Genomic DNA, 71,388 nt, shown 5'->3' on the forward strand with positions numbered 1-71,388 from the left:
TCCTGGATAAGAAGGAATTGACAGCCTGTTCGATTCCACTTAGCAAACCACCTTCTCACCCCCACACTGTGTCTGTCTGCAGGTGTCATCATAGCGGACACGCTAGTTAGATCCTCATGGGTACACTGTTCCAGCTACTCATGTACATGAAGGTGCTCGTCAAAGTGTGATCCTCTTCCTCCAACAATAGGCCAAGACATTTGGGGATGACAAGTATGCCAGCTTCCTGGTATTTTCCTGAATGTTCAGCAGATTGTGAAGCATCGATTGCATGGGTGGCTTACAGGCTTTACTCCAGGACTGCTCAGGATTCCTGCGAACTGTGGTCATGATAAAGTTTGACAGTATTACTAGGATTATGACATGGTTAAGAAGTTAGGACCTGGAACTATACAGAGAGAAGTCTCATTTTTTTCTTGGCCAAGTTGTCAAGGAGTATACTTGAGAGATGATAGCTTTTTTTGTCATCTGTTACCCAGATCACACACCCCTTCATGGGATCACTCTGAGATCTCTGGGATAATTCACTGGTAGAGAATCCAAGTATAGTGTACTTTGTGACTCCATAGCAATCATCTGTTGGAAGAGGGCATGTTGGATATTTTGCTGGTCTTATTCCTTGCCTCCTAGGTGACATCTTGTCTTTGCTGCTCTGTAACTCGCTGTCTTGACATGCCAGTACCTATGCACAGAATAGTGGGTTTTCCACCATGATTGAAATGAGTTATTCCCAAGCTCTTACAGGACCTTTTGCCAGTATGGTGAGCTCTCCCTTTGTGCTTGTCTCTATTCTTATGGCTGGTGGAGGCCGTCCTGACTCCTCAAATATATACTTCTTAGACTGCAGGTGTGTACTACATAAAGAGGGAGTATGGGCAGAGGAAATAGATTGTTTTTCCAGAAGATTCCTCTTGGGAAGACTTTTTGTTGTGACTTGAGAATGTTAATTTGAAGATGTGGGGTAGGGACAGTGAGTGACACTTCTATAGTCACAGATAATGCAGAATTATGGGACATAATGTTGATTTATATACAGTGTGGCACATTTTTAAAATAATCATATAAGCTTGGAAAAATGGGAGGTATTTGGTGCCTGCCTTTTTGGTTCTTTTTCCCTACATAACATAATTTGCCACTGTTTCCCCTTTGGTTACTCTGAAGTGGAATATTTTTCTCCCCCAGGGATATAACCTGAAGCTCATGAACAGCCTAACTTGAAATATTTTGATATCTCTTTGTCTCAAAAAGTTAGGTGAAATTTATGTTCTACTTAATGTTATCTACATTTTAATATAAAAATATTTTGCGTTACTGACTTTTTCCCAAAAAAAAAAAAATTTCCAGGTAAAGATGATCTGGGAATTTGTACCATGTTTGTTAATCTGTGGCATCTGTGCTCATACCTGCCTGCCTATTCCTAGTTGAGAAGCTTATGTATCTGAGGACCAGTCTGCCATCAGAGGGCGCCAAGGTTTCAGTTTTGTCTATGCAAACTGGGCTGCTGAAAACTTCACCCAGACCTGGTATTATTCAATATACTAGTCCAATCAGTCAGTCTTACTGCATCCAAATTATAGGTCCATTAAGAGTCCTATACTAATTGTCCTCCTAAAATTTATAAACTATTAAAAAAATCGAAAGTCAGAACTTTATTGAGGGGCTACAAATGCAGATAGGTGCTCTTAAAGATACATGTGCAAGAGACAAACTGACTCATTGTATGTGTAAATAATACAGACTTAGATAAAGACTTTTTAGTAAACTGCAGCTGGTCAAATTATTTATCTTGGTGGTGCTGAATTAAGTTGCCAAGAAATAGTCCCTCCAGGGAGTGTGAAAGTTATTTAAAGCCCTGATTAAGGAAAAGAATCTGGGGCTCCTAGAACTTCGGGGATGGTCATAAAAATATCAGGGCATAAAGGCAGTCTTAGGATAAAAAGAAATTTTAAGCAAAAGCTCTGTACCCCAAGCTTACTGTTTCCTAAGCACACCTTGACTTTGCTATAATTTCCTATTCTAGAAATGCCCTCCTTTCCTTCTCTCCGTTTAAACTTTTCATTCATGGTAAGACTTAGGTCTAGTGCCGTATCCATATGAAGTCCCTCATTGTCCTCCCAGCTGGAGAAAGTCTTTGCCTTCAAACTCCCCCTAACCCAAGGCTCATTGTTGTAGTATAGACTAAATTGATAAAACGGAAACTATATCCAACACTAAGTTTAAGCTTTACACAGTTGTGACATTCCTTCTCCTGATTTGAAAATTTATTTTAAAAAATTTTATTTAGCTCTGTAAAACAGCCCACTAATTGGCAATGAAGTTGTTCAGTTTAGGATGCCATGGCTGGGACTTTCCTGATGGCACAACGGGTTGTAACATAACCTATGAAGCTATCCAAAGCCACTGCAGCACGAGTTCGATCCCTGGCCAGGGAGATACCCACATGGTGCAGCAGACCTCTCCTGACTCACCCGCTGCTCCTCTCAGCAGTGTATTTCTGGCAGTGTGCCAGTTCTGTTCCCCATTCTGTCTCTGGTGAATCTTCTCACCTGCCCTCCCGCCCCACACCTCTGGCCTCTACCCTAGTTCTTGTATGCACAGATAAATGAATCTTAGAATAAAAAAAAAAAAAAGATTCCATTGCAGGTAAGGGAACAGGAAGAGAGACCAAACATGGGGGGAGGGGGTCTAGGAGGGGCAGTGACTGCCAAGCTTATTGTGTAAGATTTTATCTCATAATCTTTGGTAGAGTGGTATCCTTACTTTGGAAATAACACGAGACTCAAAATAAGTAAATTAAAATGATATGGTAATAAATTTCAGTGATGTATACAAACCTGTTTCTTTCTTTCTTTTTTTTTTAAAGATTTATTTATTTTTATTCAAGAATCAGGGTACAGGCCAGATGCGTGGGAGGGTGAGAGGATTCACCGGAGACAGAGCAGGGAACAGAACAGGCAGACTGAAGAAATACACTGCTGAGGGGAGCAGTGGGCGTATATAAGCCTGTTTCTTTTGAATTCCAAGGCAGTTTTACTGCTTCATGGAGGCTATGAAATGCTGAGGAAAAAAAATAGCCAGTGAACCACATGATGTGTCATTCATCCATTTGAGGAAAAAAGTCTTGTAGTTTCTTTTAATCAAAACACTGCACCAAAGAACAGGCCTTTCACAGAATAGAGAGTAGAATGGTCTTAGATTAGGAAAGGCAAAATTCTTGCCTCTGCAGATTAATAAGTAGGTGAAGCTACTGAAAATACAAATACTTGTTATTACTTTTCTAGACCATTATGGTGGTTTATGCAGATGGGAGCTTGAGGGTAAGGATTTATTCCTAGGAGTGCCAGAAATCCATTGTACTTGGAATCCTACCACAGATGGAAGACATTTCCTGAAATTGATCTAGGTGTCAGCTCTTATGTATTCTTCTGTAACATCTTTGCATGTTGCATGATTTTGTTTGTTGGAGGAAAAGACTTGTGAGTTAGTGACTCATGTCACACTCCCTCCCCTAATGTCTTGAGCAAGAGGCTACTGGGAAATAGGAGTGAAGTGTACTGACCATGATGATTTTAAAAGGGAAGAGACAGCTGCTCATTTTCTTCCTTTGTCCTCCATGTGTGCCGTTCTGGCTCCTGTTTGCTTTCAGGACTTGATGGCAGCTGTGTTCCATGCTGCCAGCTCCTACTTGGTTTGTTTTTATGCTTGCTCAGCAGAGTGGGCCAGCCACTATCTTGACATATGTGGCTTCAGCTTGCATCTTGGTTCCTGATCAATGTATGCTATCAGGGGTAGGACAGATACTATCTGTTCTTGTGCTGGCTAATAAATTTTCTTTCTCTTTCTATTCTCCCTTTCCTTACTCCTTTTGCAAATAAATTCTTTCGTTGTTTCTCTCTCTGCAAAGTGCAGGGTGTGGACCCCCTAACTAGTTCATCACCTTTTCCCTGGATTTGCCCTGTTTCAGCTTGGCACCCAACAAGGAGCCAGACACCCATGGTTGTCCAGCCCTAAGGTCTCTTCCTTGCATTTTCCAGCATAAGAGTGGCTGATCTCAGCACTAACCTTAGGGCTGCTAGACCACAGGAAGTCTTTCTGACTCTGTGTTTGAGAGACAAGGAATCAGCCTGGAATTGCTAATCCAATTATTAGCGCCAGAAAGGTAGCCCATCCAAGCAACTGGACTGCACCACTAAGAAATGGCCTTTGTGTTTGTGGGTTGTAGATGCCACTTGTGACTTTCTATATGAAGCAGAAAAATTTTACCTTAGATCATCCCTTCACTGTGCATGTGCCATACTAGGTTTTGACACTATTAGAACAGAAGTGTGGACTTTGAGCTTTGGGTGCAGGGGGAAATATCAAACAGTTCTATTAGATAATCTTAATATGTAGTTGGTTGTATGTCACTAGTTCTTTAAATCTAGCTGCCTTGCTCCCAATCAATGCATAGTACCTTGATGATAGAATCTGAACCCATAACCATGTAGAAACTATTGAATCAGTGAATTCTAGCCAACCAGATTTGGCTTTCCAGCCTCTGCCAGATATAGACTGAAAGCTGTTTACAGAAGGGAGCAGTTTTATGAAGAGGGCCACCAACTTACAGGATATGCAGTGACTACACTTCAGGACACAATAAGGTCATCCAGCAGGGACATCAGCACAGAAAGCTGAACTGATAGCCCTGACCCAAGGGCTGAAACTTCCTCAAAATAAGAGGATAAATTTATAACAAGTTTAAAGTATTTCTTCATGGTTTCACACATACATAATGCTATGTGGAAAGAAAGGGGGCTTTTAATAGCCAACAACAAAGGCATTAAGCACCCACTGGAGATCTTGGCCTTACTGAAGGCAGTAGCTTTGCTATCAGTCATGCATTTCTGGCCACCAAAGGAATGTTTGTGAAATTGCAAAAGGCAACAGAACAGTTGATGGTGCAGCTCAGGGCACTGCTCATTCTGCTTCCCGAAAGACACTTATCTCTCTAATGGGATTATCTAAGCTTGTCTTCAGACACATTGACCAAGATAAGTAAAGGGTCTGTGAATGGGGATTTACTGACTTTGACCCCCCACTTGGAGAATGACCTCACATGAAATGATACTCATCCCAGAGGCTCTAGCCTACCTACTATTGAAACATGATGGGAGAGAGACCTTGCTAGAGTCTGTATGCCATATTTAAGGGCTCCTGTTTGCACAGAGTGGTTCAGCAGATCACCGAAGATTAGCATTTGTGCACAAACAGCGTCAAAATGACTGACACCCTAAAGATACTGGAGCTCAGTATTGGTGAATATGCCTTTTTGAAGACTGGAAAGTGGATTTTAGCCAAATGCCCAGAACCACTGGCAATTATGAATATCATTTGGCCTTTGTGGGATGGATAAAAGCATTACCCACCAGGACATAAAAGGCTTTGGAAGTTACCAAACAATTGCTGAAGGAAATAATTCCTCCTTTGGATTGCCAAACTCTACTCAGAATGAAAATGAGTCTGCTTTTGCTTCAGAAGTCACATAGGAAGTAAGTAATGTCATACGGATTGCTTGGAAGCTGTATACTCCCTGAAGATGGCAATCTACAGGGCAAGCTGAGAAAATGAATCACACCAAAAAGAAGACCTTGATGAAACCATGCAGATAAATCCATATGTGTTGGGATCAGGTATTTTCCATCATTCTCCTACAAATAAGAGTGGTTCCCAGAAGTGGACTATATTTAAAACCCTTTTAAAATTATCTTTGGAAGACCAATACAGGCTTCAATTTTGAACACCAGACATAGAATTAGAAAGTAGGATCAAATAGTTTGTACAGCATATCAAGGAAATTTTCACTGTAACTTAAAATTTTGCTCTCCCTAGGATTTTTATGCCTCTAGATGAACCATTACCTTCTTTCAGACCTGATGATTGTGTCTTATTCAAAACCTGGCATAGTAGAGATCCCTAACTAAACTGTCAGAAAAATACTCTAGTCCTTATGATATTTTACTAAACACTTCTTTAAAACTTGCAGGCATAAAACGGTCAGTGGGTGATGCTGCAGGCTCCATTCCCTGATGTCTTGAGTGGGGTCTGCTGGAAAACAGAGGTGGAACACAGCAGCCCTAAGGACTTTAAAAGGGTAGAGCAACAGGCGACTGCCATCTTACATATGCAATGGAAGATGTCCTCTGTATCAAGACTCTGACTCCTGATAACCCTCAGGCCTCAGTGGATAGTCACGTTTCACGCAGCTGGCTCCTGCTTGCAGCAGTACTTCCTCTGCTGAGCAGGCCAGATGCCAACTCACTACGAGCAGATCCTGCTCACTCTACACAATGGATAGCCATTGTCTTGCCATGTGTAGCTGCTACTTCAATGTCATTTCTGCTCAACAGAAGCTATCTGAGGGAGTGCAGATGGCATGTGGCCTTGTGCCAGCCAAGAAACTTTATTTTCTTTTTCTCTGTTTTCCCTTTTCTCACTATCTGCATAAATAATTTTATTGTTGTTTCTCTCTGTGTGCCCTGCATGCTTAAGTGTATGGTAGAGGACCCACCAACCAGGTTATCCCTTTTTCTCTGAGTTTGCCCCATTTTGAGTTCATTCAGGCTGCTTCCCTAAATGTTACAGTATTTGAGGTAATCTTTGGGGTCTTTTGTATTTTAAACAGAGACAAAGATACATGTTTTCTCTCCTTTGCAGAGATTATTAAGCTTATCTGAGGATATCTGACCGATATCACATTTTTCCTCTTCTATTGATCCCTCATCTTATTGTCTCTTAAAACTTGAGTGTCAGAATGTTGCACTCCAATTTTTGTCCTGCAGAGAAAGTATAAATATTCTTTTGCCACCAACCCCCAAATACTCTGAATATTTGCGATAGTAGCAAGGATTAATTTTCTAATATCAAATTGTTGTACTTCCCTCCAACCATGTCCACGTAAATGAACTTCCTGAACTTTTTGCAGCCTAAAGAGATGTCTTGGGGTCTCCCCTTAAAGTGCATGAGTTGTCTCCCTCACACACTCTTCTATAGTCTGCTGTCATTCATGACTGTAAGATGAATTCTCAAAAAAACCACTTACCGTGGTCTCATAAATAGATTCTTATGCAATCTAGATCCCAAATATGTCTGGGATCATTACTCAAATTTTTTATTGAAAGCACTATTGTTCTGGAACCAACTTATTCCAACTCTGAAAAATGTTTTCAAAGATGTTCACAGCAATACCACAAACTAGCGGTCCCTCAGCAGTGTCCAGTTGACAAAGTTGTGACACACCCAAAACATGGGATGCTACTATGTGACACAAGACATGAATTTTTACCGTAGACTACAATCTGGGTGAATCGCCAGTTATGTTGAGTGTGGACAAAAGCAACACCAGAAAGGTTACATAGATATGAGCTCATGTCTATAATATTCTGGAAATGGTACAGTTGTGGAAATGGTTGGCAGATTGCTAATTGCCGGGGAATCAAGAGTTGGTAGAGGTGGGTGGCAGTTGTGTGTGCTTGTAGAGGGTAATGTGAAGATATCTGTGGTGACTGAGAGATTCTGGTCTTATCAAGGTTCATATGCTAGTAATATGTTGTACCCCAGCTTGGAGGGATATTACCATTGAGGGAAACTGAGTGAAAAGGCTTACATTATTTCTTCCAACTGTCTGAGAATCTACAGTTACTGCAAACAGATTATTTTTTAAAAATCAAAAGATGCTACCAGGCATCAAGTATGGCACTGTGTCAGTTTGGCAGTTAATGTCATGAGCCAAGGAACCTTGACATCATAATGGCCCGAGCCTTAACTACTACAGAATCCTCAGGTTCAAGGACTCATTTACAGCGCTGTGCCAAGTGCTGTAGACACACTCCATTTTCCTTGGCGACACTCGAAGCTCAAGGATGTTTACATCCATCCAGAAGCGCCTCAAGCTCTTCAGGGGTCCTTCAAGGCATCCCCAATCAAGGTAGACTCTCAATATGCTGCTTTTGAGCATCAGAACCGGTTGGCAGTCACACCAACCCTTGCCCACCCACCCTGGCAGGAAGGGTTCTGTCTCCTTTCCTCTGAAATATGTTAACTGATTCTTACCTTTTGCTCTAGATTCATGAAAAACATTGGTTGATTAGACTCAGTATTACCCAATAAAAGACATTGGAGTTGTGTTCTCCAGGGAGGCAGCTTCCTGAATCCACGAGAGGAACCTTTCTATGGGTCTATGAAAATATCTGCCTCTTCCTGAGAGTTCATGTTCTCTTTCACTTAATTTGTTTTACGTCTGCAACAGAGTTCTATGAGAACTTATCATAGCTAAACCCAATCACAGCTAAGTGCTTCTTGTGTTTAGAAAGTTCTGGATATATTTAGTATTCACTGCTGATGATATTCTTACCTCAAATTGGTCGTTGATTTAGATATGATTGGGCTCTATTTTTCAGCATCCCCAGAATGTTTACGTTCATCTGATAACAAATTGTAATGACTTCTCACAACTCTCTATTTTTATTTAAAGTATATGATGCAACATACTGTCCTATTCTGTCATTTTAACCCTCTTGTCATAATCTGTACCGTTGGTCTCCAGTTCTCCCTTCTTAACAGCAATTGGGCATCTCAGTTGAATGATCTTTTCCACGTGTGAGGGTTGGTGTGCTCCAGGCTCTGGCCTTGAAACTAGTGTCCATAGCCTAAACTCCCTCACGACCCATCTCTCTCAATGGCTCCATAACTCAGGGACTCTGAATTTGGGCTAGCCCTGCAGCCCTGCTAAGGCATTGTGAACTAATTGTTTGTGTAATGTTAAAAGGAAGTAAGATCATGGTCTCAGTAACCAGTGATATGTGTTCTTCATGATGTTTGCCAGGGGACAGCCCCCATGTTAATATCACCCACGGCATGCCAGCGGCACACCCCTTCTGTATGCACCCTGCGTTTCCTGTGGCTGCATTCCATCCACCTCACCTCATAGTTAACCAGACCCTCTGCCTTTCCAAAACACTCATGTGCTGTTGCTCCCTGCCCCTCTACCTTGCATGTGTAAATAAATGTTTGTTTTTGTTTGTTTTCTAAATTGTTCCTTGGATACTATTCTGTTTATATTTGTACCCAAATACTCACACCCAGAACCATGGCGCAGGATTGGACCCGGTGTTGGTTTTTTAGACATTTGAACTTTAACCACAAATGCTGTGTGTTGACCCATTAGAGTAAATGAAAGACTGACTAGTTCAGATCATCCCCTTTTTTTTTTTTTTTAAGATTTACTTATACAAGCACTGGGTACAGTCAGAAGCGGGGTAGGGTGAGAGAATTCACCAGAGCCAGAGCAGGGAGCAGAACAGGCAGAAGGACCAAAGTACACTGCTGGGGGAGCAGCGAGTGCTGCAGGAGAGGTCTGTCACGCCATGTGGGACCTTTGCCTGATGGGCGGGGATCGAACCGGTGCTGCAGAGGCTGCAGACAGCTTTGCAACCTAGTGCTCAACCACTGCGCCACCAGGGATGCTCAGATCATCCCCTCTTTTTGGTCCATCCATGTCAGGATGTCATTTACTCAATATATGTTCTGAATGTTTCCATCGTTCAATAGCAGTTAGAATTCAATTACGAGGGATATATTGCAGGGTTCTTGGTATGAGGTTGGCGTGGGGTGTGACCATACACTGAGGACAGAACATGTCCCTTAAAGTGTGTGCTGCGCTGCTAACTGGCTAACAATACTTTGAAACAAGAATCACTGATCTATCTGGTATAGACACTTGCCTCCATGAACTTAATAATCTAGTAGGGAACATCAGATGGACATTCAGATAACAATTATGGGTGCTCACAAGGGAAACTACAAACATCTTTAGTAGGGTCAAATTTTCAATGCACAGTCCTTTAAGAAGGAGACTTGCCCCTGTGAGGGGCGATGAGAGGTCAACACTGGCAGGAGGCTGGGTCCTGCTGAGGCAGCTGGATTTGAGCCCTTCATGTTCCTTCCCAGCTCCTTGGCCTCCTGGGATGTAGCCAGTTTGTGCAGCAGCCTCCTCACCTGTCATGTGGCCCATTTTCCAGTGGAAGGGAAAACTGTCTTTACAGAAGATGTCTTCAGGGGACTATTGTAGTTTATTTTATTTTTTTTTTTAAAAAGTAATTTTTTTATTGGTAAATTCTGCCATACATGTAAAACCAAATATAATGAACCAAATCTTTTTTCCACTATAGAAGAAATATGAGCATACCTAACACATTGTAGAGGAAGAACACTGCTTGTTTGGTTAAAAAAAAAATTCATTTGCTGCCCAAAAATAGATGACTGGATCAAGAAGATGTGGTACATATACACCATGGAATATTACTCAGCATTCAAAAAAGATAAACACATGCAATTTGTAGCAACATGGATGGAGCTGGAAGGGATCATGCTCAGCGAAATAAGCCAGAAAGAAAAAGAAAAATACCGGATAGTCTCACTCATAACAGAAATCTAGAAAACCTAAATAAGGGACCAGGAAAAAGAATATAAGAAAGAAAAAAATCAAAATCAACAGACAACTATGAACCAGAGACACACTTTGGCAGGGGGTCAAAATCAGGGGGTTGCAATTGTATGGGGAATATAAAAATTAAAAAAATGAAATGCAAAAAGATAAGATTAAAATTGGATTGGCCATACGACCCAGTAAATGCACACCTTGACATCAGTGCAAAAAATTTAAAAATACTAATTTGAAAGGAAACTTGCACTTGTGTGTTTATTGCAGCAGTATTTACAATAGCCAAATTATGGAGACAACCTAAGTATCCAAAAACAGATAAATGGATCAAGAAAATGTCATATATGTACAAACTAGAATATTACTCAGCAATAAAAAAAGATAAATGCATGCCCATTATAGAAATGTGGGTGGAGATGGAAGGAATAATGCTAAGTGAAATAAGTCAGAAGGAGAAAAATAAATACTGAATGGTGCCATTTATATGTAGATTAAAGAGAAACCAAACCAATAAAGACAAGTTCACAAACTGAAAAAAAAAAAAATTCATTTTCAAGGTAAAAGCAAGATACTTTGAAAACACTTCTGCCTGGCACATTGGCCAATAAAAACAATGAGCCTCTACTTTGTACTGTACAAAATACAGTGTGTATCATCTACTTCCCTTTCACACATATTTCCTTTCTAGTAAGTTACTCACCCAAGTCACACACACTTCCTGTGGGAAGCTATTTTCTCTAACTGTAAGCATACTTTGAAATTAGCACTTCTTGAAAAGTTTATCTTACTACTGAAAAAAAAGTTTTCTTTAAAAGGATTTGATGTGATGCTTTTTTTTCTAACATACCTGTTTGAGGCTCAGCTGAAAGACTGATGTTTTCTTTTCTAATTGCTTTTAAATTTAGTCAGTTTACTCAAATTTAGCAAGTATGTGCCAAGCATGGGCTCAATGCCTTGCTTTTCAAAGCAATATAAGATATCCTTGAATCCTCATCAAATACTGTTCTCAGCAATAAATACATAGTTTACTTGTGCTGCTCTAATTCCTTTGTTTTTTAAACTACTTTACTTGATTTTGTCCATTTAAAATATTTAGAAAAAGAGAAATAAGATTTTGTAGATTTAGCTAATGAATGATTCAAAATTCAAAAAAAAAAAGCAACAGAATTTAATTTGAGGACTATTGTAGTATAAATACGTGGCACTGAGAAGCTGTGAAAATACCTTGTGAGCAGATGAAAATAATGTTACCAGCACCACATGCAAAGAAATCAAGGAAAATGCCCTATAGCTCAGAATGGCTGGGGGTGTGGTGGGAGGAAAGCTAATGCTGGGGTGGTTGTGGGAATACTGAATTGCTCCTACAGGGCTTGAGAACATGAGATTCTGCAGACATTCTGAAAAGCAGATGGTCAGTCTTTTAAGAACCAGAGGACAAGCAGACCTACAACTGCCATACAGCCATGCAATTATATTCCATGTTGCCAAGAACTGGAAGATTTACACTGACACATAAACCTGGATATAGATACTTGCAGAAGTTATTTCCAGTTCAAACTGAAAACAAACCAGTGGTCCTTCAGCAGTGTCTGGTGACTAAGCTGTGACTACCCATGTCATGGGCCACTACTAAGTGACCAAAGACAGGAACTCTCATTGGGGGGGATATGTTAAATTGACTCTGTAGTGATGCTGAGTGTGGACAAAAGCAGCACCAGAAAGGTTATACATGTGTGAGCTCAAGTCTATAATATTCTGAAAATGGTACAGTTGTGGAAATGGTTGGCAGATTGCTAGTTGCCAGGGAATCAAGAATTGGTAGAGGTGGGTGGCAGTTGTGTGTGCTTGTAGAGGGTAATGTGAAGATATCTGTGGTGACTGAGAGATTCTGGTCTTATCAGGGTTCATATGCTAGTAATATGTTGTACCACAGCTTGGAGGGATATTACCATTGAGGGAAACTGAGTGAAAAGGCTTACAGCCTCTCTCATTATTTCTTCCAACTGTCTGAGAATCTACAGTTACTGCAAACAGATTATTTTTTAAAAATCAAAAGATGCTACCAGGCATCAAGTATGGCACTGTGTCAGTTTGGCAGTTAATGTCATGAGCCAAGGAACCTTGACATCATAATGGCCCGAGCCTTAACTACTACAGAATCCTCAGGTTCAAGGACTCATTTACAGCGCTGTGCCAAGTGCTGTAGACACACTCCATTTTCCTTGGCGACACTCGAAGCTCAAGGATGTTTACATCCATCCAGAAGCGCCTCAAGCTCTTCAGGGGTCCTTCAAGGCATCCTCAATCAAGGTAGACTCTCAATATGCTGCTTTTGAGCATCAGAACCGGTTGGCAGTCACACCAACCCTTGCCCACCCACCCTGGCAGGAAGGGTTCTGTCTCCTTTCCTCTGAAATATGGAATTCTTACCTTTTGCTCTAGATTCATGAAAAACATTGGTTGATTAGACTCAGTATTACCCAATAAAAGACATTGGAGTTGTGTTCTCCAGGGAGACAGCTTCCTGAATCCACGAGAGGAACCTTTCTATGGGTCTATGAAAATATCTGCCTCTTCCTGAGAGTTCATGTTCTCTTTCACTTAATTTGTTTTACGTCTGCAACAGAGTTCTATGAGAACTTATCATAGCTAAACCCAATCACAGCTAAGTGCTTCTTGTGTTTAGAAAGTTCTGGATATATTTAGTATTCACTGCTGATGATATTCTTACCTCAAATTGGTCCTTGATTTAGATATGATTGGGCTCTATTTTTCAGCATCCCCAGATAACAGAATGTTTACGTTCATCTGATAACAAATTGTAATGACTTCTCACAAATCTCCATTTTTATCTAAAGTATATGATGCAACATATTGTCCTATTCTGTCATTTTAACCCTCTTGTCATAATCTGTACCGTTGGTCTCCAGTTCTCCCTTCTTAACAGCAATTGGGCATCTCAGTTGAATGATCTTTTCCACGTGTGAGGGTTGGTGTGCTCCGGGCTCTGGCCTTGAAACTAGTGTCCATAGCCTAAACTCCCTCACAACCCAATGGCTCCATAACTCAGGGACTCTGAATTTGGGCTAGCCCTGCAGCCCTGCTAAGACATTGCGACTAATTCTTTGTGTAATGTCAAAAGGAAGTAAGATCATTGTCTCTGTAACCAGTGATATGTGTTCTTTGTGATGTTTGCAGGGGACATCCTGGTATGCTGATGCAGATCCAGGATGAAGGGGACAGGTCTGTGAATGCCAAGCGTACCCTGCTGTTCCACAGTCCTGTGGAAATTCAGAGTCAGAGTGGCAAGAGGAAGCATAGGTGGCACCTCTTCTTGTTCAATGATGTTTTACTTTTCTCTAATACCAAGTATGTACACCCCGCTCGCTCCCCAAATAATCGTATTGGTGTACATGTTAGTAAATTGCATTTGCTGTAAGAAATGCTATTTCTGTAAGAAAATACTAAGACACGGTGTTTGTGAACTGAAAAGCAAGTGTAGCTATCAGTAAATCATCTGAGATAGAGATAATATAATGTAGCTGAGATAAGTTGCCTCCTGGTGTAGGGTGGAGGTGGTGGGTGTTATCTTCTAGAGGACAGGGAGAAACACTGTCCAGGCCTTGGCATGGGGGCAAGGAGATGCACTCAGCAGAGGCCATGGAGAGGGAAACACCACTATTGTTGAAAACCTTGAGTAGTTCCTGTTCTCTCCACTTAACCAGGTTGAGCAAAGGAACCTGACATTCATTGGGTGCTTCTCCAAATCCCCTAGGAAAGATGGCAGTTGTCTCATGGGATTTTCCTAGAGCCCTCCAGACAGGTCTGGTGAACATCTCCAGGCCTCAGATATGAAGGTGGAAAGCGAGACAGACTCAGTTACTTGCCCAAGACCATGCACAGGGAGTTGTGCATGGGCACAGCCTCCAAACCAGACCTCGCTGACACACTGCGCTGACCACTGCCCTGCCCAGCCTGAGAGCTAAACATTCAGTCAACTATGATGCTATTTCCAGCTCAGTAGGCGCTTGCGTAGACCTCTTACATCCGGTGTTAAGGACATGTTCTTCCACATTGTTGTGGAAGCACAATATCACTTTCTCCAAGTTAATAATCCAACTTAGTGCCTTGTGTTGCACAGATTCTAATATGCTGCAGCTCATCTTCTGGTTTCATCTGAGAATTCTGCTTTCCAAAACACTTCAAAAGATTCATAGACAGTGGCTCCTCCCAAGTTAATTCCTTTAGATATGTTGAAACGAAAGACAGAGAGAAACCACTGTATCACAAGGCTCGACTCCCTCATCCTCACCTTGCCCAAGGCTTTGGATGGAGATTATCCTTTGGGCGAGCTTTGCACTAATTTTCTTCATTTCATCAAATCCCATTGAGCGATTTAAACTCAAACTGTGCATGAATGAGTGAAGTGAATTCCTAGAGAAATGTGCATGTGAGGGGCTCACCTCTTTGCAGCTTCTACTTTTCCACAGTAGAAGTTGTGAGCAGCTAGGAGTCCCAGAAGGATGTGTCAATTTTCCCTGAAAACCCTTATAAGGCTCGTGATTATGTAAATATATCCTAAGCGTTAAATGTGTGAATTCAATAGGAAACACTGTGGTTTCTAAGTCATAGGTCAGAAATCAAGTGACAGAGCTCTTGTTGGGTTCTCTCTCCAGGTATGAGAAAATCTTTAAGATAAAAAAGAAAGTCCCCCTGAGCACCATGTGGACTTGCACCTGCGGGGACAGTGCGGGGCACACCCGCTCCCTAGTGTTGGGCTGGCACCATGACTGCCTGGTGGCCACCTTCAGGTAAGACCTGCAGCTTGGTCCTGTGTTGACACGGGTGGAAAATGGGCAGGGTTTAATAGTGATTGTAGAGTACTCCAGCAGCTGACGTTTGACCAACATGTTATATGACATTGTGTGTTTGTGCTTTTACCCAAATTTGGTTTGTATGTGCAAATACATACACGATGATGAGTAGTGGGAACACAGGGAGAAATTTACTGTGTTTCTGAAGGGCTTTGGTTTTTCAAGTGGGCCCTAAGCTACTTGGGGAATAGGCTATTTGGGATAAATGGCAGGAGAATGGGACAGCAGGTAACTGGGGCCCTAGACATCTGTCCCCAATGCCCAGAAAGTATTGAAGTCACAGGATTGGCTTTCTTGAATCAGTACTATCGCAAAGTACAATGAAAACTGAAAAATTGCATTTATGCTCCCAAGTTAATTCCCTTAGAGATGGTTTTCATGCAAGTAACATTCATGTTATCATCCAGTCCTATTTCCTGACTTGCTGTCTACGGTCGTTGGTGTCCATAGTGAGGACACAACCTGCAACAAAGGCATCATCATAGGGGCCTTGTTAGTTTCCAGGACTCAGTCATTCCTGGGCTGTAGGAGGATGGAGGGTGTGGCCCCTGCCTGTAAGTTCCCAGGAGGCTACAGCAACAGATCTGCTGCTCAGAACAACCTCCCCCAGAGCCTTGGTTTGCACAACAAGTATTTTCATTTCCTGGCTATGGCCTGTGAAAGAGCAGGGTGCCTCAGATGCCCAGTGAAAGGAGTGTCCACCTTGTACCTGGACCCACAGACGTAGCAACTGGCTGCTAATACTCCATCTAAAAGCTAATCTAATATTTTAGTGTTTGTGTGGCTTAAATTTTTTTCCTGTTCTTTTAAAATTGCAGTTCTCCACAACTAAAGGGAAGATGGCATGCTTTCCTTCAAAGGTATTTTATTAATATACACAATTTAAAATTTAATCTGATAGATGAATGTAAGTTCCCCTAAAGCAGTGCCCCCAAACAGTGCTCCGTTTCTTTAATGAGTCTTGTTCCTCCATTCTTAAGTAACTGCCCGTTTCGAGTCACCCCAGCTGTGTGTACAATGATGGTCTCTCGTTTTCATGCATGTTTGGCTTATCATTTAGGGAGTTCTGGTGATCACTCTCATTTCCCCCTGCTTTCCAGCCAGTCTTTGGCGCTAATGTCAGCCTCAAAACTTACATTGAATTTCCTCATGTGCTTTTAGCCACCTGGGTGATTGCAGATCAACAGCCGCTTCTTGCCCATGACTCCGGGAAGGTGCTGAACCGTACAGTCTAGGCAACAAAGCGTTGAGGCCTGGATCTGCTCTGCCAAGTCTCAACGTGGGGCAAATTCCTATTTCCTGGGCCACATTTACTTTTCTGAAATATGTCCGTATATTTTCTCCAACCCATCATTTGATTTTGCGGAGGCTATTTATAAGCCTTAATGCATAAAGCGTGCACATATTAGTCACATAGATTGATTTGACCGGAAGCCGACAGGTGCTTGAGCCTAGTCTCACTTTGGATTGTTACTGAATTTGATCAGGTACATCAATTTAGCTAAGAAGAAGGACAAAGTCAAAACTGCACCTCTTACGATCTACACAGAGAACATCAAGAACTGCGCCTTTGTAAGTGTTTTTAAGACTGAAACTAGATCCCAAGTTCTTGGTTTAGGCAGAATAAAAGTGATGGAGGTCGAGGTAGAGATGGAGATGAAAGAGGGCAGTTGAGTATTAAGAAAAATTCCAAGAGCCGTATCCTTTTTTGGTGGTGTATGTGTAAATGTGAATCTGCGGCCCAGTGAAGCCAGAGGGTCCATGATAGCCACAGAGTTTTAGCTGGAAACATGAATATCCATCATGTGTCTCTGACCCTTCTCAGAGCAAGTCCATAGTTTGTTATAATAAAGTGATTTTCATAAGCAGGTCTCTCTCAGTGCAGGTAAATATCGCTTCTTAACAGTGGTTACTCACACATGCAGAGTGGTTTTCATTATTTTCATAGTTTTCTTTTTTTATTTTGTTGGCAATGCTTAAAAATTTACATCAAATTTGTAAAGTAAAAATAGTATAAGACTACCCCATGTACTCTGTTCCCAAGATTCTAATGTTTCCAATTTTCTTAGAAAATAGTGACATTTTACTCTAAGGTCTTCTTCTCCCTCTGTCTCCTGTGTCTCCCTATCGTATATGTAACTCAATTTTTGAGGGTCCTGCATGCACCCTGGTCATTCATCCTTGAATATTTAGACATTTGCCAACAACAAGGATATTCCTTATACAAGCACTGCACACAGTGAGACCCTTAGTTCTGTGTAACTTTGGTGCAACACTTTAAACTATATTCAAGGCCCATGTAGTCAGGCGACTTCCCGAATGTCTGCTCTCCAGGTCTTGTGCACACAAAATGGAATAACTTCATGTGCCATAAAAGAAATAAATTAGATAAGTTAGAATTAAGGGCTCATGGCCTACATGTGCTTTACTGTGACCTGAAAGCTAGATTTGTCCAAAGAATATGGATGATGTTTACACAGTAATACCTACTCTCCTGTTTGAAATGTTTCACTTAGATCCATATCTCTTTTACTTTTTACAGTTCTTACCTATGATCGTTTCTTATAAAGATACAGTGAATGATGTTATCAGCATGTCGCTCCCAATGCTGGGTGTAACTGTGAGTTGCTTTCAAGCTTCTTTTAGTAACAAACCAACTTTGATTTTCAAGATAGTGTTTGTGTGTGTTTGTGTGTTTGATGATTTTCTCTTTCCTTATGATGGCAAATCTTTTTAGATATCAGCAGAGTCATAGTTTACCTCCTATATTTAGAAATGTCAGACACTTGTTTTTCAGGGACCCATGAGGGTCATAGCCAACAGAGTCCAAGGAGTCTGTAGACAGCAGAATATAGAATCTTGACACTTAATTTCTACCTCTTCGCGAAAGGGCAGAACTGGGTCTCCCATTAAGCAAGGGGCTCAGCCCATTGCAGGGCCATAGATCCCTGGTCTATCAAAGGGACCAGGCAAGCCTCAGAGATGGTTCATGGATGCTGGGAGGGAACAGACTGGGACCTCCAAAACCGTAGCCCCCTCCTGGCCTGGCCAAAGAGCATGTGTACTGGCCCATTGCTTTCTGATTTGGAAAGAATTAATTCTCAGGAAGTGTTTTCCTCAAACTATTCCTGTGAATAACTTGTGGTGACCCCAAGTTTTCTCGTCTCCTAGGGCTCTGAGAAAGACTACCAGTTGTGGGTGCATGCTGGCAAGGAGGAGGCCCCATATCCGCTGGCTGGTGAGTATCAGGGCATCTGCGATGTGGCGAATATGTTATTCGAATATGTTATTCGAAAGGCTCACAGGAAAGGTTCTTCAGTTTCAGCTGAAGTACAGTAAAAGTGGCCAATTGTGACATATTCATCCACACATTTAGTCAGCACTTACCAAGCCCTGACTCTAGCCCAGGCATGAACAGCAGCACCGGGACCTACTTATGCCACAGTGGCTAGCAATAGCTTGATAGCAGTGATACTTTAACCCCTGCTTCACCAGGGAGGCCATTCTATTCTTAATACATAAAATCCATGTCATGGCCCAGGTCAATGAGTATTATATGGAGAAGCAACAATTTAAACCCAATGAGCCAAACAAATCTCCTGGTGTGCAGCTTCTAGTATCTCAGTGTGTGTTCAGTAAACACTGTTTTCACACTTAGTTTTGGTTTCCAAGACCCTGCAGCCCCCACTGTGGGGACAGCATAGTTCCTCCTTCAAATGAGGTGAGCGGTGAGAGGGAGGCAGAGACAAAAGTGCCCCTGTGCTCTGCAGTAGCCCTGACTACAGAACCCTGAATGGAGAAGGGAGATGTTTCTGTAAAATCAGCACTGGTAATCCTCAGAATCTTATCTGGGACCTATCTAGGACAACTACTTTAAAAAAAAAAGTGCCAATGTTTATTGATGTAGTTGTGCATCCTTACACATCTCTATGCCAGGGGCTGCCCTGGAACAATAACTGTGTGTGTCTCCGTGCCAAACTCTTTGGTCTAAAATGTGCAGATCTAGCTGGGACAAGGTAGAAACTAGACCTTCAAGATTCTCATGTGGAAACTCTGAAAGTCAGCATTGTGTAGAAGGCCACTCAGCTGTGCATTCTGAGCTAAGCAACTTGTTGAAAATAGAATTTGTTGCTCCCATTTGAGTTCTTGCCTGTGCCACTGCCTGAGGCTGGTCCTGGAGAGGGTGTGGTGACCCAGAGTCAGGACCACAGCCTCCTCTCCAGCAGCCCCGGGGGAGCACCCACATAGCGGTTGTGTCCACACTCATGGACACTGAGTCTGCTCACCCATCCCCATCACCCGAATCTGTACTGACACTTCTTTCCCTCCAGGGAGTGAATACCTGCTTGGGAACAGGCAAGTCCCTGTGACCACACTCCAGCCTCAACGACTAGAGGACATCCTCTCCCCCTCTACCCTGGAGGACCAGACATCTATGGGTGAAACCCAGTTGGTCCTGAAGCCCAGGCTGCTCACACCTGGGAAGAAGGAGGGGAACGGTACAGGTACATTCACCGTTTAATTGGCTTTGGGGAGAAGGGACACAGGTGGGCCAATGTCATGGGAGAGGCTGAGGCATCACTGTGCTGGAGCCAGAGCTCCACCCAGGCAGTACCTGCCTTCTGCTGCTGCTCTGAAGGCTGGCTCAAGGGCGACGCTATCCTGACCATCACCCAAAGCACTGCACCCTCAGGTGTGGACACCGTCACCGCCTCTCAGTTAAGCCACATGGTTGGGGTATAAGGATATTTGGTGAAAACTGCTCCTCTGTTTATCCTTCTACAGTATGGCTCCTGTTTTGGTTTATGTCTTTTTTATCCTGACATGTCTCAATGACCAGGAGTGAGCTGAAATGACAACGAGGGGCTCAGAGCCAGCAAGCACATTGTATAAAATGTACAGGTGCCGTTAAGGTCAAGGCACATTAATTTCACAAAAGTTCAGCTTCCTGATTAGGAAAATAGTCAAAGCCATGCAGGAGGGACTGTGAACTCAGCTTTACATAGCCGGTGAGCTTTTCTCAAACAGCTCCTCAGCAGCGTGAACCTGCCACATGGTCATCATCACAGGACAGTTCCAGGGTCCAACTGTAGGAGCTCCTGAGGCCTGTCCTGCAGAGCACTGGGCTCTAGAAGGAAGAATCCTGTCATGGGAGAAAGGAGACCTTTGTTGGTCTCCAGAGACACAAACAGGAATGGTGGAGTGGAGGAGGCTCCCATGACATAGACCCATGAGGCTGGGATGAGTGACAGCCAAAATGATTTAGCTTTCACTATGGAACCTGCCACCTTAATTCACTGGCAGTGCCTACCAGCAGGACACGGGCAACTGCATCTGAAGTGCCCACACTGCATGTAATGTGGGGTGTATCGCACAGTGGTGGGGGCTCCACTGACAGTTGTCTGAGTGTGACCATGCCTGTAGGTTGACCACCTGGATTGCAGGTAGGGGGAAGCAGAGACTCACATCCCAGGATGCAGTCAGCCCGTGTCAGCAGCTGGGGAATTGCACAGGAATGGTGCACAGCCAAAGATTCCCTTTCTCTCTCTCCTAGCCCTCACAGGTACTGCTGCCAAAGGTAAATGGTGTCGAGAGGTTCAGAGAATTAAATATCACCTAATCTCACTTCTTCCTAGATCTTGTACAGAAGACACGAATAAAGAAGCTCAGCTGGGCCTGGTGGAGGCGCTCTCGCTCGGGCCCGGAAAGCCAGGGCCCCCCTCCCTCCTCTACAAAGTCAGGCCAGCTATTTGGGGTGCCTCTGGAAGACCTTTGTGAGAAGAATGAACTACCCCCACAAATCTGGGTAGGTGTCACTGTCGTCTCGGGTAGTGTTCTTGAGCAGGGAGATCTCCAGATACCAAGTGTCCTTTTCTTGGTCTCCCTCGAATGGAGAAGACCTTAGCCAGTCCTGGCTTTGGTGGAAGTATCCCTAATAGTGTCTCAAAGGGGTTAGATTTGTAATTCGGTGCTGGAGCATCAAGGCCTCCTTTGGCCTAAATGAATCCTTGGTCCCAGTAGGACCCAAGGAATTCTTCAGTGTGGTCCCCGCTCACTCACTGAGTGGCTGAGTGATCCGAGTCTACACAGAGTGTGCAGGTCTCTGCCACTCTCTACTCTGTGAAGGGTCTTTCTGGGAGATGAGGCAAAATTGATATCAATCATCGGGTGGAGCTTGCTGGCTACCACCTCAGTCCAAAGTGTATCAGGGAGGTGGCTATGATGATCACCCCACTTCTGAAATAAATAGACTCTAGGTGAGGTAGGTACCGAGTCCAGGGTGTCACAGGGGATAAGCCACACACAATGTCCAGCCCCTCCCCCCTGGCCCTACACTCATGTCTTTCCACATTGCAAGCTGAGACTTGCAGGCACAACTCAGGAAGAGAAGACCGCTGAGCAGGGCGTGTCCAGAATCAAGGAGGAGAGAGACCTGAGCCTGACGTATAACAGGGTCCAGAGTACTCCAAGTGTGAATGGGGCACAGTCACTTTGAAGGAGTTTATAAATGGGCAATGAGCCTGGAAAAATGTGTCCCACACCCGGGGAAGAGCATCTGTGCTAGAAACAATACAAATGTGGGATTGGGATGGGGAGTCCACAGAGACCTTGAAACAGAGACATTGGATTTCAAAGTGTCGGTTTCCTGACAAGGGAAATCTGATGGAAAGAATCCTTTAAGATTTTCAGTGTATGAATGTAGACTGGATCTTTGGGTACAAACATACTCAAAGTAGACAAGAAGCTTTCCATGTTCACATCCCCCTCAGCCCCTCCCACACCACGGCTCTGTAGAAAGCAGCTGTCTGTGCCCAGGTCTTGGACTGAATCCGCTTTCCTTTTCTTCCCTACAGGACCTGCTGGTCCATATAAATGACAGAGGGACACAGGCAGAAGGCATCTTTAAGAAAACTGCCAGCATGAAATTCTGCCAAGTCCTCAAAGAAAAGCTCAATCGAGGGGAGGACGTGAACCTCAACAATGAATCTGTTCACGTGGTGGCATCAGTGCTCAAGGTTAGGGCAGTGGGAGCTCCACTCCCAGCACCCTCTGAAGCTGCGGGACTGTGGCATGTTCACAACTTGCCTGGGCTATTGGATTTGGAGGGTAACCTTCTGAAAAACACCTCACAGAGACACAAGTCTAGGAAACTACTTTGGGTATTAAATGTCCTGTATGTGAAATACACCTTCTTTTTTCTCACATACCACCTTTCCCAGCTTCACTACTGTGCACTCCTGGCAAAATAATAATGAAATACACAACTTTGTCCTTGTCTTCCTGATCTTTCCTGGCACACTTAATGGTGCCTACCCAGAATAGCCCCTCTGTATCGTAGAAGAATATGCAAGACTGCATACTTACCATGACGCTTACCTGAGGCCCTTTTGGAAAGAGAGGCTCTTAATGAGGAGCCGTGGGCTACACAGAGCAGATAAGCAGGTGGTCTTTGAATAAAAGGTGCTGAATTCCCATCCATCTTGCACAAAAAAATTAATGCTTCAGTTATTTCCCTTGGCCCAATTGGATGTTAAGATGGTATAGCAGTTCTCTTAGGAGACGCATTCCCAGACCTCCACTTAGGAAGTGGGCATTTGCCTGTCTCTAGTGCTGCTTCTCAGACCCTGAAGCTGTGATCTCCCTGTTGGGGTTTATTTTCCCCAGTAAGGAGGATTTGTATGTTTCAAGTCATGGGGTTGAACCGGGTGAGCTAACATGGTTTATGACTGGACATTTGCATATATTTGCCTCACCTGTTCTCACGATTGTGTGCAGGAGCATGTGGGGCACGTGAGCCGTGGTGTCGATATTCTCTTAGAATTTAGCCAGTCGAGGGCCTCCCCGGTGGCGCAGCGGTTGAGCGCTGGGTTGCGAAGCTGCCTGCAGCCTCTGCAGCTGGTTCGATCCCCGGCTGCTCCCCGGCCACCGGAGGAGGCTCCCACATGGCGCGCAGACCTCTCCTGCCGCCCGCTGCTCCCCTCAGCAGCGTACTTCGGTCCTTCTGCCTGCTCTGCTCCCCGCTCTGGCTCTGGTGAATTCTATCACCCTCCCGCGCTTCTGACTGAACCCAGTGCATGTATAAACCAAACAAACAAACAAATAATAAATAAATAAATAAATAAATAAGACATGCCTCTAGAAAATTAAAAAAAAAAAAAAAAGAATTTAGCCAGTCGAGATCACTGTGTCCTAAATGACAAGCAAAGGAATGTGTATTTCTTTTTGAAAAACTTCAGAGGATTGGGTGTCACTTCTCACCTGACCTTTCACTTGGAGTGGGTTTGGTAACGTGTCCACCAAGACAGCACTCCCCTGGAAAGAAGTGGGGTTACCTTCATCCCCACCACAGCCACGTGGTGCCCTTTGACTGCAATGTTCTGGTTGCAGAGATGCTGTGGGCTGCAGCAGCTGTGTCTGCTCAGACTTTGGGCAGCTGTGTGTTTGTGGGCTGAGATCAGTTGTTCAAATGAATGTTTTCACTGTCATTTCCTCAATCAATACTGGCCTTGAGAATAATTTCATCCTTATATTTTTATGTAAGGATTTCCTTCGAAACGTTCCCGGGGGTGTGTTCCCTTCAGGCCTGTACGAAGAATGGCTTGGTGTCACCGACCAAGGGAAGCAGGAGGAGAAAATAACTGCCACTCAGAGGTGATGATGGGTTCTTACTCTACTTGGCTCCTGTCTCAGAAATGCAGCGCCCCATACCCCCCCCCCATACTGTACGAAAATATTCTTTTCTCCTCCCAGCTTTATCCTCTGTAATAGTGATCAGAGCCGCAAGGTTGCCCTGTATCACACCTGGGGAGCCAGTTTAGAGATTTGTCCTGCCTTCCTGCCCTATTGAACCTGTTCTTTCCCCTGATTTTTTTCCTTTGGAACCCATGCACACCCTTTCGACCTATGAAACTAATTGGGCATGAAATCTAGTATGTAAATGGCATGGTATATGCCAATCTGCTTGGGGTTTTTCCTTTATTCATCCCAACAGTTAACTAACCAGAGAGCTTATCTGGCTCAGAATGATCCGTGAAATATGTTTATATGTGTTCATGCCACTTCCTCTGCTAGTCTCTTAGCTGCATTAGGTCTCCTGTGGACTCTGTCAATTTTCATACCTTATTCCTACCTTAATTAAGGGACAATTTGAAAAGCTGTTGCTGTTCAATTTCAACAATAAACTTGTGTGAGCCTTAGTTGAGCCCATTCTGAAATGTACAGGGTTTTAACATAGACTAGAGGTTATAAAGATTTATGTAAATCTCTCCATTAGAGTGGATGCAGGAGATACTGCATGTGTGTTTTCCTGAGACCTTTGTGCAGTTTTGTCTATTCTTGGGTTGGGCCCTTGACAGAGCAGCCCACTGTTCCCTGTCTCTGCATTTCCGACTGCTTCCATGCAGTGTTTGCTTAATATAAAATGTGTGTCTGTCTTCAGACTTGTGGACCAACTGCCAGGTGCACACATTATTCTCCTGCGCCACCTCTTTGGAGTGCTGTACAACATGAAGCTGCACTCCTCAGTCACACAGATGACTGCCTACAACCTGGCAGTATGTGTGGCCCCCAGCCTGTTCTGTCCTCCAACTTCCGGCTGTCCAGAACTAGTGGATGCATTTAGAAAGAAGGTAATTGATTTCTAATTTTGGTCTGGAGGATGGGGGTCAGCACCCCTACTTTAAGCCCCAAATCTTCAGCATAAATTAAGATGAACCATTTTTTCAAATTGGGCACATTTGTGTCTCCATGTTGGTGGGTACGGGATGGGGGTTTGCAAAGTGGAAATTGGATGGGTGGTCACTTCTTTCCCATCCAGGACAATGAACACAAGATACATTAAGGCACAGGGAACAGGAGAGGACAGGGAGGGATAGAATAGAGGCATCTTTAGGGTCTGCCAAGCCCAGGGTCACCTGTCATCTGATCACCAAGCGGTGGGTGACCTTAGGCAAAGTGCCCAGTCATGTCCCATCATTCAACACTCATGGCAATGGCAACACCCTGCTCTTGGGCTCTCCTGTACCTCGTGGGCGTAGGTGGGCAGGATGAGCACCTGGGACTTCACACACACTGGCTTCCGTGCCAAGTTGCTTATGTAGAAATCCTAACAAATATGTCACCTCTGTATGGAGTACAGGAACTAGAATAAGATTCCCGAACATTCTAAGGGAGCTTTAACATGCCAAATGAGATCCAAGCTCACACAGAGAGCAAGTGTGAGACAAGGATCTCTACTGATGTAGCATACACGCTTCCTCTTCAGCCCTTCACTCATTGACAAAACACCAAAAGAAAACTTTGCTCTGTCTTCTTCACCAAAAGGTGACCTGCACAAGTATTTCTCTATTGGACGCTTTTAAAATATTATTAAGTCAATTATATTTTAGTACATCTAGGTCATTACACATATAAAAATTAGAAACATAAAATTGGAGAATATACTTCTCTAATCTAACCATACTATGTGGGTCACTTTAAATTTATCCTATTGTTAAATCATATTACTGATAAGACAAAATTACCAAGTCAAGGAAACTACCAACTGAAATATTATTTTAGAGTAGAACTCTTAAAATCTATGCACAATATACTCGTGAAAGTATGACAGTTTATATAGAACAAAACAAACAATAGAGGTGCATTTTTAACATCAGTTTTTGTCAATGGTTCACCATTTCAATTAGAGTCAAGATTCAAGTATGAAATGTGAATATATAGCCTTGTCATGTGTCCCCTTTTGTGTAATAGGTGTGTTTCATACAACATATTTTGGAGAACTGCCAGATCATCTTTGGCCAGGACATCATGTGTCTTTTTGGAGAAACCTCAAAGGGGGATGACAGCAGCAAGTCGGCTGAAGGTACAGGCATCAGTGAATGGCTTTGGTGGGAGAGACAGCACGTGGCCAGCGGGCATGGGAGCCGCTGTCCTGGAGCCAGAGCTCAGCCCAAGGACAGTGACTTCCATGTGCTTCTCCTCTTGGAGGCGGCTCACAGGTCAGGGGTGGGTTCACACTGTCCTGAGACCAGAGGAAGGTCGAGACCAGGTCTCTGACTTCAAGACTTGCTCGTACAGCTCGTAATAGCCCTCTTTGGTATGAGCCAATGTTTGGGAACTTTTGAACAAACTCACTGGAAGCCACATTAGATATCAGGTGTGATGTGGCTGGAAAGAGAGAGAGGGGTGTGGGGTGTGGGCCCTTTTTTCCCCCCACCTTCTTTTTTCTGCTCAGCATTCCCCAAGGCAGCACTGGATCCACAGCTCTTGGAAACAGGTTGAAAGAAACCAGCATCGTTGAGAACAGAAGACTTGACTTGTGTCAAACAGGTTTACCAGCTGGGTTATGCTTGCCCAGTTATTCCAGCTCAGTCTCTGTGTCTTCATTTGTAAGATGTGTATAAAATGATAGCACATATATTGGAATAAAGTTTAAAGATCATAATGGATGTGACGTAAATGGGGCTGGAGAAGTTTGCCTGAGATGAGAGCTAGTATGGTCTAGGCCTCACTAGTCAGAGACGAGTAGCAGCACTCTTCTTATGGGGCAGAGTTGAGATTCAGAACCAGAGCACATGCATCAAGTTGGAGTACTGACATTTCTCTAGGAAATCGTTGGCAAATGCTTTACCCCAGAATGGAGAAGAGTGAGGTGTCTGAGAATGTGCTTAGACTAAGACCACTGTCTGTTTGGCTTTTCAGAAGTGACAACGTCCCCCCCTGTGACTTCAGAGCCAGTGTCTACATTTCCTCAGCAATGCCACACCTGCAGCATGGTAAGGGCCCTCTCCCCCGGGCCCACCCCACCCTGTCCACAGTTGTGTCGTTGAAGAGTACAATCTCCAAGTCACACTGGACCCCTTGCTTTCCTTTCTAATCTATCCCACTGAGAAGTTATTTTTGCTAATCATTTGCAAGGCATCATTGAATTAGATGGAATCATCAAGTCTTGTCCTGCCTCATGTCCATGAGGCACCTTTAACTAATGTAAACACTTTAGGTCATTCTTCTAAGTAGATCTCAGTGAAATAGGCGCTCTTCCATGATTCCAGCCTCTTGCATTTGAATTGTGATTTTTCTTAATCCCTTATTATTCATATTTAAGGAAATCTTCCCACAAAACTTCTTTGTATTCTATCTTTCCTATCATATCACATATGTATCTACTATTGACTTACATATTGATGAAATAAGCATGGTCCCATAGGTATGTGCCTTACAGGACAACTGTTTTACAGCTGAGTAGTGTTCCCTGGTGTGTAAATAGCACATCCTCTTGATCCACTCATGTGTGATGGTGCTTCGGTGCTCTGTAGCTCATGACTATAGTGAATAATGCTGTGCTGAACATGGAGATGCTTGTGTGTCTGCTGTGGTTCTTTTATCAGGCAGAGGATGTGGCTGTGCCACACATGGGCCTCTAAACTACTGTGCTCCATGAGGAATTGGACTGTCCAAGGGACTCTAACTCATGTTGTTACGTTATGATTTTTTGTTTAACTACCACTCAAAAAATGTATGGATGAATATGTTCTTCTTTATCAGAGTTGAGAGTTTACTAAACCTGAGAGGCACAAACAGCACAAACGCACTACAGGTGGCAGCCTTAGGACTGCAAGGTGACTACATGTTTTCGGGGTAGAATATGGTCACCAGAACACCACTCCTCTGCCCATGATACCTAACATTGTACAATGTCATTTGCACAATCCTGGATGAATACATATATCTCTCCGAAAACATTTTATATTTTAGGTTTTCCCAAAATGTTGAGTGAGAACCACTGGGGGAGGAGTGCCAGTAGTGCTCCCCAAGTGATTAGGACGCATCTCAGGAAATGTGTGGGAACTCAGAGGAGAGAAGGTCCCTGACTTAAAATCTATATGAGGAAGAGGCAGACGGCGGGAGGTGGGAGATAAGTCTACTATTCTTCCTTTAATGAAACGTGATGCATGGTAGGTAGGGTGGGATGTAGGAAGTGTGGCCCAGGTCACCTCCTCCTTCCAAATGCAGTAGACAGGTGAGACTGGCCTCCTCCCTGCAATGTGCTAGAAATCTCTGGAGGCCTCTCTCTAGATGTCCCTCCTACACCTGTTTGACTTTAAGATTAGAACTTTACCTGCTCTAAAAGGACCTGAACCTCTGGTGTCTGTTTACCTCTTCAGGATTGTTCCCTTACTGTGCCATCTGTCGTCTCCAATCTAGCAGATTCTCTCCTGTCTCTTACACTTTTATCTATCTGAACTATCCCTTTATCTATCTGAACTAAACACTTGGAATGAAGTGTTTCCTGCCAGCACAATCTGCCCACTGCGAGTCTGGTGTTAGAGCCATCTCTTAATTTCTCTTCTCCTCTTTAATGTCCTTGAAGTATTTCCTGGAATCTGCCCAGCACAGTTACTGCTGGAACCATGTGTTTCATTTTTGTCTCCCCCATGTAAATCAAGGTTCTGTGAGAGTTGGTTCTGGATTCCCTTGTGTCCTTGCTGTGTCACCTAACCCAGGGCCTCTCTTCTTCCAGCAGAGGTCATGGAGTGACCCCCTGGGATGGAGCCTGGCACCCCTGGCTTCTCTTGGTTCCAGCAGAGCCCTTGCAAGCAGGGAGAAGACGATGACATTTCCTCCAGGACGTCGCGTGGACATCTGCCCCCTGCGATCAAGACACCAGCCCAGCCTGAGGGATTATTGCCAGCAGAGCACAGAGGCTGAACCCATCTACAACATCTTGACAGAGGGGTCTGCTGAAAAGGAGGTGTAGCCAGCCAGTCCCTTATGCAAAACTTAAAGGGAGCTGTACTTCATTCTCTCTGTCTCAGGACGGCTGTTGGAGGGTGCCACCTATCAGCAGGGTTTTGCAGGGGCCTTTATCCCTGAAATATGAGGAAAACCCCCATGTTAATCTCACCCACAGCATGCCAGTGGCACACCCCTTCTGCATGCACCCTGCATTTCCTGTGGCTGCATTCCATCCACCTCACAGCTAACTGGATCCTCTGCCTTTCCCTTCATGTGCTGGCTCTCCCTCCCCCTTTACCTTGCATGTGTAAATAAATTTTTGTTTTTGTTTGTTTTCCAAATCATGCCTTTAAAACTATTCTGTTTATATTTGTGTGCAAATGCTCAGACCTACAACCGTCAGACAGAATGGGTCTGCTATCAGATATTAACATTTGACCACTTAACTGCAAATGCTATTTGTTGAACATTTACAGTAAATGAAAGACTGACTGGTTCAGATCATCCCCTCTTTTTGGTCCATCCAAGTCAGGACGTCATTTACTCATATGTTCTGAATGCCTCCAGCGTTCAATAGCTGTTAAATTCAATTATGTGGGATGTGCTGCATGGTTCTTGGTATGAGGTTGACCATACACTGAGGACAGAACATGTCCCTTAAACTATGTGCTGTGCTGCTTACTTGGTAAAAATACTTTGAAACAAGAATCACTGATCTATCTGGTATAGAGTCTTCCCTGCATGAACTTAATAATCCAGTAAGGAACATCATATTTGTATTCGAATAACTTGTGGTACGCATATGGAAACTATAAACATCTTTAGTAGGGTCAAATTTCAATCCACAGTCCTCTAAGAAAGGGTGATTTGGGTTGTGCTGCAGGGTTATTGGTAGGAGGTATGCATGGGTTGTGATTATACACTAAGGAAAAAGCATGTCCCTTAAAGTACTTGCCTCTCGCAGGAGACTATCCCTGTGAGGAGTGATAAGGGGTCCACACTGGCAGGAGGCTTGGTATCTGCTGAGGCAGCTGGCTTTGAGCCGTCATGTTCCTTCAGACCTGCTTGGCCTCCTGGGATCTATCCTGTCTGCATCAGTCTCATCTGTCGTGTGGCCCATTTTCCAGTGGAAGGGAACTGTCTTTACGTAAGATGTTTTCAGTGGTCTACTGTAGTTTAGATACATGACACTGAAGAAGCTGTCAAAACACCTTGTGAGCAAATGAAAATAATGTTCAGTCCCACTACCAAGAAATCCAAGGACAATGCCCTACACAGCTCAGAATGGCTGGGAAAAAAAAAAAAACACCAAATCCCAGTGTGGAAGTGGGAAAGCTGAATCACACCTACAGGGCTTGCAAACATGAGATTCTACAGACATTCTAAAAAACAGTTATACAATCTTTAAGAGGCTAGATTACATACAACTCAAAAAACCAAAACATCAACTACCACACAACCCAGCAATTCTACTCCATGGAGCAAGAACGGAGATTTATATCAATCTATATCGATACACCAGGATATAGATACTTGGAGAAGATATTTACAGTCAAAATTGGAAACAAACCAGTGGTCCCTCAGCACTGTCTTGTGACAAAGCTGAGACACAACCATGTCATGGGAAACTACTAAGTGACACAAGACATGAACTGTCAGTGCAGGCTACAATCGGGTGAATCTCCAGTGATGCTGAATGTGGACAAAAGCAACACCAGAAAGGTTACATAGGTATGAGCTCATGTCTGTAATATTCTGGAAATGGTACAGTTGTGGAAATGGTTGGCAGATTGCGAGTTGCCGGGGAATCAAGAGTTGGTAGAGGTGGGTGGCAGTTGTGTGTGCTTGTAGAGGATAATGTGAAGATATCTGTGGTGACTGAGAGATTCTGGTCTTATCAGGGCTCATATGCTAGTGAATATGTTGTACCCCAGCTTGGAGGGATATTACCATTAAGGGAAACTGAGTGAAAGGCTTACAGAATCTCTCATTATTTCTTCCAACTGTCTGAGAATTTACAGTTATCTCAAACAGATTATTTTTTAAAAGTCAAAAGATGCTACCAGGCAGCAAGTATGGCACTGTGTCAGTTTGGCAGTTAATGTCATGAACCAAAGAACCTGACATTTTAATGGCCCGAGCCTTCACTACTACAGATTCCTCAGGTTCAAGGACTCATTTACAGTGCTGTGCCAAGTGCTGTAGACACACTCCATTATCAGTGGTGAGAATCGAAGCTCAAATGATGTTCACATCCATCCAGAAACGCTTAAACTTCTTCAGGGGTTCTTTGAGGTATCATTACTCAAGGCAAACTCTTAATGTGCTGCTTTTAAGCATCAGAAGAGGTTGGCAATCACAGAAGGGGTTGTCTCCTTTCCTCTGAAATATATTAACTGATTCTTAACTTCTGCTCTGCTTTCATGCAAAACACTTGTTGATTAGACTCAGTGTTGCTGAATAAAAGACAGCCGAATTTGTGTTGTCCGGGGAGACCGCTTCCTGAATCCATGCAAGGAAACTCTGTGGATCTATGAAAATATCTGCCTCTTCCTGAAAAAATTTCATGTTCTCTTCCATTTAGTTTTTTACCTCTATACCAGAGTCCTGTGAGAATTACTCATAACTCAACCCAATCATAGCTAAGTTCCTCCTGTGTTTAAAAAGTTTTGGATAAATATTGTATTCACTGTTGATCTAATAACACTGTTGATCTAATAATTCTTACCTCAAATTTGATTGTTGATTTAGATATCAATGTACTATACTTTCAGCACCTTTTGTTAATTGAATGTTTAAGTTTATTTGATACCAAATTATAAAATCTTCAAAAATCTCCACTTTTGTCTAATGCATATGATGCAATATATTGTCTTTTCTTTCATTTTAACCCTCTTGAAATACTCTGTCTCCAGTTCTCTCCTTCTTAACAGCAGTGGGAATCTTGGTTGAATAACCCTGTCCCACATGTCATAGTTGGCGTGTTCCAGGCTCTGGCCTTGAAATTCGTCTCCATATCCTAAGCTCCCTAATGACCCATTTTTCTCAATAGCTCCATATCTCAGGGACTTCAGCATTTGAGTTAGCCATGGAGCCCTGCTTCGGGATTGAGACTAATTCTTTTTGTAATGTCAAAAGGAACATAAAATTACTGTGTATGTAACCAGTGACCAGTGTTCTGTGTGATGTTTGGCAGGAAACACCCTTGTATGCTGTTGTACATCCAGGACAAAGAGGACACATCTGTGAATGCCAAGCACACCCTGCTGTCCAGAGTCCTGTGAAAATCCAAAGTGGCATGAGGAAGTATAGGTGGCACCTCTTCTTGTTCAATGATGTGTTACTTTTCTCTAATACCAAGTATGTACACACTCCTTGCTCCACAAATAATCGTATTGCTGTATATGTTAGTAAATTACATTTTGCTAACTTTTCTGTAAGAAAATACTAAGACACAATGCTTATGAACTGAAAAACAAATGAGGCTATCACTAAATCATCTAAGATAGAGATGATATAATGTAGCTGAGATAAGAGAAGTTGCTTCCAAGTATAGAGGTGGTGAGTGTTGTCTTCTAGAGGACAGAGAGAAAATCTGTCCTGGCCTTCTTTTTTCACAGGCTACTTTTGAGATAACTCTTGGTATCTGCTGGAGGATTTTATCATGTTACAAAATCTGTATCAAATTATTCATGTTGTTGTTTCTAGGACTACCTCCTGAAGATTGTTTTTATAGACCTCCTGTAACCACTGGGAATAGTAGGAAGTTTAAGTGATCTAAAGCTGTTGAATTGATAAGACCAACAGCCATGATACAGAGAGAACATAGCATTTTGAAGAGGTAGTTGTCCTAGTCTGATCAGGAAGCCATAATAACCTATCCTACATGGGGTGACTTAATCACAACACTATCAACAGCAGGTGGCTTGAAAGAAATTTATTTACTCTGGTCTGGAGTCTGGAAATGATGTCTGGAAGCCAGTTGGTGCTCAGGTTCTGCTGAGAACTATCTCTAGCCTGCGGATGGCCACTTTCTCACTAGTGCTCTCCAGGCCTCTGCTCAGTATCTGTTGTGGAGAGGTCTTGTTCTTATATGACTAACCATCCTACTGGACTAGGATCCTACCTTGATGACATCATTTAACCTTAGTTTCCTCACAAAAGCTCTGTCTCTAAATATGATCCTCTTAGTAGCGAGGACTTCAGTGGGTAAATTGAGGAGTGGTCACAATTTAGTTTATAGTATTCATAAGGAATGCTGCTGCCTTGCACAGGTTTTGACACATTTTGAGAAAATGACCTCTGACACCATCCCCACAGTAAACATTTATAAGTACATTCTTGATCACTGTCAATATGAGGAACTTTAATTCTGTTTCCAAGAACAACTGGGAAGAAAAGTTCCCCCAATTGCACATATTTCTTTCCTGCATTGCATCTGTCTTACATGGAGGAGCCTACCAAGCCCTGTATCATTTTATCCAAGTTGATAATCTGACTTTGGTGCCTTGTGGGACACAGATTCTAATATGTTTCAGCTCATCTGATTGCATCTGATGATTGTGCTTTCTAAAAATCTTCAAAAAATTCACAGATGGTGGGCAGATATGTTGAAACGAAAGATAGAAAAAAGTCATTGTATCACAAGGCTCGTCTCCCTCATCCTCACTGTGACCTAGGCTTTGGATGGAGATTATCTTTTAGGCATACTTCTTCCTAATTTTCTTTATTTCATCAAATCCCTTTGAGTGGTTTGAACTCAGAGTGTGCCATGAATGAGTAAAGTGGATTCATAAGGAAATGTGCACATGAGGGTCTCATCTCATTGCAGCTTCTTCTTTTCCACAGGGAGTTGTGAATAGCAGTGAGTCCCAGAAGGGTGTGTCCAAGTTTCCCTGAAAACCTTTGTAAGACTTTTTACTATTTAAATATCTCCTAAGCATTAAATGTGTGAATTAACAGGCGATGTGGTGGCTTCTATATGATAGGTCAAAGGCAAATTAGGTAGAATTTTCAGAAGGCCATTCTGCTTCCTACCAAATCAAGTACCTTCTGTATCTCTGTAGATGGATAAAGGTCCATCATTGAAATATAGGAGCTCTAGGCACTATTCTGGGTTGATATTATTGATTGACTGATTTTTAATCTGGGCTCACAATGTAAAGAAACAGATTCAGGTTGAGCTAGAATGTAAGGGAATGTGATGCATCAGATAATAACACCGGATATTTAAAATAATGTATGCTTTAATGGATGGAAAACATTTTTTTTAAATAAGGTTGAAATTATGTTTTAAATTCCTCAAATCACTCATATTCGTTTGAGAAAATATTTCTTAAGTACTTTTATAAATCATATATCATTTTTCTTAAGTCATTCCAATACTTTCTGAAGCAGGAAAGATGCAAATGAATACTAAATTAATTATGATGACTAGAATATGCGTGTAATAATTTTTAATATAATAACTAACAAATATAACAACGAAGATAACTGCAGTTAGGCCTCCTAAAACTTTCAAGCAGAGACTATGGTGATACTCAAGATTTAACATTCAGGAAAATGGCTGTGTCCTGCTATTGATGAAGTGTCTGCAGGGCCATCAGGCCCAGATCACTCCACACACTCCCTTGAGGCAGTGTGAGCATCTACAATGGCAGCTACAGGGACTGGAGGAGGCAGGAGCTGGGACCTGAGCAGTGAGCATCAGCTGTGAGCACAAATGCCCTGTAACTTTTAGAAACCAAGTGACAGAGCTCTTGTTGGGTTCTCTCTCCAGGTATAAGAAAATCTTTAAGATAAAAAAGAAAGTCCCCCTGAGCACCATGTGGACTTGCTCCTGTGGGGACAGTGCGGGGCACACCTGCTCCCTAGTGTTGGGCTGGCACCATGACTGCCTGGTGGCCACCTTCAGGTAAGACCTGCAGCTTGGTCCTGTGTTGACACGGGTGGAAAATGGGCAGGGTTTAATAGTGATTGTAGAGTACTCCAGCAGCTGACGTTTGACCAACATGTTATATGACATTGTGTGTTTGTACTTTTACCCAAATTTGGTTCGTATGTGCAAATACATACACGATGATGAATAGTGGGAACACAGGGAGAAATTTACTGTGGTTCTGAATCCTTCTCAGAGCAAGTCCATAGTTTGTTGTAATAAAGTGATTTTCACAAGCAGGTCTATCTTATTGAAGGTAAATATTCTTTACTGTTGTCACACATAAATGCAGAGTGGTTTTGTTTTTTGCACTGTGTTTTTAGTTATGTCATTTTGTTGTCAATAATTATAAATTTGCATTAAATTTGTAAGAGTAAACGTAGTATAAATACCCCACATACCCTCTTATCAAGATTCTAATGTTTCCATTTTACTTAGAAAATAATGACATTTTATTTCAGTGTCTTATTTTCCCTTTTTCTCATGTGCCTGCCTATCATATGAGTAAGTCATTTTTTGGGATCCTACATGCACCTGGTCCTTCATCATTGAATACTTAGACATTTGCCAACAATAAGGATATGTCTTATGAAACCACTGCACTGTGAGAGCTTTAGTTCTGTGTAACTTTGGTGCAACACTTTAAACTACATTCAAGGCCCATGTATTCAGGCAACTTCCCTCATGCCCCCTCTACAGGGCTTGTGCACACAAAATGGAATAGCTTCATGCGCCAAAACGAAGGGAAAATAGATTAGAATTAAGGGCTCATGGTCTACATGTGCTTTACCATGACCTGATAACCAGCTTTGTCTACATATTATGGGTAACATTTAGACAATAATATGAACTCTCCTGTTTTAAAATGTTTTCACTTAGATCAATTTCTCTTTTTTTTATAGACCTTACATGTCATAATTTCTGATAAAGTGAATGTGAACGATGTTATCAACACATCGCTGCCAATGCTTGGTGTAACTGAGTTACTTGCAAGCTACTTTTGCTTACAAGCCAACTTTGATTTTCAAGACTCATAGATGTGTGTGTGTGTTTGTGATACTATACCACTTCCCACATATCAACACATCTTTTAGGTCTGAGCCATATTTTGCCTCCTATATTTAAAATCAAAGGCACCTTGCATGGCAAGGACACATGAAGGCAATTGCCACAGATTCCAAGGAGCCTGTAGAAAGCGGAAGACAGAATCTTGACACTGAACTTCTGCTTCTTCATGAAGGGACAGAAATGGGCCACCCACTAAGTGAAGGACTTAGCCCATTGCAGGGTCATAGATCCCTGGTCTATCAAAGGCACCAGGCAAGCCTCAGGGATGGTCCATGGAGGCTGGGAGGGAACAGACAGGGACCTCCAGAACCAACACCCCCACCTGGCCAAAGAGTACGTGTACTGGCCCATCGCTTTCTGATTTGGAAACAAGGAGATTCTAAGGAAGTGCGTTCTTCAAACTCCTCCTGTGAAAGACTTGTGGTGACCCTGAGTTCTCTCTTGTCCCCAAGGGCTCTGAGAAGGACTACCAGCTGTGGGTGCATGCTGGCAAGCAGGAGGCCCCATATCCATTGTCTGGTGAGTGTCCTGTGGCTGGTGGGCATCCAAGACAGGGCAAATTGGGGTCAAAGTTGTCATTTATAGACTCACTGGAATGGCTGTTCCATTTCAGTGAAGTAGAGTAAAAGTGGCCACCTCGTGCCATAAGCGTCCCCACATTTCGTCAGCAGTTACCAAGCCCTGACTCCAGCCCAGGCCGAACAGCAGCTGCTCACTCAGCAGCTTAGGGTTTAATTGGGGAGAGAAATATGCATGTTTCTTTTTTACATTTTTTCTTGACATGGAGATTCCCTGAATACCTTCATTTATTTACATGATAAATTTTATTTTTTTGAAGATTTATTTTATTTATACAAGAGCCAGGGTATAGGTCAGATACGTGGGAGGGTGAGAGGATTCACCAGAGACAGAGCCGGGAACAGAACAGGCAGACTGATTGAAATACACTGCTGAGGGGAGCAGCAGGCGAGACAGGAGAGGTCTGCTTGCCATGTGGGTTGCTCCGAGGCTGGCGGGGATCAAACCTGCACTGCAGAGGCTGCAGACAGCTTCACAGCGCTGCCCTACATGTTAAATTTTATTAATTTTTTTAAAAGATTTATTTATTTACACAAGCACTGGGTACAGTCAGAAGCGCAGGAGGGTGAGAGAATTCACCAGAGCCAGAGCGGGGAACCGGACAGACTGACAAAATACACTGCTGAGGGGAGCAGCGGGTGGCAGGAGAGGTCTGTCGCGCCGACCCTCGCCAGCAGCCAGGGATCAAACTGGCACTGCAGAGGCTGAGGGTAACTTCGCAGCCCAGCGCTCAATCGCTGTGCCACCAGGGGAGGTCCTGTTAAATTTTAAATGTTTTTTGGTATGAAAGCAATGTGTGTTGGATTGCCCCACATTTTTCATATTCCAACACTAAATTCCTCTGTCCTATTTCCTATCTATTATTGAGCCTCAATTTTGTGAGAATGTGCAAATCCAGTCATGTCTGAACCCGGGTAGAAAAACCCGTAACACCTGCATCATGACTACACTTTTCTCAGCATCTTATAGAAAATAAACTCATGAATGATTCCTCAAGTCCCTAAGGTGTGAACACCCTGTATCTCATGCTCTTTCCCAGCAGTTTTGATGCTTTGCCCATCTCCTAAATACCTGTTAGAACAAATTAACTATAAATGTAAAATAATAATTCTTGGATCGACAAGGAATCAGGCTGGTCAAAGGAAAGAGATGGAGTAAAATGGGTCGAGGGCAGGTCTGTGGTTAACAGAACAGAGATCTCAGAGCTGCCTTCATACAGTCCAGTGTATTCGATACAATTTTATATCTTTTAAAACTCGAGTGAGGTTATTTTCTTTTTCAAGTAATTTTAAGAACAATTAGAAGTGATCTGAAAATCTAAATACCCACCTCATTCTAAAAAATATAGGCTCCCCATCTGGATTACAGGGAGTCCTTGTGACATGAAAGCAAAACCCTTATGAATTGTTTGGTGTTTTATTAATATTCCAGTTCTTGTAAAAGTGTGTGAACAATGCATTGAAAAATACCAAACACTTCAACATAGTCTCCATCAAATGTATGAATTAGATAAAATCATGAAGATTATATGCTGAGAACAGCTTTACACACAGTTTTCCCCACATTCTATGAGCCTATCATCCAGGATAGCCCTTCCAGCCATGCTGAATGCCTTTGTAACACGCTCTCAGTTACCAGCTGGGCAGTCACTCCTATTATCCTGGTTTGATTGTGCCTTATGACTGATACAGAAGCCTCTTGCCTTAAAAGATGGCAGTTGCTGAGATTCTTGTTCTGAACAGAGCATCTGACATGGTATGTGTGCAGGAAATACATGACATTCCAAGTACATGCACAAATGAATCAAAAAATGAACTTTCCTTCCATTTTTGAAACTGAAATGTATGTCATGGCCAAAGTTTAGAGAATTTTAGGGAGAAATAGGAATGTAAGGACTGACAGAGCCAACAAATCCCTTCACAGGCAGTAACTTGGGTGTGTGTTCAACTGAGTAAACACTGTTTTGACACTTGGTTCTGGTTTCTGAGAGCCTACAGACCTCCCTCCAGTGAGGACTCTAAGGGATCCCCCTGGGAAGGAGGGCAACAGTGGGAGGGAGGCAGAAAGCAAGATGCCCCTCTGCTCTGCAGTAGTCCAGGTAGCAGAAGTCAGAATGGAAAAGGAAAGGTATTATAAAAATGGTATCATGCCTGAGATAAAGGTGCTCCTAGGTATCAACATATGTAGGCCACCAATGTCTATTGCCATAGTTACTACATCCTTACACGTCTATATGCCAGGGGCTGCATGGAAAAGAACTGTGTGAGGCTTGGTGCCATCACTCATTGGTCTAAAATGTGCAGATCCATTGGAGACAAGGCAGAAACTAGACCTTATATATTCTTACTTGGAAACACTGAAAGTGAACATTATGTGGAAGGCTCCCACAGCTATGCATTATGAGCAAAATGACCTATTCAAATCAATTTTCTCTGTCCTGTGGAGCTCTTGCCTGTGCCGCTGCCTCAGGCTGGTCCCGGAGAGGGTGTGGTGACCCAGAGTCAGGACCACAGCCTCCTCTCCGGCAGCCCTGGGGGAGCACCCATATAACAGTTGTGTCCACACTCATGGACACTGAGTCTGCTCATCCTTCTCCATCACCCGAATCTGTACTGACACTTCTCTCCCTCCAGGGCGTGAATACCTGCTTGGGAACAGGCACGTTCCTGTCACCACACTTCAGCCTCAGAGACTAGAGGACGTCCCCTCCCCCTCTACCCTGGAGGACCAGGCATCTGTGGGTGAAACCCAGCTGGTCTTGAAGCCCAGGCTGCTCGCACCCGGGAAGCAGGAGGGGAATGGTGCAGTTACATTCACCCTTTAATTGGCTTTGGGGAGAAGGGACACGAGGGGGCCAATGTCATGGGAGAGGCTGAGGCATCACTGTGCTGGAGCCAGAGCCCCACCCAGGCAGTGCCTTCCTTCTGCTCTGCTTCTGAAGGCTGGATCAAGGGATGATGCTGTCCTGACCATCACCCAAAGCACTGCACCCTCGGGTGTGGTTGCCCTCACCTCCTCTCAGTTAAGCCACATGGTTGGGGTAAAGGATATTTGGCAAAATCTTTCTCCTCTGCTTATCTTCTACAGTGTGGTTCCTGTTTGGCTTATGTCTTATTTACCCTGACATGCCTATATGACCACGAGGGTAGTTAGAAAGACAATGAAAGGCTTAGAGTCATGAAGCCTTTCATATAAAATGTACAGATAAGATTAATGTGAAGGTCACATTAATTTACCAGAAGTTCAGCTTCCTGATTAGGAAAACAAGCACAACCAAGCAATAGAATCTGTGAACTCAGCTTTTCAGAGCTGACCAGTGTTTCTCAAAGAGCTACTGGTCATCGTTCCTTTGATATAGAGATTGCTGGGTACAGAAATCACCTTTGGGTAACTTGGTGATTACCCAGCTCAGAAGGCCACCTGAACCTAAGACATGGCCAGCGTCACACAACAGCTCAGGGGATCTGACCTTAGGGTCCCCTACGGCTATGCTCTGCAGGGCAGGGGGGCAGTGGCTGGGAGAGCAGCAGTCATGAAGGAGGGAAATCTAATGGAAGAAAGGAGACCATCGTTGGTCTCCAGAGAGGCAAACAGGAATGGGTCAGTGGAGGAGACTCACATGACATCGACCAATCAGGCTGGGATGAGAGGCAGCCAAAATGATTTCAGTTTTACAGGAAACCGGCTACTTGAGTGACTGGTGGCTCCTACTAGCAGGACACAGGAGTAACTGCATGTGAAGTACCTACACTGCTGGTTAATAAGGGTAGATCACAGAGTTTTGTGTGGGGGCTCCCTGACAATTGTGTGTGAATAGGACCATGCCTCCAGGTTGAAAACCTGGCTTGCAGGTAAGGGGAAGCACAGTGATTCCATCTCGCTCCTCTAGCCATCACAAGTACTGCTGCAAATGTAAATGGTGGAGATAGGTCCAGAGATTCAAATACCACCTACCACCTAATCTCTCTTGTTTCTAGTTCTTGGCCAGAAGACTTTAAAAAAGAAACGCAGCTGGGTGTGGTGGAGGCACTTACATTCTCGCCAGAATGCCTGGGGCGCCCAGGGCCCAGCTACCACATCTGCAACACCAGGGCAGCTGTTTGGGGTGCCTCTCACAGACCATTGTGAGACGGGAGAACTGCCCCCACAAATTTGGTTAGGTGTCACTGTCATCTCGGGTAGCCACCCCGAGCAAGGCAAACTCCAGATGTCAAGTGTCCTCATCTCATTCTCCCCGAAACAAAGAAGACCTTAGCCAGGCCTGGCTTTGGTGGAGGGGCTTTGTTAATATCCCTCAAAAGCATCTCACAGGGGTTGGATTTGTAATTCAGTGGTGGAGCATCAAGACCTCCTCTGGCACAAGTGAATCCTTTGCTTAGTAGGCCCCACAGGAAGCCACAGTGTGGCCTGTGCTCTCTCAATGAGTGCTGAGTGGTCGGCGTTATAGGAGAACATACAAGTCTCTGCTACTCTGTACAAGATGAAGGGGGTTTCTGGTAGACGGGGAGAAATTGTGTTGCCAGATGGAGCATGCTGGCTACCACCTCAGTCCAATGTATACTGGGGAGGTGGCTATGTTGATCACCCACTTCTGAAATAAAACCCTCGGTAGGGTAGGTACCGATCCTAGGTGTCACAGGAGATAAGCCACACACAATGTCCAGCCCCAGCCCCCTTGAGCATACTGCACAAACTGAGACATGCAGACACAGCTCAGGAAGAGAAGACCGCTGAGCAGAAGACCTCCATGTCATCAGACAAGGAGGAGAGCAACCTGAGCCTGACGTATAACAGGGTTCAAAGTATTCCAAGTGTGAATGGGGCACAGTCACGTTAAGGGAATCATCGTGGGCAAAGAGCCTGCAAATTGTTTCCCACACCTGGGGAAGAGCATCCGTGCTAGACACAATACAAACGTAGTGTTGGGGACGGGTTGTCCATAGAGACCTTGAAGCAGAGACAAGATTTGAAAGTGTCCATTTCCTGACAAGGGAAATTTGATGGAAAGAATCATTTAAGATTTTCAGTGTGTGAATGTAGACTGGATCTTTGGGTACAAACATACTCAAAGTAGACAAGAAGCTTTCCATGCTCACATCCCCCTCAGCCCCTCCCACACCACGGCTCTGTAGAAAGCAGCTGTCTGTGCCCGGGTCTTGGACTGAACCTGCTTTCCTTTTCTTCCCTACAGGACCTGCTGGTCCATATAAATGACAGAGGGGCACAGGCAGAAGGCATCTTCAGGAAATCTGCCAACATAAAATGCTGCCGAGTCCTCAAAGAAAAGCTGAATCGAGGGGAGCACATGAACCTGAGTGATGAATCTGTTCACGTGGTGGCATCAGTGCTCAAGGTTAGGGCAGTGGGAGCTCCACTCCCAGCACACTCTGAAGCTGCAGGACTGTGGCATGTTCACAACTTGCCCGGCCTATTGGAATTGGAGGATAACCTTCTAAAAAACACCTCATGAAGGCACCAGTCCAGGGAGCTACTTGGGGTGTTAATGACCTGTACGTTAAATACGCCTTCCTTTTCCTTTGCTTACCATCTCCCAGCTTCACTCCTAAGCACTTACAGCAAAATTACAAAATAAATGACGTTATCCTTGTCTCCACTGCTCTATTTCTGATATCTCCCCATTAATGTTCAGTTTCCCCAATGGGGAGGATATTTACGTTCCAAAATTTGGGGTTAAACTGGGTGAGTTAACATGTGGTTGCCCAAATACATGACTCACCTGCTCTGCCAAGGCCCAGTCTCTCAATTGTGTGCAGGAGCATGTGGGGCATGTGAGCTGTGGTGTCCATATTCTCTTCTTAGGATTTAGCCAGTCGAGATCACTGTGTCCTAAATGACAAGCAAAGGAATGTGTATTTCCTTTTGAAAAACTTCAGAGGATTGGGTGTCACTTCTCACCTGACTTTTCACTTAGAGTGGGTTTGGTAACGTGTCCACCAAGACAGCACTCCCCTGGAAAGAAGGGGGCTTACCTTCATCTGCACCACAGCCACATGGTGCTCTTTGACTGCAATGTTCTGGTTGCAGAGATGCTGTGGAGGGCTGCAGCAGCTGTGTCTGCTCAGAGTTTGGGCGGCCGTGTGTTTGTGGGCTGAGATCAGTTGTTCAAATAAATGTTTTCTCTGTCATTTTTTCAGTTGATATTGGCCTTGAGAATAATTTCATCCTTATATTTTTATGTAAGGATTTTGTTCCCAGGGGTGTGTGCCCTTCAGGCCTGTATGAAGAATGACTTGGTGTCACCGACCAAGCAGGAGGAGAAAATAACTGCCACTCAGAGGTGATGATGGGTTCTTACTCTACTTGGCTCCTGTCTCAGAAATGCAGCCCCCGTACTGTATGGAAAATATTCTCTTCTCCTCCCACCTTTATCCTCTATAATTCCTCTATATTAGTGACCAGACCAAAAAGTTGCACTGGATCACACCTGGGGCGGCCAGTTTAGAGGGTCATCTTGCCATCCTGCTGCACCAAACCTGAGCTTTTCCCTAATTTTATTCCTACGGCATCTTAAAAAAACTTTTTAACATATGAAACTGATAGGATATATGCTATATTACAATCTGCTTGAGGTTTCACCTTTATTTTGCTCAACACTCAACTATCTGGCTCAGGAATTGATCCCGTGAAACATGTTTATGCGTGTTCATGTCGCTTACTCAGCTAGTCTCTTAGATGCCGTAGGTCTCCTGTAGACTCTGATGACAATTGTCATACCCTATTCATACCCCTATTAGGGGGCAATTTGAAAAGCAATTGCTATTAAATTCAACAATAAACTTGCTTGAACCTTAGTTGAGCCCATTCTGAAATGTACTGGGTTTTAACATAGACTAGAGGTTATAAAGGTTTATGCAAATCTCTGTGCATTAGAGTGGATGCAGGAGATACCGCAGGAGTGTTTTCCTGAGACTTTTGTGCAGTTTTGTCTATTTCTTGGGTTGGGCCCTTGACAGATGCGTCCGCTGCTCCCTATCTCTGCATTTCTAACTGCATCAGTGCAGTGTTTGCTTAATATAAAATGTGGGTCTGCCATCAGACTTGTGGACCAGCTGCCAGGCACCCACTTGTTCTCCTGCGCCATAGCTTTGGGGTGTTTCTCAAAATAAAGCTACACTTTTCAGCCACCCAGATGATCGCCTACAACCTAGCAGTATGTGTAACCCCCAGCCTGCTCTGTCCTCCAACTTCCAGCCATGCAGAACCAGAGGATGCTTTTATGAATAAGGTAACTATTGCTTATTTTGGCTTTGAGTCCAAAATGCACTAAAAATATGACTAACCAGACTTTCTATCTGCAGCCGATTTGTGTGTCCACGTTGGTGGGTATGGGAGGGTGGGTTACACAGTGGGTATTGAACAGGTGGTCACTTCCTTCCCATCCAGGACAATGAACACAAGATACATTAAGGCACACGGAGCAGGAGAGGGCAGGGAGGGATAGAAAAGAGGCATCTTTAGGGTCTGCCAAGTCCAGGGTCACCTGTCATCTGATCACTGAGCCGTGGGTGACTTTGGGCAAAGTGCCCAGTCGTGTCCCATCATTCAACACTCATGATGACACCCTGCTCTCCGGTCTTTCCTGCACCTCCTGGGGGTGGGTGGGCAGGACGAGCACCTGGGACTTCACACACAGTGGCTTCCATGCCGAATTGCTCATGTAGAAATCCTGACAAATATGTCACCTCTGTATGGAGTAAGGGAACTAGAAGAGGATTCCCAAACATTCTAAGGGAGCTTTATCATGCCAAATGAGATCCAAGCTCACCCAGAGAGCAAGTGTGAGACAAGGGACTTTGCTTATGTAGCACCCATGCTTCCCTCCAGCCCTTCACTCATTCACAAAACACCAAAAGAAAACTTTGCTCTGTAGTTTGAGACAACTTTTCACCAGGATGACCTGCAAATGTATTTCTCTAATGGACGCTTTTAAAATATTATTGAGTCAATTAAATTTCAATACACCTAGAGCATTACATATATAAAAATTAGAAACATGAAATTGGAGAATATACTTCTCTAATCTAAACATACTATGTGGGTCACTTTAAATTTATCCTATTGTTAAATCATCTTACTGATATGAAAAAATTACCAAGTCAAGGAAACTACCAATGAAATATTATTTTAGACTGTAACTCTTAAAATCTAGTATACTCCAGAAAGTATGATAGCTCATTACAGAAAATGAACATAAATGTGTATTTTTAACATCAATTTTTGCCAATGATTAACTGTTTTGGTTAGAGCCAAGATTCAATTATAAAATGTGAATATATAGCCTTGTCACATGTCCCCTTTTGAGTAACAGGTTTCTTTCATACAATATGTTTTGGAGAACTGCCAGAACATCCTTGGCCAGGACATTGTGTGTCTTTTTGGAGAAACCTCAACGGGGGGTGACAGCAGCAAGTCAGCTGAAGGAACAGGCATCTGTGAGTGGCTTTTGTGGGAGAGACAGCAGGTGGCCAGTGGGCATGGGAGCTGCTATCTGGGACTTGGGCTGCTATCTCAGCCCAAAGACAGTGACTTCCATGTGTTCCTTCTCCTGGAGGCAGCTCACAGGTCAGGGGCAGGTTCACACTGTCCTGAGACCAGAGGAAGGACAAGACCAGGGCTCTGACTTCAAGACTTGCTCATGCAGCTCGAAACAGCCATTGTGGGGTGAGACAGTTTGGGAATTTTTGAAGCCACATTTAGATATCAGGTGTGACGTGGCTGAAGGAGAGAGAGGTGTATGGGGTATGGCCCCTTTTTTCTCCCACCCTCCTTTTTCTGCTCAGTGTCCCCCAAGGTAGTACCAGATCCACAACTCTTGGAAACAGGTTGAAAGAAACCAGCATCGTTGAGAACAGAAGACTTGACTTGTGTCAAACAACCTTTCCAGATGACAAACTGCCACCAGTTGCCAGCTGTGTTTTGCTTGCCCAGATATGCCAGCTCAGTCTGTGTCTTCATTTGTAAGATGTGGATAAAAATATAGCTCATAGTTTATACTGTCATAAAGTTTAAAGATCATAATGGATGTAACATTATGGTGTAGAGAAGTTTGCCTGAGATGAGAGCTCATATTGTCCGGGCCTCACTAGTCAGAGACGAGTAGCAGCACTCCCAGAGTTTAGATTCAGAACCAGATGACGTGCATCAAGTTAGAGTACTGACATTTCTCTAGGAACTCTTTGGAAAATCCTTTACTCCAGGAATGGAGAAGAGTGAGGTGTCTGAGAATGTGCTTAGACTAAGACCACTGTCTGTTTTGCTTTTCAGAGAAGATACCATCCCCGCCTGTGCCTTCAGAGCCAGTGCCTTCATTCCCTCTGCAATGCCACACAAGCAGCATGATGGCAGGGGCTCTGTCCCCTGTCCACCCAGCCCTGTCCACAATTGTCAGCTTCAATGAAGACTACAATCCCCATGGGTCACAATGGACCTTTCTTTTATTTCCTCCCTAAAATATCCCAGTGAGAAACTATTTTTTGCTAATAATTTGCAAGATGTCATTGACTTAGATGCAATCCTCAAGTTTTATCTGGAATTTGGTTAATGGGCGTGAGGCAACTACAACTATTTTTAGATCATTGTTTTTCAGTTTTCACATTGACTCAAGTCTTCTTTTTGAGTTTTGATTTTTAACCCCTTATATAGATTTAAGAATCACTCAAAAAAATTTAATATTAGGGGTTTTTGGAAATTATGAGTCAGGAAGTCTTGGTTGAAATGCCAGCAAGGCTCTCCCAAGTAATTGGGATGCGTGTTAGGAAATGTGTGTATTCTCAAAGGTAGAAGGTCCCTGACTTTAAAACATGCTGAAGAGAGACACAGAGACTGAGGCATAATCTGGGACTTGGGAAGGTGGGAGATAAGTCTAATTATTCTTCTTACTTGAAGAAGATCCTGACAACTGGTAGTAGGGGAGGGAGTGCAGAAAGTGTTGTCCAGGTCACCTCCTGCTTCTAAATGCAGTGGACAGGTGAGGCTGGCCTCTTCCCTTGTGATGTGGTAGAGATCTTGAGGTTTCTCTCTAGATGTCCTTTCTAGGCTAAAGTGGTTTTAAGATTAAAGCCTTACATGATAAAGGACCTGAGCCTCTGGCCTCTATCTCCCTTTTCTGGATTGTTCACTTCCCTGGACCATCTGTCTCCAATCTAGCAAATGCTTTCCTCTCTCAAACTTTTTGCATTTAAATTTCATCCCTTTCCCGCCAACATAAAATAAGCTTTAAAGAAGACTTCCTCTCTACACTGCAAGTCAGGTGTTAGAGCCATCTCTTAATGTCTCTTCTCCCTCTTCAACTTCTTTGAAGAATTTCCTGGAATCTGCCCGGCACAGTTACTGCTGGAACCATTTGTTTTATTTTTATCTCCCCATGTAAATTGAGGTTTTGTGAGAGTTGGTTCTGGTTACCCTTGTTTCCTTGCTTTATCACCAACCCAGGGCCTCTCTCCTTCCAGCAGAGGTCATGGAGTGATCCCCTGTGATGGAGCCAGCACCCCTTGGTTCTGGCTGGAGCTGGCTTCTCTTGGTTCCAGCAGAGCCCTTGCAAGCAGGGCAAAGACAATGACATTTTCTCCAGGAGCGGGGTGAAAATGTGCACCCTGAAATTGAGACACCAGCCCGGCATGAGCGATTATTGTGAGCAGAGTGCAGAGGCTGAAACCATCTACTGATGTCCTGAGAGAGGGGTCCACTCAAGGTTGTGGAGCTGGGCAGCCATATTTACAAAATGTAAAGGGAGCAGCTACACCTCAGGCTCTCTATTTGTCTCTGTATGGCTACTGAAGGGTGCCACACAACTTCAGGGCATGGTGGACCTTTATCCCAGAGCTCAGGGGGAATCCCACCCTCCACCCCCCTGAGAATCTACCCCCACCCACCACACCAGTGGCACATCTTTGCTGCACGCTGCTGCATCCTGTAGCTGCAAATCCTTCTACCTCACATCACAGATGACTGGGCCCTGTCCCTCTCCCTGTCTTTGCTGGTTCTCCCTTCCTCTCTACCCTGTAAATGTATATAAATTTTTTGTCCAAGCCAGTACTTCAAGACTCATCTGTTTATATGATGTGGGCATGGGGTTTGATCATCACAGAGGTGTGAACATGACCTTTAGATCATTTGCTGTGCTGCTAACTAATGTTAACTTAATAATATTTTCAACCAAGGACCAATGATATATCTGGTATAGATGTATAGACTCTTCATTTAATGAACTTAGAGTCTATTAGGGAACACAGGAGTTACACTGAAATTGTTATTGTTGCTTAAAAGGGAAACTAAAAACGTTTTTTTATAGGCTCAAATTTCAATCCACCATTATCTAAGGAAGGAGACTGTCCTTGTGAGAAGAGATGAGGGGGTTCCCCACTGCCAGGGGGCCTGGGTGACCTCCTGAGGCAGCTCCATTTAAACCCATCATGTTCCTTGAGGGCTGCTTGTCCTCCAGGGATCTAGTCTGTCTGTGCAGCAGCCTCGTTGGCTGTCATAGGGCGCATTTTCTAGTGGGAAGGAAGACTTTACACAAGATGTTACCTTAGTTCCCATACATGACACTGGAGAAGCCATGGAGATGCCATGTGAGCACATGCTAAGATGCTCAGCACCAATAGCCAAGTGGGAAACCAAGGACATGTCACTACACAGCTGTCAGAATGGCTGAAATTATAAAAATGAAAGCACCAAATGCTGGTGTGGATGTGGGGAAAGTAGATCACTCCTCAGTGCTGCTGAGAATGTAAGGTGCTACAGACATTCTGAAAAGCAGTTTTTTTAAGCTGCCAGAGGACATACCACTAAAAAACAATGTACAACTACCAAAATGTCCAGCAATTGTATTCCTGGCCATAGAGCCAAGGAGAGGAAGATTTATATTGATAAGGAAACTTGGATAGAAATTTATAGTTGATATTTACAAAAAACTGGAAACAACCAAGCAGTTCCTCAGTAGTGGATGGTGACAAAGCTATGACACACCCATGTCATGAGATACTACCAAGTGACACAAGACATGAACTATCAGTGCCAGGTACAATCGGGTAAATCTCCAGTGGTACCAACTGTGGAAAACAGCAACACCAGAAAGGTTACATGCGGTATGAGCTCATGTCTATAACATTCTGGAAAAAGCACAGTTGTGGAAATAGTTGGCAGAGTAGTAGTTGGCAGGGAAACAAGAGTTGGTAGAGGTGGGTGGGAGTCGTGTGTGCTCATAAAGACTGGAGATACCTGTGGTAACTGAGAGGTTCTGGATCTTGACTTCAATTACATTCAAGGCCCATGTAGTCAGGTGACCTCCACAATGCCCCCTCTCCAGGGCTTGTACACACAAAATGGAATAGCGTCATGTGCCATAAAGGAAGGAGAATAAATTAGAATTAAGGGCTCATGGTCTACATGTGCTTTACCTTGACTTGAAAACCAGCTTTGTCTATACAATATGGGTAGTATTTAGGCAGTCATACCTACTCTCCTGTTTTAAAATGTTTCACTTAGCTCAATTTCCCTTATTTTTACAGCCTTCATGTGTCATAGTTTCTGATAAAGTGTGAACGATGTCATCAGCACATCATTGCCAGTGCTCCATGAAACCGTGAGTTACTTGCAAGCTATTTTTACTTACAAAACAACTTTAACTTGAGATTCATACTTGTGTGTGTGACATACATATACCATATGACAGCACATCTTTTAGATATCAGAGGCGTATTTTGCCTACTATGCTTAAAAATTGAGGCATCTTGCTTAGGGAACAGTCATATTGTCCAAGGAGTCTGTAGACAGAAAACAGAATCACAACACTGAATTTCTCTTCCTGAAGTGTCAGAACTGGGTTCCCTACAAAGTGAGGGGCTCAGCCCATTGCAGGGTCATAGATCCCTGGTCTATCAAAGGCACCAGGCAGGCAAGCCTCAGAGATGGTCCATGGAGGCTGGGAGGGAACAGACTGGGACCTCCAGAACCATCACCCCCTCCTGGCCAAAGAGCACGTGTACTGGCCCATTGCTTTCTGATTTGGAAACAAGGAAATTCTAAGGAAGTGTGTTCTTCAAACTCCTCCTGTGAAAGACTTGTGGTGACCCTGAGTTCTCTCTTGTCCCCAAGGGCTCTGAGAAGGACTACCACTGTGGGTTCATGCTGGCAAGCAGGAGGCCCCATAGCCACTGTCTGGTGAGTGTCCAGTGGCTGGTGGGCATCCAAGACAGCCTGGAATGGGGTCAAAGTTGTCATTTATAGACTCACTGGAACAGTAGTTCAGTTTAACTGAAGTAGAGTAACAGTGGCCATCTCGAGCCTTATGCATCCACACACTTCGTCAACAGTTACCAAGCCCTGACTCCAGCCCAGGCTGAACAGCAGCTGCTCACTCAGCAGCTTAGGGTCTAGTTGGGGAGAGAAATGCGCACTTTTCTTTACATATTGCCTTGATAAGTAGAAGTGCCTTTAAAACCTTAATTTCTTGAAATACATTTGTGTACACTTTTATTTTAGTGTGAATGCACCAGATATTGGAGTCCCCACCCATGTTTTTCATATTCCAATATTCCTCTATTTCCTTGCTACTTATGAGCTTTAATATTATAAGAATCTCATAAAATCCAGTCATGTCTCTGAATCCAGGAACAAATATTCTTTTAACACCTATATCATGACCATAAATTTTCTCAGCAATCCGGAAGAAAATGAGATCATCACGTTGAGTCAAGTGCTTCAGAGTGATGCTTTAACATCTCCTAAAACACCTATTAGAACAATTTAACTGAAAATATAAAATAGCAATTATTGGATCAAGAGGGAATCAGGGTGTTTACTAAGGGAAATCAAGTAAAACAGGCAAGTGTCAGGTCTGTGATTGACACTGGACATGCGGAAATCTGCTAGAAAACTCAGATGTGCCCTCACACAACCATTAAGTAAGAGCTCAAAACCCCTTATCCATTTTATAACTGTGTTTTGTTAATGTGCAGGCCACTTAAAAGTCTGTTAGCAGTACAGTGAACAAAACCAAGCACCTTTTTTTCTTTACATTTTAAAAGGACAGGTGTATTAGGAAAAGGAGAAAAACAGAGGCACCTGCATAGTCACAGGTAGGCAGGAGAGCCTCCCCAAGAAACACTAATATATTTGAATCAAATGTATGAATTAGATAAAACTGTGTAGATGATAATGTGTATGCTGAGAACAGCTTCATACACAGAGGGGTCTCCAGGAATCCTACGAGCCTGTCATCCAGGATAGCCCTTCCAGCCATGCTGAATGCCTTTGTAACGCGCTCTCAGTCACCCGTTATCCTTATTTGCTTGTATCTTATAGATGATGTGGAAGCCTCTTGCCTTAAAAGATGGCAGGTGCTAGGATTCTTGTTCTGAAAAGAGCATCTGGCATTGTATCTATGCAGGGAAGGCACCAACTTCCATCCTCATCCAGCAATAAATCAGTTTCTGTTTGAGGGAATTTTCATTCTGTTCTTAAAAACTGAAATCCATGTCACGACCAGGTCTATGAGAACTGTATGGAGAAGAAGCAGTGTAAAGCCTGACAGAGCAAAGAAATCTTCCGGCAGTCAGCTCCCAAAATCTTGGGTGTGTGTTCAGCAGAGTAAACATTGTTTGGGCACTTGGTTCTGGTTTCTAAGAGCCTGGAGACCTTCCTCTGGGTCTCATGGGGGAGCCCCCTGGGAAACAGCAGGAGGGAGGCAGAGAGCAAGGTAGCCCCTCTACTCTGCAGTAACCTAGGCTGCAGAACCCAGAATGGAAGAGGAAATGTTTTTGTAAAAATGCCATCATGCATGAGATAGAGGTGGTCCTAGGAATCAACATACGTAGGCCACCAATGTCTATTGCCATAGTTACTATATCCTTACACATCTATATTCCAGGGGCTGCCCTAGAAAAGAATTGTGTGAGGCTTAGTGAATCAAATCATTGGTCTAAAATGTACGGATCCAATTGACATCAAGGCGAAAACAGGACCTTAACATTCTCACATAGAATTACTGAAATTCTGACATTTGTGGAGGGGCCACTCAGCTGTGCATCCTGAGCAAAGCAACCTGTTGAAAACAGGTTTTGTCGCTCCTGTTGACCTCTTGCCTGTGCCGCTGCCTCAAGCTGGTCCCGGAGAGGGTGTGGTGACCCAGAGTCAGGACCACAGCCTCCTCTCCGGCAGCCCTGGGGGAGCACCCATATAACAGTTGTGTCCACACTCATGGACACTGAGTCTGCTCATCCTTCTCCATCACCCGAATCTGTACTAACACTTCTCTCCCTCCAGGGCGTGAATACCTGCTTGGGAACAGGCACGTTCCTGTCACCACACTTCAGCCTCAGAGACTAGAGGACGTCCCCTCCCCCTCTACCCTGGAGGACCAGGCATCTGTGGGTGAAACCCAGCTGGTCTTGAAGCCCAGGCTGCTCGCACCCGGGAAGCAGGAGGGTAAAGGTGCAGTTACATTCACCCTTTAATTGGCTTTGGGGAGAAGGGACACGAGGGGCCAATGTCTTGGGAGAGGCTGAGGCATCACTGTGCTGGAGCCAGAGCTCCACCCAGGCAGTGCCTTCCTTCTGCTCCATTTCTGAAGGCTGGATCAAGGGCTGACACCTTCCTGATGAGCACCCAAAGCGCTGGACCCTCGGGTGTGCACACTCTCACCTCCTCTCAGTTAAGCCATGTGGTTGGGGTTTAAGGATATTTGGTGAAAACTTCCTCCTCTGTATCCTTCTACAGTGAGGCTTATGTCTTTTCTATCCTGTCATCTCTATATGACCAGGAGGGTAGCTAAAAGGCAGTGGAGGCTCCAAGCCATCAACGAATTTGTCTAAAATATACAGGTCTGGTCATTGTCAAGGCAGGTTAATTTAACAAAAGTTCAGCCTCCTGATTAGAAAAACATTCATAACTGAGCTCTGGGGACTGTGAACTCAGTTTTTCATAGCTGACCAGCTATTCTCAAACAGCTCTTGGTCATTGCCCCTTTGATATATGCTGTGTTGGGTACTTGAAATCACCTCCAGGAAGCTTGGGGTGACACAAGACACAAGGCCACCTGAACTACCACATGAACAGCATCACATGATAGCTCAGGTTACCTGGCTATAGGAGCTCCTGAGGCCTGTTGCTCACAGAGCAGAGGGGGCATGGTTGGCTGAGTAGTGGAATTGGCTTGCTTCTGTCATGAAGGGGGAGATCTGATAGGAGAAAGGAGACCATCATTGGCTCCAGAAAGGCAAACAGGAATGGGTGAGTGGAGGAGCCTCACATGACATCGACCCAACCAGCCTGGGATTAGTGACAGCCAAAATGATTCAGCTTTCACAATGGAACCTGCCACCTGAATCCACTGGTGGCACCGACCAGCAGGACATAGGTGCAGCTGTATTTGAAGTGCCCACACTGCAGTGCAATGGGGGCAGATTACTGGTTAGGTGGGGGGATCCATTGACATGTCATAAGTCTGACCATGCCTCCAGGTTGAACTACTGGATGCAGGTTATGGGGAATCAGAGACTTTCCCATCCCAGGATGCAGTCAGCCAGTGTCAGAGGTGGGGAATTGCACACAACCAGTGATTCTGTTTCTCTCTCTTCTAGCCATCACAAGTACTGCTGCCAAATGTAAATGGTGGAGATAGATTCAGAGAACTAAATACCACCTAATCTCTCTACTTCCTAGATTTTGGCCAGAGACGCCAAAAAAGAAACCCAGCTAGGCCTGCTGGAGGCATTCTCACTCTGGACAGGTTGTCCAAGGCACCCAGGACACCACACCCACCTCTGCAAAGCCAAGACAGCAGTTTGGGGTACCTCTCACAGACCTTTGTGAGAAGGATGAACTGCCCCCACCAATTCAGGTAGGTGTCACTGTCATCTTGTGTAGCCTCCCTGAACAGAGACAATTCTACATGTCAAGCATCCTCACCTCAGTCTCCCCCAAATAAGGAAGAGCTAGCTAGTCCTGGCTTGGTGAAAGGGTTTTGTTAATTCGGTTCTGGAACATCCAGACCTCCTCTGGCCTAAATGAATCCTTTTTCCTAGTAAGACCCCAAGGAAAGCCACAGTGTGGTCTGTGCTCACTCACTGGGTGCTGAGTGGTTGGAGTCGACACGGAGTGTGCAGGTCTCTGCTACTCTTTACTAGTTGAAGGGCGTTTCTGGGAGATGAGGAGAAATTGATTCTGCTAGGTGGTATGTGCTGGCTACCACCTCAGTCCAAAGCATATTGGGGGTGAGATGGTGGCTGTGATGATCACCCCACTTCTAAAATAAAAAGACCCTCAGCAGAATAGATACTGTGTCAAGGTGTCACAGGGTATAAGCCGCACACAATATCCAGTCCCTTTCCCCATGAGCCTACACTCATGTCTTTCTACACAGCAAACTGAGACTCGCAGGCACAGCTCAGAAAGAGAAGACCGCTGAGCAGGGCATGTCCAAAGACAAGGAAGAGAGAGACTTGAGCCTGAAGTATAACAGGGTCCAAAGTACTCCAAGTGTGAATGGGGCAGAGTCACTTTGAAGGAGTCTATAAATGGGCAATGAGCCTGGAAAATGTTTCCCACACCCAGGGAAGAACATCCATGAAGAAGCAATACAAACGTGGGGTTGGGGACAGGGAGTCCTCAGAGACCTTGAAGCAGAGACATTGGATTTGAAAGTGTCAGTTTCCTGACGAGGGAAATCTGATGGAGAGGAGGCTTTAAGATTTTCAGTGTATGAATGTAGACTGGATCTTTGAACACAAAACATACTCAAAGTTGACAAGAAGCTTTCCATGCTCACTGTCATGCTCAATCCCTCCCATGCCATGGCTCTGTAGAAAGCAGCTGTCTGTGCACAGGGACATGCTGCTCCATAGAAATGAAAAAGGGGCACCAGCAGAAGACATCTTCAGGAAATCTGCCAACGTAAAATCCTACTAAGTCCTCAAGGACAAGCTGAATCATAGGGAGGACGTGAACCTGGATGAGGACTCTGTTCATGTGGTGGCGTCGGTGCTCAAGGTAGAGCAGTGGTAGCTCCAACATACGCTGAAGGTCTGGGATTTGTGAGCATGTTATGATCTTGCCCCGGAGTGTTGGAATGGGAGAGTAACCTTCTGAAAAACACCTCACAAAGGCACAAGTCCAGGAAGTCACTTTCAGTATTAAAAGTCCTATAGCTCATGTACTTTCTTTTTTCTTCACCTGCCACCCTCCCAACTGTCATTCCTGAGAGGCTTAAATAAAATTAATTTTGAGAAAAATTCTTGTATATGCATCTGCAGACCAACAAACATCCTGCCTTCGACTTCTTCACTGCTTTCCAAAAGAAAACCACCGAATTCTCTGCTTGCTTCACCATCCCTCCTCCTCTTTGTCTTAATGCCTTTTTCTCTAATATAGTCTGGGGCTCACTCCGCATTTCTGTCTGCTCTCACTTGGCTTAACTTTGGCTGCCTGTGTCAGAGTTTGTCATGTTCAACTCCCTACCCATTGTTACAGTTACACGGTCACCAGCCCCTAGAAATCACCAGCTTCTTATAAATCAGAATTTCTAGTGCCGAGAGCAACTGAAATTAGTTGGGAATTCTGAAAATTCAATAGCTTATTCCACAAAAATATTTGGAATGATATGGCTAAATCACAAGTATCCAGATACATCTCTTCAAAGGGAATCATAGAACAGAGGGAAAATTTAGTTAGTCCACCTTGATATTTGTTCATAACTCTGAACAAAAATAGGCTCATTTATGAAACACTACAAGTTTTTAAAATAGCTTTAGGATCCCTAACATTGGATCTTTCTTCATTCTTCTTCAGGTTTAACCATATCATAAATGGCAATGGTTCAGCAATGAATAAGAATTGACCATAACTGCACTAGCCACTGAAATGCACACCAGGTATGCAGTTTACAATGTGTGTGCTGCCTATTCTAAGGTGCACACTTCGGGTCCATTTGATTTTCCATCAAGTACTGGACTTGCCTATTTTCATGTTTTAAGCACTCCAACTTGCAGATCATTGTGTCCTAAATAAGAAGCAAAATGCAACGTATAATTCCTTTTGAGAAACTAAAAGGATTTGGGGTGAATTTTCACCAGACCTTTCACTTTGAGTAGGTTTGGTAACATGTACACGAAGAGAGCACTCACGCAGAGAGAGGGGGTGGCGTTACCTTCAGCCCCACCACAGCCACATGGTGCCCTTTAACTAGAATGTTCTGGTTGCAGAGATGCTGCGAGGGCTGCAGCAGCTGTGCCTGCTCAGACTTGGGCAGCTGTGAGTTTGTGGGGACTGAGATCAATTGTTCTCTGTAACTTCTCCAATCTGTATTGACCATGAGACTTTTTTTTTAATGTAAGGATTTCCTTTGAAATCTTCCAGGAAGTATATTTTCATCCCCCCGGTACGATCAATGGCTTGGGAATACTGTTGAAGGGAACCAGTAGAAGAGTGCCAGCCAGAGGTGATGATGTGGTTATTACTCTACTCTGATCCTCTATCAGAAATGTAGCCACAATATCTAAGAAAATATTAGCTTATATTATGCCTTTGTCCTCTAATGTAATGACTGAAGCCAAAAGGTTGCACTGGATCCCACCTGGGAAGCCAGTTTAGAGAGTGATCTTGCCATCCTGCTGTACAGAATCCTAGTTTTTCTCCTAATTTTATTCCTATCCATAGGATAGGAATGATCAAATCCTTGATCATTTTAGACCTTTTCAATATGTGAAAGTGATAGAAGATGAAATATAGCATGTAAGCCACATGCTAGCAGGCCAATCTGCATGGGGTTTCACCTTCATTTTGTGAAACACCTCACTAACTAGAAAGTTATCTGGCTCAAGAGTTGAATCCCAAGAAACATGTTTATATGTGTTCACCCCAGGCACTCTGCTCATCATTTAGGATGCAGTAGGTCTCATATGGGTTCTGACCACAATTGTCATACCCTATTGCTACCTTAATTTTAAGGGACACTTTTAAAGGCAATTCCTGTTAAATTGCAGTGGTAAGCTTTTTCAAGCCTTAGTTGAGCCCCTTCTGAACTGTTACAGGGTTTTATCAAAAACTAGAGGTTCAAAAGGTTTATACAAATATCTGGACATTACAGAGAATACAGGAGACACTGCAGGAGTGTTTTCCTGAGAAATTTGTGCACTTTTGTCAATTTCTTGGGTTGGACCCTGACAGAGAAGTCCACTCCTCCCTGCCTCTGCTTTTCCGACCGCTTCATTGCAGCATTTGCTTAATATAAAATGTGTGTCTGTCTTCAGACTTGTGGACCAACTGCCAGGCGCACACGTTATTCTGCACCATCTCTTTGGGGTGCTCCTCAACATGAAGCTGCACTCCTCAGCCACCCAGATGAGCGCCTACAACCTGGCAGTATGCGTAGCCCCCAGCCTGCTCTATCCTCCGAGTGCCTGCAGTGCAGAGTCAGACGATCACTTTACAACAAAGGTCAGAGATTACTAATTTTTTGCCTTTAGGGTGGGGTCAGCAACCCCACTTTGAGCCCTAAATATGCAGTTTGAATTATGACTGTCCCAGATTTGTGTATCTGGTGGGTGTGGGAAGATGGGCTGCAAAATGGAGATTATATCTCAAATGAACAGGTGGTCACTTCCTTCCCATCCAGGACAATGAACACGAGATACATTAAGGCACAGGGAGCAGGAGAGGGCAGGAAGGGATAGAAAAGAGGCATCTTTAGAGTCTGCTAAGCCCAGGGTCACCTGTCACCTGATCACTGAGTGGTGGGTGACCTTGGGCAAAGTGCCCTATCGTGTCCCATCGTTCAACACTCATGACAACACCCTGCTCTCCGGTCTTTCCTGCATCTCCTGGGGGTGGGTGGGCAGGAAGAGAACCTGGAGCTTCATACACAGTGGCTTCTGTGCTGAGTGGCTCATCAGAGAAATGCTGGCTGTAACTTATTTAACCTCTCTATGTGGAGAGGGAACTACAAAAGGATTCCTAGTATCCTAAGGCAGCCATACCATGCCGAATGAAATGGAATCTGACCCAGAGAGCAAATGTGAGACAAAACCATGCTTGAGGAGGGATTCTAGTGATGTGAGCACCCATGCTTCTTCTCCAGCCCTTTCACTCATTCACAAAACACCTACAGAAAGCTTTGCTTCCCTAGTGTAAGACACCTCCTCACCTAGAAGTGATTTGCACATGTATTTATCTACTGGATGCTTTATAAATATTAATAAAATTCTGTAAGTCAATTATATCTCAATAAACTGGGGTATTACTGGGATATACAAATACAAAATAAAAATTAGAGAGAATATACTTATAACATCCTATGTAGGTGACTTGAAATTTATCCTAGTTTTAAAAATAAAACTGATATAACAATGCTAGCTATAAAACTAAGCTGCAAATGAATACTTTAGTGCACTAATTAAATGTGTTTAAATATCCTTGCTCAAAATAGTCCTGAAAGGATCACAGTTATTTCTTAGAGAAAACTAATTTCTATACATAGGTATGTTAATATCAAGTCTGATTGCTCTCATAGTTTTTCTCTTAGATCCAAGATCCATATGTGAAATGTGATTTATAGCCTTGACACATGTCCCCTTTTGTGTAACAGGTGTCCTTCATACAACATGTTCTGGAAAACTGCCAGAAAATCTTTGGCCAGGACATCACGTCACTTTTGGGAGAAACCTCAACCAGGGGTGACAGCGGCAGGTCGGCTGAAGGTACAGGCATCACTGAGTGGCTTTGGTGAGAGAGACAGCACATGGCTGGCAGGCATGGGAGCCGCTGTCCCTGGAGCCAGAGATCAGCCCAAGGACAGTGACTTCCATGTGTTCCTCCTCCTGAAAGCAGCTCACAGGTCAGGGGCAGGTTCACACTGTCCTGAGACCAGAGGAAGGTAAGACCAACCCTCTGACTTCAAGACTTGCTTATGCAGCTCGGAACAGCCATCGTCGGGTGAGACAGTGTTTGGGGATTTTTTGAACAAACTCACTGGAAGTCACATTTATACAATAGGTATGATGTGGCTGGAAGGAGAGAGAGGGACCAGAGTATTCCTCTTTATTCCCCTACTCTCTTTTTTCTGCTCAGTGTTCCCCAAGGCAGTACCGGATTCCACTGCTCTTTGAAACAAGTTGAAAGAAAGCAGCATCATTGAGAAAAGGAGACTTGAAGTCAAACAACCTTTCCAGATGATAAACTCTGTGCCACCATTTACCAGCTGTGTTATGCTTTCCCAATTATTCCAGCTCATTCTGTTTCTGCATCAGTAAAATGTGAATAAAAATAATTCCTATACCTTAGGATTGTTATACTGTTTCAGATCATAGTGGATGTAAAACAAACAGGGCTAGTAGAAGTTTTCCTGAGACAAGAGGTAGTATTATTTGGGCGTCACTAACCAGAGATGAGTAGCAGCACTCCATCTTACAGGGCAAAGTTCAGATATAATCAGGGTTCATGTGTGAAGTTACAGTATTGACATTTCTCAGTTTTAGGACATTTTCCTCCTTGTTCTAGGAAATCTTTGGAGAGTCCTTTACACCAGGGATGGAGAAGAGTGTGGTATCTGAGAATCTGCTTAGACTAAGACCACTGTTTTGTATTTCAGAGGTGACAACATCCCCTCACTGTGCAATCAGAGCCAGTGGCTGCCCAGCCCCAAGAACACCACAACTGCAGGATGATGGGCCCACCCAGCCCGTCAACAATTGTCAGTGTCAGTGAAGAGTACAATCTCCATTGTCACACCAGACTCTTTCTTTTCCTTTACTTCCTAAAATACCCCACTGACAACTGTTTTTCCAAATCATTTGCAACATGTCATTGAATTAGATGGAATCCTCAAGTCTCATCCCATAAGTGAATGGATGTGAGGAACCTTTATCTAACACTACCTCTTTAGATCATTTTCCTAAAATGGATCACATTGAAAATGAGCTCCATGATTCTAGCTTCTTTTATTTGAGTTCTGATTTTTCTTACTCCCTTATTATTCATATTTAAGGCAATCTTCCCTCAAAATTTCTTTGTATTCTGTCTTTCTTATCACTTATTTTGTATTATATACTAATGATTTACATATTGATGAAATAAGGATAATGCCATAAGTGTGTGCCTTACAGAACAACTTCATTAGCTCCTGATGCACATTAATCCTATTTTATAGCTGTATAGTGTTTCCTGGTGTGTAAATAGCACAATCCTCTTGATCCACTCATGTGTGGATGGTGCTTAGGTGATCTGTAGCTTGTGGATATTGTGAATAACACTGTGATGAACATGGAGACGGGTGTGTGTCTGCTGTGGTTTTTTTATCAGGCATGAGCACATGGCCGTGCTAACACACAGGCCCCCAAACAAAGGTACACCATCAGGAATTGCCTTGTGGTGAGGACTCTACCTCATGCTGTGCTATATTAAGAGGACTTCTGGTTATATATCCACTCCAAAAATGTGTGGATGAATGTGTTTTTTGTCAGAGTGGAGAGGGTTCCATGAATGGTAAGGCCTGCAAAGTCTAACTGGAGAGGCCCAAATGCAGTATCGGTAGCAACCATAGGACCACAGGTTGACAAATGATTTTAGGGGTGAAAGATGGTCATGAGAACATGACTGTATTAACAAGTCACTTGCACAATTCTTGTTACATGTAAGGATCACTCAGTAACAATTTAAAATTAGGGGGTTTCTAAAATAGTGAGTCAGAATCTCTTAGGGAGGACTGCCAGTAATTCTCCCCCAAGTAACTGGGATGCATCTCAGGAAACATGCGTAGATTCTAGAAAGAAAGATAGTCCTGACTTTAAACCTACTCTGAAGGGAGAGACAGAAAGTGGGGGATAACCTGGGACTGTCAGCGGTGGGAGCTAAGTCCGCTTATACTTGTTACTTTAACTATATCCAAACAACTGGTGGGTAGGGGAGGGAGTGCAGAAAGTATTGTTCAGGTCACTTCCTGCTTCTAAATGCAGTGGACAGGTGAGGCTGGCCTCATCCTTTGCAATGTGGTACAGAGCTTGAGGCTTCTCTCTAAATATCCCTTCAAGGCTAGTGTGGTTTTAAGATTAAAGCCTTACCATGTAAAAGACCTGAGCCTCTGGCCTCTATCTCCCTTTTCTGGACTGTTCACGTCCCCAGACCATCTGTCTCCAATCTAGCAAATGCTTTCCTGTCCCAAACTTTTTGCATTTAAATTCTATCCCTTTCCCGCCAACACAAAATAAGCTTTAAAGAAGACTTCCTCTCTACACTGCAAGCCTGGTGTTAGAGCCCTCTCTTAATTTTTCTTCTCCCTCTTTAACTTCTTTGAAGTATTTCCTGGAACATGTCTGGCACAATTACTGCTGGGACCATGTGTTTATTTTTGTCTCCCCATTTAAATCGAGGTTTTCTAAGAGTTGGTTCATTTTCTGGGTTCATTTTCTCCCTGCTGCCTAGTGCCTTTCTTCTTCCAGCGCAGATCTGGTGGGAGTGTCCACCAGAGGAATGCTGGCGCTCCTGGATCCTGTGGATGCCTGGAAAGACCTTCTTGGCAGGATGAAAACCAAGGCTTTTTTTCTTTCAGGATGTGGGGTGGAAATCTGCCTCCTGAGATCGAGACACCCAGAATCAGAAGGGATTCATTGCCAGCAGAGTGCAAGAGGCTGAACACTATTTACCGATGTCGTGTCCGAGGTGGCAACTGGGAAGAGATGGAGCTGAGAGGCCCTTTTTGGTAAAGTGAAAGGGAGTTACACCTGCAAACTCTTATCGCTGGACTAATGTGGTCAGTAGCTACCAGCGGGCAGTGCAGGTTAGGGAACCCCCACCTCCGCTCCCTGTAAATCTATACCCAGATACCATGCCAGTGGCACATCCCTGCTGCACCCTGCTGCTTCCTGTAGCTGCAACTGCATCCACTTCACCTCACGGATAATTGGACTATCTCAGCCTCTCCTCTCTTTATGATGCTGGTTCTCCCACTCCCTCTATCCTGTAAGTGTAAATTGTTTTTTCTCTTTGGTTACTTCAAAGACTCTTTTGTTTATATTTGGGGTACAAGTGCTCAGAGCCAGAACCATCAGACACGATTTGACCTGGTGTCTGTGTATAGATACTTAGTCAAGTATCATTCAAGTACTATTTGTTGAATAAATACTGCAAAGAAAAGACTGATTAGTTCAGATCCTCCCCCTTTTTTTAGTCCATCCATGTCAGGACACTATTCAAAATATGTTCAGTACATCTCCAGTGTTCGGTGGCTGTTACAATTCAATGATAAAGATGTGCTGCTGGGTTATTGATACTGAGGTGGACGTGGGGTGTGACCTTACACTGAGGAGTGAACATGTGGCTTAGAGCATTTGCTGTGCTGCTAACTTGCTAAAAATACTTTCAAACAAGAATCACTGCTCTATCTGGTGAGACTCTTGCCTGCATGGACTTAAGAATCTAGTAGGGAACACAGGAATTATGTTTGAAATTATTACAGTGCTTAAACGGGAGATTATGGGTATTATTATAGGGTCAAATTTCGGTCCACAGTTGTCTAAGGAAGGAAATTGTCCCTGTGAGGAGAGATGAAGCTGGGTGACCTCCTTAGGCAGCTGGATTTGAACCCTTCAGGTTCCTTCAGGGCTGCTGGTCCCCCAGGGATCTACCTATCTGTGCAGCAGCCGCCTCACATTTTCTAGTGGGAAGGAAGACTGCCTTTACATAGGATGCTACTGTAGTTCCCATACATGACACTGACGAAGCCATGGATATGCCATGTGGGCACATGCAAAGATGCTCAGCGCCAATAGCCAAGTGGGAAACCAAGGACATATCACTACACAGCTATCAGAATGGCTGAAATAAAAACTGAAAACACCAAATGCTAGTGTGGATATTGAGAAACTAAATCACTCCTCAGTGCTGCTGAGGACGTGACATGCTACAGACCTTCTGAAAAGCAGTTTCTTTGAGTTGCAGTATGATACACAAAGACTAAGCTTACAAGGGAGACAGGGAGGGGAGAGAATGGCGGAGGGTGGGGGGAGGGAGAGAGATAATTCAAGAGTGACCCATAGCTAGCTGCCCTGTTTTGTAACCCAGTTAGCATCTGCCGAGCAGAGGTGAAGGTACCAACCACCCAACAGCTCAACTGCCAAAGCCCCAGGAATACAACTGCCAAAGCACCAGCAGTTCAACTGCCAAAATTCCTACTTGTTTCAACTACCAAAAGTCTAACACCAACTGCCTCAAAGCCCCAGAACCACCTCTTTTCCCATCAGCCCCTGTTCCTCTTACAAATCTAGAAGCTCTTTAAGCCCCTAGGTGGTCACTGAAGGCTGTACCACACAGGTAGTCTCTTAATATACTGGTTTTTGGGCACCAGAGGAGGAGTGACCGGGTTCTTACCTGCAGCAGTGGTTTTATGAAAAACTACGTGTGTGCATTTGATTCATTCTACAGAGTACAAGGGAAGCCACCTTCCTGGTTCCATGAAAGAACTGTCTATAGGTATATCAAATTGTCTGCTTTATTTAGGAGAGATTTATATTCTCCTGGATTTAGTTGTTTTGCTCCCATGAGCAGACTCACAGAGTGAGCTTACCTATAACTCAATCATATCATAGCTAGGCACTTTCTTCTGTTTAGACAATTTTGGATGTATTCAGTATACATTGGTGATATTTGAGAATTCTTCATTTGTATAAGCTTGGGGTCAATTTTCCAGAATCCTCATTTATCTATACTTTGTTAATGTGAAACTTACCTGTAATGATTTTTTTTTCTTTTTTAAAATTTTTTAATTTTATATATTCCCAAAAATAGAATTTTATATAATTCCCAAAAATAGATGACTGGATCAAGAAGATGTGGTACATATACACCCTGGAATATTACTCAGCATTCAAAAAAGATAAACACATGCAATTTGTAGCAACATGGATGGAGCTGGAAGGGATCATATCCTGTTATTTTTTACCATCTTCTAATATCCCCTTTCTTTGGTCTCTAGTTCTCTCATTCCTAAGAGATGATGAGAAGTTCTGCAGTGTTTTCCTACCAACCTCTTAAGAGTTGGCATGCCCTAGGCTCTGTCCTTGAAACTCTTCTCTGTCTACAACAGCTCCCTGAGTCTTCAGCCTTGTGGATCAGCTGCCCGGTGCCCATGTTGTTCTCCTGCACCACCTCTTCGGGGCGCTCCTCAACAGAGAGCTGCACTCCTCTTCCACCCAGATGAGCACCTACAACCTGGCAGTGTGCGTAGCTCCCAGCCTGCTCTGTCCTCCAAGTGCCTTGCAGTACAGAGGCTGAAGATGACATATAAACAAAGGTCAAGATATCACTAGTTTTTGCCTTTAGGGTGGAGTCAGCAGCCTTACTTTGAACCCCAAATCTACAGTATGAATTCTGACAGACCAGGTTTTCAAACTGGGGCAGATTTGATTCTCCTACATGGTGGGTGTGAGAAGGGGGCTTGCAAATTGGGAATTGAACTGTTGTCACTTCCTTCCCACTCAAGACAATGGACACTAGACTCACCAGGGCACAGGGGCTTTAAGATACAATCTTATCAAAAATATTAGCTAGGAAACTAAATTTCAAATCCTAACTTTAGCTTCTGTAAAAGAATTTTCATCTGTTCTCAAATGCTCTAAAAAGCATCAGATAACTTAGAACTAGTTTATACATATATTTTTTTATCAATTATGGATTTTTCTAAGCTTTTTACATTTTTTTGGATACAGCCTTATATATGAAATATGATTTATAGCCATGCATGAGAAAGAGACCCAATTTTTCCTTTTTGTATTGCAGGTTTCTTTCATACATCATATGCTGAAGAACAGCAAGAAAATCTTTGGCGAGGATATCACGTCACTGTTGGGAGGAAGCTCAACCAGGGGAGACAGCAGCAAGTTGTCTGAAGGTACAGGCATCAGTGAGTGGCTTTGGTGGGAGAGACAGCACATGGCCGGCGGCATGGGAGCCGCTGTCCTGGAGCCAGAGCTCAGCCCAAGGACAGTGACTTCCATGTGCTCCTCCTCCTGGAGGCGGCTCACAGGTCAGGGGTGGGGTCACACTGTCCTGAGACCAGAGGAAGGACGAGACCAGGTCTCTGACTTCAAGACTTGCTCGTGCAGCTCATAATAACCCTCTTTGCTATGAAGCAGTGTTTGGGAACTTTTGAACAAATTCACTGGAAGCCACATTTAGATATCAGGTGTGATGTGGCTGGAAGGAGAGAGAGGGGTGTGGGAGTTGCCCCCATTTTTCCCCCACTCTCTTTTTTTCTGCTCAGTGTTCCCCAAGGCAGCACTGGATCCACAGCTCTTGGAAACAGGTTGAAAGAAACCAGCATCACTGAGAAAAGGAGACTTGAAGTCAAACAACATTTCCAGATGATAAACTCTAGGTCACCATTTACCAGCTGTGTTATGCTTGCCCAATTATTCCAGCTCAGTCTGCTTCTTCATCTGTGAAGCATAGATAAAAATAAAGCCCATACTTTATATTGTCTTAAAGTTTGAAGATCATAATGGATGTAAAATTAATGGGGCTAATTTGTTTCCCTGAGATGAGAGCTAGTATTGTCCGGCCTCACTAATCAGAGACAAGTAGCAGCACTCCTTACAGGGCAGAGTTAGATTCAGAACCAGGGTATTTATATCTTGTCTCCCTTCTTAGTTTTGATCTTTCTAGGTTTTATATATTTTCCTCTTTGTATAGGAAATCTTTAGAAATTAATCATCAACAATTGAGATGAATCTGGTCTCTCAGAATGTTCTAGGCTAAGACCACTGTCTTTTTTAAATTTCAGAGGTGACAACAGTCTCCCATCCTCCCCATGGAATCAAGCTAATGAGAGTGGTAATCTACAAAATGGACACAGCTACAGAATGATGGCAGGACCCCCCCTCTTCTGATCTGGGTCCCCATAACCCTTGTCTACAATTGCAAAAGTCAATAAAGACTAAATTGTCACTGAACTGGACCCTTTCTTTTCCATTATTTCCTATGAAATCCCACTGAGAAGTATTTTTTTCTAAGTCATTTGCAGGATATCATTAAACTTCAATTTAATCCTCAGATCCTGTCCAGAAATAAGCAAATGGACATGAGGTACCTTAAACTAAGACAACCACTTTAGATCATTTCATTTTAGTTGGATCACCATGAAAGAGTCAGTTCCAGTTTCTGGCTCTTCCTATTTGAGTTTCTTCCCAGAAAAATATATTTCTATCACATTATATCAGATACTTGTGTCATAATGTATTGTTTTATATATTGAAACAATAAAAATCATTCCTTAACCAAATACCTTAGACAACCACTTCATCTGCTTATGATTCATATTAGCACATTGGTGGAGGCCCATTGGGCAGCTCTGGCCTCAGCTGAGTCACTTGTGCATCTACAGTCAGCCAACAGCTCAACTGGAGGTAAGTTATGTGTGTACTATTCCTTCCTCATGTCTTTAGCAAGCTAGTCTGACTTCTTCACGTGGTGAAGGAGGAGTTCCTCTTGCTAGCCTCTGCTTGCTTCATATTTGCTAATGTCCATCAGCAAAGCAAGTCATGTGGCCAAACCAGAGTCCATGTGGCGGGGGACTGCTCAAGGGACCACAGAGACAATGAGTCAGGCCAGGGGCCATTTGTTCATGGGGCTATAATCTCCCACTCATTGTAATTAAAGCCCAGCCGCCCCCCACCTCACATACTTTATTATCAGATTCAAATTTTCTTCAGACCAGCATTTCCTAAAGTCTTTTACAAGTGTGGTAGGAAGTATCTTTGGGCTAATTAGTTATTTTTCCTCCTTTATTCTTGCTCTACCCTCCTCCTGTCTTGTTAGCCACACACGAGGTATTTGTGTTCTCCTCTGCTAGGAATTTCACAATGTCTTCTTGACCATTTCAGCTCAAATGAACTGTTTTGTTATAGTCTTAAAAGTTTAGTTCATCCACTTTTCCCTATATACCACAAACAAGTGAAATCATATGGTGTTTGTGTCTCTCAAAACATGTCATCTTGATCCAATCATGTTTGAAATGGAAGAACATCTTTTTCATTCCACAGGTGAATAGTGTTCCCTGATGTGTAAATAGCACACCCTCTTGATCCACTCATCAGTGGATCATGCTTAGGTGCTCTCTAGCTCATGACTATTGTGAATAATGCGGTGATGAACATGAAGATGTGTGTCTGTTATCATGCATAAACTCTTGACCCTGGGAGGCATGGATGCTATGCTGTGGTAAATGACTGTATCTGATGTTCTGGTATATCATTAATAATGTCTGGTTAAAGGTATGAATGAATATATGCACTTTGCTAATAGTGTAGAGACTTGGGTAGAAGATTGAGAAGCCAACATGTAAAATACAGAACACATGGTATTTCTGTGGGTGACCTTAATACCTTTGCTAAATTTTGTAGATATGACTTCCCAGTTTTCAGGTATTTGCTGGTTCTGGAATTTAGTCTCTTTGTTCATCATGCAAAAAATGTGATATTAGTGAATATATCACTAAGTTACACTTATTCAGACATTAATCATAGCAGAGCACAACATGGGATATAGCCATTCACTACAGCAGAATTCCTGATGCTGCACAGTGGCCACAGTGGCATAGGGGCCATGTCTAGCAGGGCCAAGTGCTCATAGGTGATTAAAGAATAAAAGCAGGAAGCAACACACATTTCCATGTTCATCTCAGCATTAGAAAGATACAAAAATTGTGAAATTTCAAATATCTACAATTCCAGAATAAAAGTGGCAAAAATCACGACAAGGCAATGCATCTATAAGTTTTTGAAATAAGGAAGATATGCTGAAGTCCCTCTAATTTGAAGAGAAGATAGAAACATTAAGAGGTAAAGCTGAAATTCAACTGATTTGCCCATTGCAACAGATATAGGTAATGCTTGCAGAGGGAAAGAGTTAACTTTTTCTCTCAGGATGCTCAAACACAGTATCTCCTTGAGAAAGGCAATTTATTTCTTAATTTTGAGAAAAGATCATTGGAGCTGATAAACTGTAAAAGGACCCAACTGTCTAATCTAGAATGAGAAAAGGTCAATTAGCTTTTCTGATATTGGACTTTACAATAGCAGGGAATAAGATATGTGTAATCATCAATCAATCTGTACTTAGAGATGCAATGAAGGTTAAACACTTTCAAAAGTAAAGCTATTGAAGATGAATATCTTATTTCATTCCAAGCAAGTCACAGAACTCTTCTATTAGAAAACTAATTCTCATTGCTGGTGGAAATTTGTAACTATGATATATTGAACATGCACATATGCACACACACTCAATTTTTGTTCCACATAAGCATATATAAAAATTGGTGGGATGGAGTAAGTATAGTATCAAAAGCTACCTTTTTCAGGAAAGCACTGGGGCCATGTCTTTTATATATTTTTTAATAATTCTTTCCATGCTAGTCAAGGAGTGAGTGAGTCCTCTAATGATCTCTGGTACATGGTGACCTGTATTTCCAGGTTTATGTGTGTTTGATTTGTCCATAGCATAAACGGTGCTAGGGAGAAATTGATTTCTTTTTGGCCTTTGGCCTAACTGTCTGTATTAACTTGGTTGGCTTAGTCTTTCCAAAGAAGGAAATCATTCCTTTTTGAAGTACCAGAAACTACCAGAAGACAAAATATCAAAGGAGAATTACAATCTCCTAAAACGGAAAAAGAAACTACTTTTAAAAAATGGGAATGAATAGTTGGGAAGAAAAACCGAAACAACCCTGATTCCAGGATAATTATTTTTTTAATTGTGAAACTTCAGTAGTAAATTTATTTTTAAATTTTTTACATCATTGTTCATTTCTAAACAGTGTTTGCTTCCCCCCACCCCGTCAGGTGTAGTCCCCATAGAGTTTCCTTCCCCAAGGCACCCGTGCACCATCACCTCAGTCCCCTGTGCTCCTCCCTCCCTCCCTCTGATCCCTCTCCCTCCTCCTCCCCTGCAGGATGTCTCTGATTTATAATTGTCTGTTTTTGTTTTGTTGTGTTTTGTATTGTTGATTTGCCCAATAATTATTAACACGTGAGGAAAGGCAAGGTATGGGATAGAGAAGAGGTTTAAAAAACAAAAACAAAAACTGGGCCTCTCTAGTGGCGCAGTTGGTTGAGTGCAGCGCTGTGGAGGTGTCCGCAGCTTAGGCAGCAATGGGTTTGATCCCCACCAGCCATGGAGGTACCCATATGGCGCAGCAGACCTTTCCTGTCTCACCGGCTGCTCCCCTCAGCAGTGTATTTCAGTCTGCCTGTTCTGTTCCCCTCTCTCTCTCTAGTGAATCCTCTCCCCCTCCTGCATATCTGGCCTGTACCCCGGTTCTTGTATGCATGAATAAATATCTCTTTAAAAAAATCTTAAAAAAAAATAAATCTTTAAAAAAAAAAACCTTTGCACTTAAATGCATTATTTCTTAAAAGATTTAAGAGTGCCAATAATGTGCCACGTGCTTCACACATTTAAAGAAAAAGTTGTCAGTAATTTATTACATAAATATCTACAATATACCCCCCACATACTTAACTACCTTTATTTTGTATCTCCATGTCCATATCTGCATCCGTATGTATATCTAAACATATAAAACACTGCTCAATGCTCAACGATTTAGTAACCTAATGACATTTTCATCCTTCTGCAAATTTATGATTTTTCTGAATATGTGTCACAGTGGGTGCTCCAGACCTAAGTCACTTACTCTGGTCACTGTGTAGTAAGTAGTGATATAACTCCTCACCTAGCAGGGGCATAAGTTGTTGGAAACTCTGACCATAAAGTGAAACTAGATAAGAATTATCATCTGCAGCACAGCTTAACTGATAAACTGTTAAGATATTATATTTCTGGTAACAAGAAAATCCTCCAATTTCTAAGGAAGGACCCAAAACACTTCTAATATTCAACAATTATCTGCATCCATTCTTTTTTTCCCCAGCCTACTCATTCCAGCTTGGTCTCAGGTGATTGCACCTATTCCAGAATCTCAAGGTGCAAGATGGGATCCAAGCCTCGACAGGATGCCCTTCCATTGCAGGCACAGCCTCACGTCTCACACACGCACATATTCTGGGACTACAGACAAGGCAAAGAACCTCACCTGCACTAGTTTAGGAAGTAGGAGGAATCCTGAGGCCCTTACATAGCCCAGTAGACCAGGGAAGAACTTGCACACTTCACACAGTCACCGCAGCGGGGGAACAATTATTTTTCTTATGGTTATAAATGATGCTGAGCAAAACGGCGTTTTTGGAGACCTGATGTGCTCATAACCCAGGTTCTTCATTTCACACCAGTCAGAGCAACAGGAGCTAAGCTGAAGCAGAGGGAAATCAAGGTAAGCCATCAACAGCCTGCTCTGGTCTCTCTTACAACCTTAAACACACAGCTCAACTTTTTTGTTGTTGTAATTTTTGCTTTATTATTTTACTTATCTGAGCAAATGATTTCGTGAACCTGAAAATATTGATATAAATGCTTAATTTAACTTTTTCTCTCCTTTGCTCAAAGGCTTCTGCACCCAAGGACCTGGCCCAGTTCTGGCTAGATAACTGGGTCAGATGGTTCCTTTCTGGTGTGTGTGCAAACCTGCAGACAACACCCACTTGGATCATGTCAGTTAATCTTTACCAATAATGCTGTGCCAGTTCTCCAAATACTGGTTTCTGTCTGTGGTCTCATTTTCTTGAAAAATGATGCCTTGGGCCTCCAAGCTCCATTATGATTTTGCAGATAGCAAGTTTTAGGTTTCTTTCCAAAGCACACAAATGGATTTTAAGGACATATGTAAATGGCTATAATTTAAAATCAGAAGTATTATCCCTGAGATTAGAATTTGACAGAGAAAAAAAAAACAGCTTTTATTTAGAAATAAATAAATAGCATCTTAAACGTGAATTTCAAACTACATATGTGGGATACAAGAGGTAAATGTTGGGAATCTGGAAGTAGGTGAGTTTCAAAAGACTATAAACAGTTACGTTTAAACTGTTAACTAATTTCCTTTTCTATTTTGTTGTATTCATACATTTGTGTTTTTATATCAATGTGTGCATGTGTTTGTGTGTGCGTGTATTAAGTAGTTTGGGGGTAATTATTTTACATGAGTTTCCCTTTCACAGCAATGCTATCACTTGTTCCTGTATATCTCCAGGCAGAGAAAGAGAGAGCATACTTTATTATAAGCAATTGGCTCAAATGGTGTGGAACATGGCAAATCTGAAATACGTAGGCCAAGTTGGCTGCTTAGAAATTGAGGTAAGAGTCTCAAGTATGAATTCCACAGCCTGATACGGCAGGCAAGAAACTCAGAGAGCATTTCTATGTGGCAGATTTGAAACAAACTTTCTTCCTCTTTGGGAAACAAGTCTTTCGTTTTAAGGCCTTCACCAATGAAATAAGGCCCGCCCACCTTGGGGAAAGTAATCTGCTTTATTTCAAATCAAGTGATTTAACTATTAATCATGTCTAAAAAATATTCTCGCCGTAACATAGCCCAGCAAAGGTGACACATACAATTAGCTATCAAAATGTCTTGTTCACTGATCATCTGCTGACTTTTCCTCACTCAGCTCCACGAAGTTTCACCTTATTCCACCAAATAAAATGCAGCATGAGTTCACTCTTGTCAGGATCTCCAATTTGCTAGACCCAAGATCCCTGAAGTCATCTGGATTACAGAGAGCACTCTGGATGGCACAGACACCCAGATAAAATTCCTG

General features: G+C 43.3%; 2 protein-coding genes, 1 long non-coding RNA gene and 1 pseudogene across 8 annotated transcripts in view; all 4 read left to right on the top strand.

Moving 5' to 3' along the window:
• Positions 1-448: 448 nt before the first annotated feature.
• LOC119242933 (mitochondrial carrier homolog 2-like) lies at positions 449-953 on the top strand (annotated as a pseudogene).
• Positions 954-7,779: 6,826 nt separating this feature from the next.
• LOC119243592 (rho GTPase-activating protein 20-like) lies at positions 7,780-31,775 on the top strand. 4 transcript variants are annotated; one of them, XM_054694523.1, is made up of 15 exons: positions 12,581-12,787; positions 13,676-13,846; positions 15,154-15,288; positions 16,170-16,211; positions 16,839-16,923; positions 17,894-17,971; positions 18,523-18,589; positions 19,683-19,856; positions 20,988-21,157; positions 22,206-22,367; positions 23,894-24,003; positions 24,791-24,980; positions 26,101-26,679; positions 27,052-27,125; positions 28,871-30,816. In XM_054694523.1, the coding sequence occupies exons 1-13, from the start codon at positions 12,723-12,725 to the stop codon at positions 26,404-26,406; spliced, it is 1,755 nt and encodes a 584-aa protein (XP_054550498.1). In that variant the 5' UTR covers positions 12,581-12,722; the 3' UTR covers positions 26,407-26,679; positions 27,052-27,125; positions 28,871-30,816. The 4 variants fall into 4 exon arrangements, with proteins under 4 accessions (XP_037365405.2, XP_054550498.1, XP_054550496.1 ...); XM_037509508.2 differs by lacking the exon at positions 12,581-12,787 and adding an exon at positions 7,780-7,963 and having other exon boundaries at positions 26,101-27,125; XM_054694521.1 differs by having other exon boundaries at positions 26,101-27,125; positions 28,871-31,775.
• A 78-nt stretch (positions 31,776-31,853) lies between these two features.
• LOC119243593 (rho GTPase-activating protein 20-like) lies at positions 31,854-43,920 on the top strand. 3 transcript variants are annotated; one of them, XM_054694524.1, is made up of 5 exons: positions 31,854-32,445; positions 34,865-34,999; positions 36,544-36,610; positions 41,862-42,968; positions 43,813-43,920. In XM_054694524.1, exons 1-4 carry the CDS (start codon positions 32,384-32,386, stop codon positions 42,138-42,140), a joined length of 543 nt encoding a protein of 180 aa, XP_054550499.1. In that variant the 5' UTR covers positions 31,854-32,383; the 3' UTR covers positions 42,141-42,968; positions 43,813-43,920. The 3 variants fall into 3 exon arrangements, 2 of the variants coding, with proteins under 2 accessions (XP_054550499.1, XP_037365407.1); XR_008551516.1 differs by lacking the exons at positions 31,854-32,445; positions 43,813-43,920 and adding exons at positions 33,694-33,992; positions 39,304-39,471 and having other exon boundaries at positions 41,862-43,511; XM_037509510.2 differs by lacking the exons at positions 31,854-32,445; positions 34,865-34,999 and having other exon boundaries at positions 36,137-36,610.
• Positions 43,921-69,912: 25,992 nt separating this feature from the next.
• LOC129145679 (uncharacterized) overlaps positions 69,913-71,388 on the top strand; it is a 2,592-nt gene continuing 1,116 nt past the window's right edge. The window contains exons 1-2 of the long non-coding RNA XR_008551606.1: positions 69,913-70,004; positions 70,821-70,924. This is a non-coding gene — a long non-coding RNA (uncharacterized LOC129145679). The remainder of the gene's footprint in view (positions 70,005-70,820; positions 70,925-71,388) is intronic.

The sequence above is a fragment of the Talpa occidentalis genome, unplaced genomic scaffold, assembly GCF_014898055.3.
Source record: "Talpa occidentalis isolate TD23 unplaced genomic scaffold, MPIMG_talOcc4v2.1 talOcc4.13, whole genome shotgun sequence".
Lineage (NCBI taxonomy): Eukaryota > Metazoa > Chordata > Mammalia > Eulipotyphla > Talpidae > Talpa > Talpa occidentalis.

Coding starts and splice junctions, on each gene's coding strand:
- LOC119243593 (XM_037509510.2), top strand. CDS start 36,179: ATGAAGGCAATTGCCACAGATTCCAAGGAGCCTGTAGAAAGCGGAAGA. Junction 36,611..41,861: donor GGCCCCATATCCATTGTCTG/GTGAGTGTCCTG, acceptor TCTTCCCTACAG/GACCTGCTGGTCCATATAAA.
- LOC119243592 (XM_037509508.2), top strand. CDS start 7,899: ATGTTTACATCCATCCAGAAGCGCCTCAAGCTCTTCAGGGGTCCTTCA. Junction 16,924..17,893: donor ACATCAAGAACTGCGCCTTT/GTAAGTGTTTTT, acceptor TACTTTTTACAG/TTCTTACCTATGATCGTTTC. Junction 22,368..23,893: donor TGGTGGCATCAGTGCTCAAG/GTTAGGGCAGTG, acceptor TTTTTATGTAAG/GATTTCCTTCGAAACGTTCC.